Here is a 60,948-nt window from a genome sequence, read left to right as displayed (position 1 = left end):
TAACCTAAACATGACCATCAACCATTGTAATTTTTGTATACTTAGTGAAATAACATAATAAATTACTCATTTAAAAAAAGTATTTTATAATATCATTTTTTAATAGTGTATAAATTTATTTCAAATAATCTTACAAGTTTGAGATTTGTTGGTTTAAAATATATTTAAAAGAGAGAAGAAATACAAGTTTACCAATGAATAATTTATTATAATAACAATACTAAAAATATAATATTTATATTTTTTAAAAATTTATGAAGTAATGTATTTTATATGAAAATGATTTGTTTTTTAAACTTGTATATTGGCATGTTGTTACAATAAAAACAGAAGTGAGAAAAAAGAGAGAAAGAATCCTTGTATATCGAACAACGGCCACTCCAAAAGGGGGACCCACTTTTCCACTCTTCAACCAGTCCTACTTTCTTTGCTTCTCTCAACACTCTTCATTATATTGCTTTCCCTTCGTTTCCTTGTTTTTGTGTAAACTCGTACAACACAAACACAAGCCAAGATAATCAAAGATAAGACCTTGCATCAACCCTTTTCACATGCACGCCACAGGTAAACAGACTAACAATTCTCTCTTCTCTCACTCTCTCATGCAATTTCTCTCTTCACATACACAATTCTGTTGTTCCTTTAAGAAAGCACGCGCTTTCTTATCAATTCTATGACCCTGCTTGCTGAAAAAGAAATTCCCTATAGGCTGCTGTCGTTTTACTAGAATCAGACACCCTTTGACATTGTCGGGTTCTTTTTGGGCAACCGAGTGCTGTTAATAGCAATAGAGTTGATGGGTTCTTGTGTTGCATTTGATTTTTTTTTCTGAAGTTGTTCTGTGTGATGTTTGATGCAGTGAAACACACTCCAATTGGTGGTCTAAGCTGACGGTGAAAATTGGAGCTTTTGTTTGTTGCTGAGGGTTGTGCTGGGTTGTTGACGCCTAAAGGTAATGGCTTCCTCTCATGGTAATGCACACTCTGATGCTGCAAAGATGGAACAGATAATCACTGAGTTTTTTGCCAAGAGTCTTCATATAATACTCGAATCAAGGGCACCCTATGTGTCCTCTCGCAATTTTTACGGTGATCAAGCTGCTTTGTCTCCATGTTCGTCGTCTTCATCTTCGTCCAGTGTGCGGCCGAGGGATAAGTGGTTCAATTTGGCGCTTCGGGAGTGCCCGGCGGCGTTGGAGAACATTGACATCTGGCGCCAGAACAACATTGAGTGCATAGTGATTGATGTGATTTTAGTGCAGAGACCTCTGGATTGGGACCCTGTGACTGCGAGTCTCTCTCCCAGAAGGGTTCTCCCCAGGAGTTCTTCGCTGAAGGAAAGATGCCCTTTTGGCTGGAACACTGATCAGGAAGAATTGGGGGTTGTGGGAAGGAGTGAAAAGATTGTGGAGAGGTGGGTTGTGCAGTATGAAAGTAGGAAGACAAGGGATTCTAGTTCATGCAGTAGGAGGTCAAGCAGTGTTTCTTTGCATAACTCGTATAAGAAATCAACTTTGCTTTTGAGGTCTTTGTATTCCACTCTTAGACTTTTACCTGCCTATAAAGTATTCAGAGAGCTTAATTCTTCTGGACAAATTAGGGATTTTACCCTTGCTCACCGTGTGTCTTCTTTTGTTGAGCCCTTCACCCGGAAAGAAGAGGCTGAAATGATGAAATTCGGGTTCACCCCTGTGGATACTTCTTCTGGTAGGCTGTGTCTTAGTGTGATGTATTGCCCCGTGGTCTCAGGCGTGAGCTCAGAACCTTCGACTCCAATGTCCCCACAAGTTATAACAGACTATGTTGGGAGTCCATTGGCTGATCCGTGGAGAAGGTTTCCTTCTGTTCCTGTGGCAGGCTTGCCATCTCATGGCTCTCCATCATCGTTACCATCCTCAAGGCAGCGCAGTTTTAGTTTCGATCATTATAGAGCCTCACCTCCATCTTATTTACCTTCCCCTACTTATTCAGAATCACTCTCTTCAGTGTATAATGCAAGTTTGCGGCGTTTCCCCCCCGCAAGTTTGCCTCCTCATCCAACTGAGATGTCTTTGATTCAAAAGAAGAATACAAATTTTGACGATTATTATCACTCTCGATCACCTTCAACCGATAATTCAGGACCATTACCATGCAAACCACTTTTACGATCTGGAAGTGCTCCTGTCAGCATACCTGCTGAAGTTGCTAATTTTCCTTGTTATTCCAATAGGCATAATGTGCCTCCGTCTCCTCCCCTAATAGGTTCAAGGGGCACTGCTAAGATTGATAGATGTACAAATGCTATGCAAACTGGTGCAACAGCTGAAAAGGTATGCCGTGTGCTAACCACGATGGACTTTTTCCATTGTTCAAAATATATTTGATTTGTTAAGGGTGTCTTCTGCTTTTTGCAGCTGTTTTCTCTTGGAAAAGATGAGTCTCGAAAATATTCTGGAGTCAAGATATCGTCTAACAGCTCGCCCTCCAGTAGGTCTTATCAGGATGATTTTGATGATACTGATTTTACTTGTCCATTTGATGTGGATGATGATGATATTACGGATCCAGGAAGCAGGTACTGCATATTGCATTTATGCTTGCTTATGTGTTGATCTACTGCATAAGAAAAGAATATAAGCTAGATATGCTCATAATTAGTGACTAAATATTGCTCTTCTTGGAGAGAGAACAACAATTGTTATGAAATATGACTAGTGGATCCTACAATATGTTGTGGTGGGTCCTTGCATTAAAACGTGTATTTCTCTTCGACCATATTTTGTTATTCACAATAGGATGCAATCTGATCCGTTACGGGGTTAAAAGCAGGTAGTTCAGGTTGAACAAGTTAGAGGAACAGGAGCACTTCCATCCCACTGGAATTTCATGTTTGTGGTCTGGGAAAGTCTAGGTTAATAGACTTGTGGGGTTCTGGTGGTCTGGTTTAGAAATTATGTCCAACAATCTCTCTAGGAATGAAACAAAGATTTATTACTAACAGGTTAAAAAATAGAAGCAAAATAGGAAATAAGCTCAATTGTTTAAATTTCATTATTTCAATCTTCAGCTCCGGTTTTACCAAGCAGCATAAGAGTTTATGACTTTTCCTTCTTTTACGCTTCAGAGATTAACATCTTCTCATTAACTGGTCAATACACCAACTTTTGATGTGCATGAGTATTTGGCCTCGCCTATATCTTGGTGAAAGTTTTGCATATTCTTTTTTTCTAAAAGTATTCTGGGTCTGTACCAGTGCTGCTCAAAATTTTGTAAATTTTTAAGATATGTGTGACAATGACTATACTATTGAAACGGTTTAGATTCGTTTACATTATTTTACCCCATCTTTATTTTATTGGTATTTATTGATATACTTTCCAAAAATAAGTGACTGATGTGGCATATTTGGAGTGATTGAATATGATGGCCCTGCCTTTTCTTCTTTAGCCGTTTGTTAAACTGAAACATTTAAACAGTCAACATTAATCTATTTATTGTTGCACAAATCCTTCATGTTATTCCTTCTACAGGTCTATTGATTCTCTGGCTGTCAAAAAATTTGATAGTTCAGATAGTTATGTCTTAAACCCCAGTCAAATATTAGAGAGGGTCGGATAGACATAATACCAGGATCATATGTATCCTACTGTCCTTTGATTGTAGTATTGTACTAAGGAATCCACAATTCTGGGACATAAGTTCTGTCATGCCATTGATTTAAATATATGACCAACCCGTGTATATATTGGAGATTTCACATCGATTAAAGATAAGGTAAATTTACAATATATTAGTGGTTGTAAATCTTACCTTACAAGTCAATTATGTGAGGTTGAGTTAGGTTTAATGTCTATTTCTTAAGATGGTATCAGAATCATCTGAAACTTATTTTGAAGCTTATCCTAACGAAATTTATTGTTTATTAGACCTGTCGTGTCACCATCGCTATTGGACCACCTATTCATGTCTAGTCCTACACTCAAGATATACATACCTCGGCATAAGGGGATGTATTAGAGATGCCACGTCAATTAGAAATAAGACAAGTTTACAATATATAAATGAGTGCAAACCTTACTTTATGCTGGTTTTGGTAATTTACTAATGAAATTATAATTGAACATCTTTTCAAACCAAACAAGCCTTAAAATATCCTTTGAGAAAGATAAAGGAAATTGACAAAGAATATGAAAAAACCTATAGTTTTTCAATTTTGCTTGATCTTTGCATAGTTAAAATAGAAATTCCTTTGAAACATCCTTGAGGAGACTACCCTCAATATGTGGTCCATGGCATGTTAAGAGGCAGAGAGACGGCCTTTAAGATGGAAGCATCCTGCACTGGATTGGAGGCCATGGTTTTGAGGATCATCCTCATGTCATCTTTGAAATAGTATCAGCAATATTGATATTGGAACCAATCTTGATACACCATTTACTGCAGAGTGGAAATTAGACTTCTTATGAGAAAGGACCCTGGTTTATCTGGGGTAAAATCTTAACTGGTCTCCTTTAGTATTGGGAGATCTCCCATTTGTTGGAAAGGTCCATGAATTTCTAATATTAGTGATAAAAATTGATGTTCCTTCAAAGGGAGTTATGAATTCCTTATGTTAAGCACCCAAGTACATGGGAAATCACCCCATATTAAAAGCTTGGTGTTAAGAGGCAGAACCGTCCTTGATAATCACTTTAATATTTGGGGAACTCAGCACAAAAGTTAGTTGTTCAGAGGAGAGAATCTAATACTTAAATCTCCACCAGTTATCCAATATTACTTGATGTGAGACTTAAACATGCTATAGTATCCAAATTCTTATCATGAAACTTGATTTCGAAATTACACGTCCGTTATTGTTCAGAGTAGTTGCTTAGGGCTACCTATTGTTTAGCCTGTATTTAAGAGATTTAATCATTTGGAATGCTCCCTGTTGATAGAAAGGATTTGCTTGCCCTTGAACAGATATAAAATAGTTTAAGTGTGGTTTGAGAGATGACTGAAGGCAAAAGATACGAGGTGATATTTTTGTATCAGATTAGGAATTACTTATGGTATTGTAGGGATTAATTGGTTGATTTGGCCTCTAGTGTTGCATGCATGAAAAACAATTTGCTTCATAGAGAGCACTGTTGTATTTTTTGTGGATCATAATTCTGATTTGATGTAATTTAGTCACTCCTGTAAATCTCACAGTTGAATATTTTATTTAATTGAGCTTTGATTTTAATTTTGAATGAATATTAACTTGTTATCCATCAAGATAGAGGTCTACTTTTATGCTTATGACTCTTTTCACAACTTCTCCTAGATTCTTGTGCTAATTACTAATTGTTGTTTTATTTCTATGTATTGAGTCAAACTTCAAAGAAAGCATACAATCTGGTTATTTCTTGCTTGTCTTTAAGATATAGATAACATAAAATTTGCTAGACTGTGTTTTTAGTTTAGCAATTTTAACACAATTCCTTGTGCATGAGCAGAGCTGAATCTCTAGATCATGGTCTTTTGGCTGAGACATTTGAAGGTGGAGGATTCTTTCCCATTAGAAAGTCTCATGATGCTGCTGTTGGTGCGCTTGTACAAATGCTGAAGAAAGCACCACCTCTCCGTCAAGATTTCTCCACTTCACAGCACCTGTCACAAGGAGTTACAAATCCTGAAACCTGGAACAACAACATTGGAGGGCCCAGTGAGATCCTGGAGGCATCAAAACAAGTGAGCATAATGTCTTCTGGGATGATAGCCACCAGAAAAACCACAGCTGATGCACTGGAAGAGTTCCAAGGTTACAAAGAGATGAAAAACCTGTTGCTTATGCGAGATAGTAAGCACCAGACATAGTACATAACACATGGTATATATGATAGTAGTACTCTTATGCTTCTTCTGCTGTTAATGCTAATGTTGAATCAGTGAAACACATGTACAGCTTTAATAAGCCTTTTCATTTTCTTCATAAGTTGGTTCATCCATTTGAAGATGTTATTAATTTTGAAAATACGTGTAAATATTGATGATTAAGTCTTTATGACTGTCGAGTTTTGATCTATGATCAGGTCTGAGCTGGCTAGTAGAGTACAGCCTTGTATTTCTGTAAGATACTTGAATCTACTAATGGTCACATATTGTATATAACCCTTTTTATTATACTATTATATCATTACATACATATAGTGAAAGATCATAATAATGTTAATACAGTCATACATACAATCAAATCCTTTTCTCATTCTATGTATCAGCATCATCTCTGCACATTCAAAGGCTACACTGTAGATTAAATTGTGTTTTTTTTTTTACTTTTTTTTTTCAAATAAGCTAATTCACTTGCACTCTTTGGGACATGGAACTATGATCCAAACGTTAATCTTTGTTTCCTGTACTATCTTGGTTGTCCCAAATCCGACTTAATACTCGAATATGGATAAAATATTCAAAAATCAATCTAAAATCTATAAATTCATAAATTGAATCCAAATTTCTTTTATTTAATTAACAAATATTATAATTTAAGAAATATTTTAATAAAAAAATTATATTTTTTTTTTATTTTTTTATTTTGTACCTGAGATATTATCTTCTTATTTTTAAGATACATTATTTGTATTATTTTATTTATAAACAGAAATACACACTCAAAGTTGAGACATTAGATTTTCTTACTTGAAATATGATTAACTTTAAATTAAATTATTCACTTTGTATTTATTCTGAGTTAGGTTACACAACTTTTTATCAGAACATTTCCTAAATTCGCAAAAAGAATATCTTCGAACAAAAAAAAGTCAATACAGTTGATTTGATTCTGAACTAAGGGTCATTTCAGCCATTTTTTTTGTTTGGGAGTTTTTGTTTTATTTTTTGTTTTTATTTTAGGACTCGCAAATACGCACAAAACTTAGGACCGTTTATTTTCTTATAACTTTTAAATGTTAAAATCTGCTTTTTAAAATAATCGGAAAATGTTAAATAATATTTTTTGTCAAAAATAAAATAAGTTTTGGAAAATACGTCTAATGAAGTTTAAAAGCCCAAAACAAGAAACCGGTAGGCTATATTTTTTCTTTAATCTTGTTATAACGGCTAAACATTTCGTGACTATATATTCTTTCGAAACGGATATTTTGATAACAACTTTTTTTCGAAACAACTATACCATTTTTTTTAAATAAAATATTAGTTTTTGTAACGCCTTATAACTTTTTTTATGTATATATTTTATTATTAATTTTACCCTTACTTATATAAATTATTTTATTATTTTATCATTTTAATTTTGTAATTATTTTTTAAAATTTAATTAACTACCTATTTTATAAAAAAATATTTATCTTTTTATATAATTACGATAAAATTAATTTTTTTATTATAATAAAAAAACACACTAATAATACCAATAATAATAAAAATATAAATACAAATTTAAAATAATATAATGACAATAATATACATAGTATGTGGCAGTTAAATAAAGTAACACAGGTATCACCATATATTTTTTAAACCAAAATCTGGTTACTGTACTTATAACCAAGTGGTTAAAGAATATAAATTTGGTTACATATTAACATGGTCAACTATATCATTTGGGCATTTCAAAATTCTCATTTAGATTGTATTGAATTCGACGGACTATTGTATTACATGACCCAAACTCATATCAAATTATATTATATTTATCTAATATAATATTGGTCTGTATCATATATGACTTACCATCATTGGTCTAACTAGGTAAAAACTCATAAATTGAATATAAATAACATTGGCCATGGGTAAATAATTACATATTCATTGTTGGATGAACATTATCCAACATGAAATTGTTGATCAACATTTTTTTTATGTATAATCTTAGTTTGATTTACTTTTCATTTTACATAAAATAAAAATACACCAATTTTGTTAAAATAAAATATTACTGTAAATAAGTGCTGTCATAAAAGTCAATGGAGCTTCATATTAAATCACTCTCAAAAGTTTTATTATTTATATATCAATACTTCTTATTTTATAGTGAATAACAAATGATGTTTTTTTTATTAAATTATTATATTTTTTTAATTTATCAAAATGGACAATCTTAAAAAACATTACAGTAGGTTGTGTTGCCTTAGTTCGACTTTATTGTGAAAAAAATCATGTTAAAATTATACGACTTTAGTGTAAAATATTTTTAAGTTGAAGTTTGTAGTACAATTTTAATTCAATTTTGATATAATTCATATCAATGTAGCATGATTTTAACTTATAATACTTTAAACTAAAGTCATTCCACATTGACACAATTTCTTCATAATAAAATCATATTATATTGACACAATTTATCTATATTCATAATTTTTTTAAAATTCACTCATCTACAAAACATTACACTACTTTGATAAAAAACAAAACAAAACAAAAAGCCCAACAAAGGATATGGACCCTCATGTACGAAGTTAAGGTAAATCTAGCGAAAGAGTGAATATTGTCTACTAAATGAAATATTCAAATGTGTTTAAAAAATTGTTTCAATGGGTTGGGTATGTAGGAAATATATATTTTAAAAATATATAAATTATTTATTCTCATGTTACTATTTCAAATCTTTTAACTTGTAAATATTTTTTTTCAGATTTAGTAAAACATTATCATTAACTGTCTTTTTTATTCACATATGTAACATCCCAAAAATACAGCAATAAACTATATAATAGAATAATCACATTAATAATAATACAGATCAGTCATACACTAGAGTCGAGCGTACGCTCATGGCCGAACGGCCTTACAGAAAGAGTTACAAATTTAAACCGTGCAAGATAAGCAAACCTGACCGAACGGTTTACAGAAGAAAATACCGAACGACCATTCTTAACAAAAGGGAAGGTGATCGAACGACCACCTTACTATAACTAAACTATTGACCGAACGTCCTACTCTTCGATCTTGACTTCGATTTCTTCCAACTTTTCTTCTTCCAGCGCCTCTCTCAGCAGCTCGTCTCTTTCTGCTCACATCCACACGGATGATCATTGCAATGACAAGGACGAACGTACAAAACCAGACACGACAGGAAACGCAGGGTAAGCTTATATAATTTAATTCATGCATAAACATACATTTCAAATAATCCAACACCAAATAAATTTCAACGTACGTATCATACAAAGCCTATCACTAGACTGACTGTCCAGACTGTATGAAATCTATGTAGCTACAGGCGTTCGTGCACCCGGGTGACGTAGTAACTGGAATACTCTCATCAGCTGCCACCCGAGGTTAGTCCTATTTGTCCAAAGTACCCCTAAGGACTAGAACCTCCTGTCGTTCCCACACATGACCTACCCTCCTCTACGTGAGATCAAGTACTCACGGAACATCAGGATGAACCGCCAGCATTAGCTTCCCACAGTCATACTTTATAAATTCAATATTCAAACATGAGTCGTTCCTCCCCGGAACGCTCGTTCATATTTCCAACACATTTCATTCATAACATATTCTCCTCATCTTCCATTATCAATCACCTTAATTTCATCTTTCATTGTCAATCATTTCAATTTCCTCTTTGTTCAAAGATGTATAAAGACACCAGATGCCGAACGTTCAATCCTCACTTAGAACGAGGACAAACACTTGGAACGAGACAGAGAGGTCTCCAGTTCCCGAATAGAATAAGACCGAAAGGGTTACTATGGGATTACGAAAGAAATCGAGGTCAACTGCATATCGCAAGAATGACTAGAACGGACGTTACTTACAAGGTGAGTTAATTAGATGAACTGACCCTCGAGAGTTCTAACCGAACGCAGAAAGAACTAGGCCAAATACTAAATCTCTAAGCCGGAACCAAATAGACGTATACACTTCAAGACTTTCAGAGAAGAATACTTAGAAGAATTCACCTAACGAAACCGAACGCTTAAGAATATTTAGCTTATTTAAATTTTAAATCAAGAAATCCGAATGCCAGTCAATGACCGATCACGGTAGAAAAGAAAATCCTATTGAAGTTAGACGAACGCCATTTTTCATCACGATAGATTATATAAGAAACGAGCACGAGCGCTTGGTGTGAGACTGAGCACTACTTAGTACGAGCGCTTGGTGTAAGACCAAGCACTACTTAGTACGAAAGCTAGGTATAAGACCGAGCACTAATGAACTTAAAATAGAAGGCTTGATAAATATAGTCAGATACTATTGAAGTAGTGTTTACGAACAACGAAAATATACCATTACATATATATAAAGATTTAAGTTATCACAGGATACCCAGATACAACTGTGTTTGGCCGAACGCTCAAGCATAGTATTACCACACGAGGACGCTCGTCCTCAACTAGGATTCTCTCCAAATGAAAGAATCCCATTTCAACTATGTTTACCAGAAGAATCGAACGGTCGAAGACCGTTCAGTAACGAACGTATACTTTCATATGAGAAATTTCATATTCATAATTCATTTATATCTGTCTCATTTCTAAACATATAGTTTCATAACTTTATACATTCATATTATAATCGACTTTCATACTTCATACAATCCATATCATATAAGTTTCATATATTTCATACATTATAACATAACTCAACCATATTTCATTTCCACTCATTTAAATAAACGAACGTTCATTCAATCCAATCATATCAACCATCATGCATCAAAATCATTCAGTCAACTAACGATCGTTCATACAGTACAACATCATACAAATTAAATTAAATAAGCTTCGCTTACCTCTGAGCGTGAACGTACGTTCCAGACGCAGAAATACAATTTCACCACTACAGATTCTTCTACCATCAACGCTCGACAATTCCAACTACATCAATTGACAACCTGACACTATTAGAACCACTCATCTTGAGAATGGTGATCAACACCCGAACCCAAAACTGGGTTTGCATGTTTAGGAGAACGAACGACAAAGCGAAGAGAAGGACTTACCAGCCCAGCTTCACAAATCGAACGGTTTATCTGGAAGCTCTTGACGCCGGAAGTGCTTCTATGGTGCCGGAACAGTGATCGGAGAAGAGAAAATGAGTGTTTTCTCAGAGAGAAGATGAAGAGGATGTAGAGAGAAGGAGGAGAGAATGGGATTCTTCAGAAATTTTGAAAAGAGGGTGCATGCAAAGAGAGTGGGGTAGGTTTTTCTGAAAATCCAAGTTTTGCTTCACACTTCAAAACGGATGTCCCCTCATATGTCGACACTTGCTTTCCACTGACTGATTTCCGGGTCCCCTTCGCTTGACACCTTGTCATCTGAGTGTCGAGCTTCCCTCTTGACACGTGAATTCCACTAATGACACATGCGTAGATTTTACTGGTTCTGACAACATATATTTCAATTGTTCTAAATTTATTATATTTTTAACAGTTACACTTAAACATATTTGTTAAAGAAAAAAATAATATAATAAAATAAAAGAGGTGAATTTTGTTTTTTCCTTATTTTTTTTAAATTATGTCACTTTAAAGATATATTATACTCAATTAAAAACCTTTTTTCATAAAAAAAATATGGAAGAGACACATTATTATTTTTATATATAATGCGAAATATGAATAAGTGAATAATGTGATATAAGTATAAAAAATGAAATTGTTTGAATTAGAAAATAAATGAGAACATAAATAATCAATTCAATTAATGAGATAAAATAAAATATATAATAGATTTAGTTAAATTGTAAGTCCTCATAAATTTGGATATTTTAAATTAAATTTCTACTAAATTTTTTTTATTTTTATTGACTATTATTTTTTTTTAATTTTTATTTGAGGTTTTCATCATTTATTTTATTAACTAGTTAGTCATTTTGTTTACTTCTTCACATATTAAAAATATGAAATTAAAAAAAAATGAATTGTGGAGTGTTGTAATTAATTTAAAGTAATATTATTATTAATAGAAAACAACAAGTGACTTTTTTTCATTGAAAATGATAACATGTCTTCATCTTCATTGTGACCTTCATCTTAATAACAACCAAAACATTATTGTCGTTACTTATTGTTTTAAATTAATCATAATATCATTTTAAATTAATCACAATTCTTTATACTTTTTACCAACCGAATTAAGTAAATCACATCACTTGATTAGTGAAAAATTAAAAACAAAGACCCAATTAAAAAAATATAAAAAATTGAATACTAAAATACCAAACAAGTTTAATCAGGACTTAATTAAAAATATTTAAATTTATATAAGAAACTTAAAACTTAATTAAATCTATGTAATAGTATGAAAATTTTAAATAATTATTATAATAATTTTTTTACTAAAATTTGATATTATATAAAAATAAAACAACATTTTGTGTCCCTAAAAAATATTTGACTCCCGCTACTAACTTAAAAAATTTACGTTGACTCTTTGATAATCGTATTTTGCATAATTGTGCATATTTTCCATTCTTTCAACTTTTTAAAAATTTATAGCAATATTTTAACTAAAAACTCTGTTTCTTTTCTTTCTTTTTATTTCAACGAACCAAAAAGAATACTTATTGAGTTAAAATTTGTTCTATTTTATTTTGACAAATATAAAGTTATTAGAGAATAATATCACATAATCTCCAAATTATTTATTTTGCTCTTTATCGGAATGAACATATGATTTAACATTTTTTTGTAATAATTATATTGGTTTACAGAAAGTACTTTGACAAAGATATGTTAGTTAGAATCACGTCAGAAATAAAACAACGCAAAATAATGCTTTGATAGTAATGGATTAAACAAAACAAAAATGGTAATGTAGTTATATTTATGTATATATTTAGTTAAGAGGAATAAAGAAACTAACATAATAGATGATGTGGTGCACAAAGAAAGCAATTTGAATCTCCTTTTCAATGATGTATTGAAGTTGTGGTGTAATGAAACTATGATATTAAAGAAAGTTTAAAATGAAAGTAACAAAACTAAATAATTAAGTGTCTTTTCATGCAAATATCACATAACTTGAGAAAAATAGTTTAAATGTGGGTCTCACAACTTTAAAACCAATTGATAAAAAACAATCCATTCTTAATCAATGTGTTGATATTTTTATTTTTTTTAATTTAAAATCAAGAAAGTACTTATATCACATTCTATGAAAAAAACAAATTGAAATATGGTATTTTCCATTTCGAAATGAGAAAGTAACACTAGCTAGATGATATAAAAGGTAAAACAATATGTTAAATCATAATTTTTATATTTCTGCAATAATAATAATATATTTTTTGCATCGACAAAAATAATTGAAATAATTTTTTTGGACATGTACGAAATTTTTTTTACATCTCTTAATATAACTTAGATTAAGAGGATTAAATATTTTAAATCATATTAAAAAAAGTACAATTTAATCCATCCTCAATCATATCATTATTTTCTTATCTATTCTTACTGCTGAATAATATTTTGTTTTTAATTCTACACAAATTTAATGTGTTCATGTAATAGGTTTCGATATATATTTTAATGTTTCTTACACATCTTTAAGATATTTTGTACATCTTTAATGATAGAAATTATATGAAAATTCGAGGAGGATTAAATCATATAAAAATACTCACATCAATCTTTCTCTGTTTAGATTTTTTTTTTTCACTTTTTTACTTTGCTTTAATTTTATGGCGCGTGTGTCCTTTGTGTCTACATCTCCTTGATTAAGTATTTCGAGTTTTTTTTTTAAATTAATCAGGAAAAAGTTTTTAAAATACATATGATGAATTCCATGAAAAAATGAAAAATTGGACAAAATAAGAAATTTAAATAAATGCGCACAATTTAAAAACAGTAATGTACATACTAGTTAACTATTTATCTTAAGTTTCAAAATATTTCTATAACTTCCAGAAATTACAAGACATGTAATCTGACTTGTTAAAAATATAGGAAGTACAAGAATTCATTAAAAAATTAGTGAGATAAATTTAAAGCATCCAAGCTTACGAGACAAAAAAAATAAAATAATGGCAACTTAGCTTATTTGATTGCGGACATGTAGAATGAAGACAGATTCTCCATTTTCTTTTGTTTTTTATATGAAAATTCAGAGTATAGGTACGATGCCGAAAATACTAGGAAGGTGCATGATGTGACAAGTACATATTTAAGAGTAAAGTTTTTGAAAGAAGGCTACGAACCGTTACTTTGGCTGATTCTATGATTTTCATTTTCTATTTATTGAAAGAACAGTGTGAAGGGTTGGGATGGGATCCACAGTGAGTCGCCAACAACTAAAACTCTTTGTTCTTATTAGGCTACTAATAAAGTTCGATATGTCACATTTTATCTATTCAACAAATAATAAATGCAACCATCTATTATTATTTAATATTTTAATTTCATAATCTTAAATCACCTCGTATTAATTTTAGGTTTAAAATTTTACTTAAAATTTTAAAATATCTTTTTAGTGATATGCTTCAGTGTTATCTTTTTTTTTCTTTGTAGATACTTATTATTTCAGTATAATCATTGGAACCGAGATATGAACCTGATGGACGACGTCTGAACCTTCTCACGCTATTGTTGTCCTTGTTCATACTTTTCACACAGTGTTCTTCGAGGAAAATGGAGGGGTACCAGCGAAAGCACTCCGACGCTGAAATTAGAAGTGAATGATGAAATCTTTTTGTTCCATAATAAAATCAATATTTTCTCCTCTCTTGGAATCATCAAAACGTACCTTTTTATTTTAGGTTTTTCGTATTTAACCTAGAAGTAAGATAAATCGTTTACCTAAAAATCCGGTTAGTTGAAAATCCAGTCGCTTGGTCGTGATCCTCGTCTTTGATACTTGGTTAGTTAGTTCCGTAACTTGCGCTATCATGGTTAGATATTTTTGACTGCTTCTTCCTTGGTTTATTCGGATTAACTGATCCAGCCTGAATAAACATAACCGAGCGTTTGTTGACTCTAGTTTGACTGGGTTGATTTAGCGTTGTATTGTATTTGACCCTTGTTGGTTGTTCTGTTTAGTTGGTGGATGATCACTGTTAAAGGCGACATTGACGAGCGCATAATGTAACCGATCGTCTCGTTAGTACTATCTTCAGTGATATGACGATTGTTTGATCTAGGTGGTTGACGATCGTTCGCAAGTTGAGTTGGTTTTACCCGATCGTTCACTTGCGAGTGGTTGTTATAATTACCAAACTGACCGTTCGACAAAGCGATCGTTTGACTACTTGTTGATATCTGCTCGGTTCACTATTGGTAACCGTTCGGGTAGAAGCGACCGTTTAGTCGCTCGTTCGGTTCATTATCGATAATCGCTCAGCTCAGATATCCTACTACACACTTATTAAAGGTGTTTTGATATTAAAGTTAATTTATATTTGATTAGTTAAATAATGTTATAATAAATGCGTAATAAAAAAGTTTCAATCACTATACCTTTGACTTATATTTATAGTTATTTTCATAAGTTTTTAATTAGGATAGATCTAATCACGGTCCAATTTCGTTTAAGCATGATTATTGACTTATTTAAATTAACTAGATGATTAGTTTATTCTTATCGAAACTAAATAGTCTCTTCTATGTTTGGACGATTGATTATGTTATTTTGATCGGTATGGTATGTTTGGTACATATAGTACATAGGTCTCTCAAGCCTTAAACTTGGATAGAGACCATAAGTAAAAAGGGTTTACTTTTGCTCGACTTATCTTTGAAAATGCTCGTTCGCAATGAATATATGTGTTGCCTCACGAACCACATTATCAATGCTGACACCAAATGTGAAACATCATGTGTCATTTGTTGTCAATTGGAGCGAGATATGATGGCTTCAAGAGTACCACATGTTCCCTAGGTTTTCTTAAAAAAAAATCCATTTTTGTTCATGCATTTATCTTTGCAGCACTCAATTTTCAGATTCTTTCCACTCTTAAGGTAATAATGTATGTCATTGACATCTCTTCAGAAGGCTTCTCTGGTTGGGAGGATAAGAGATATGTTGATGACGCCTCTACATCCTTGTCGTCGCTCAAGTTATCGTTTGGGGATTAGACATCGTCCAAGCAAAGCTTAACATTTGTAAATAGCGTCGTGATGTTTGTTCAAGATACTAATAAAGGTTTGATTATGGACCAGGGTCAGAAGGAGACCATAGGGGAAAGGGGCGCCTGTATAGTTAAGAAGATTTTCATTGACGCTGCTGCCAAAGAGGATGAGCTTAATCTTCCCGAGATCTTCAGGTACGAGTGACCGACATAGTAGCGACATAGTAAACTTTAGTGACTGGACTTTTATCCTGAGGGATAATGTAGATAATAATGATGTGTATCCCTTCAAATAAATGATAACGGACACTTAAATTACTTGTTTTCCTTCTATTCAAATAATACATTATTATACATAACCTAAAAAAGAATATATAAATGGAGATGATGGAAGATGATAAAATTGAAAATATTAATGATTTTATTAATTATTTTTATTTAATTATGTTTGCATTTTATATTTTAAAAATTTTTAAAAAGAATTTCTCACCATCTTATGTAGGGTTTAATTTTAGAAATTCGTTACAAACTTTTAAAAATGTTGAATCTACTCTTCCATTTTAGGTCGTAATAATTTAAACTCAAAATCTAATTTTAGTGCTACTCAAGCTTTCGCTCAAATTAGAGTGGTTGGTATTGGAATTTAAGTGTAAGTTGGAACTTCATATTTTATTATAAACGACACATTGAATGACAGATAAATATTCCTTTTTATCTGTTTTGTTGGTTGGTTCGTAGTACATTGAGATTAGTCTCATTAGTATTTTCTCTATAAATATATTGATTTCTTTATTGTTTTAGAAGGTAAATAATGCGTGTGCTTATCCGTTTGATTCGCGGCATGATTGAGCTACACTCACAAAATTTAATTATGTTTTTAAATTAGTTCAATCTAATCCATTTTTTTTATCTAATTATAAGTAAAAAAACAAGTGTTGTATGCGATAGACTAATATAAAAGATAATGAACTAATTCAAATTAACAACTTTATATTTGTCACTTTCTTTTTAAAGACTATTTGGGACAAGTATATACAAAGCACTCTTATAGCTTCTATTCAAGTGCAAAAATACATAATCTTATATATGTTTAATATTATAAAATTCATATTATATGTCTAAAAAATATAATGATATAAACTAAAGTATAAACGCTAATGGAAGATAACAGGGATGATAGAGTTTTTTCTTTACCTCTCATTAAAACTTTTTATAGATAAAATAATTATAAATTGTTTTTATTCTTCCAATAATTCAATTACAAAAAATAATAATAAAAATAAATATGACAAAGATAAAAACTTTATCAACTATTATAAAGATAGTGATTTAAAAACTAAAAAAATAATAGATTTGCAAATATCTCGGCCGAAATTTTAGTTTTAATTAACTTTTGAACGTTGATTCTTGATATTTTACAACTCAATTCATAGACTATATGTGGTTATGTTGACATAACGATTTATTCATTGCTTACATTCACAAAACTCGATTCCAACTTCTGACCTATTCTTAGAGATTAATTCGGTCCATAATTCATCTTTAATAAAACTCATCATATTATATATTTTAAATATATCATTTTCATTCTTACAAATTAGTGACTATCTTTTAATGAATATTATATGATATATTTCAAATTCTTACTGATAAAAAGAACAAACTTAATTATTTTTGTGGGCACTGTTTGGTACCACAACCAACATCAAAGTTAAGAAATTAACAATGCTTGAATAGAAAATGATGAAATCAGTGATAGATGATGGCTTGGCTAATGTATGGAATATTAAAAATCAAGTGTGGCAACAAGCAAATAAGAAATGTTATTGGAAGAAAAATCACAAATTTCTATAACTAAACATCTATTGATCCATTATAATTTAAGGAAACATGACCCATTGAAAGGGAGAATATTCGCATGCACATGAATAATTGAACTGGCTTATAGGGCTAAGGATCTTGTCGTGTCCTTTTACCCATGTTACATCATCACCACCCTAACCATCTTACTTATCTTTCTCATTCTTTATAAATGCCATAATTGTCTCAATTTGTAGTTAATTTAACTGACAAAAAATTAGTGTAAAAATCTTATGTGACCAAATTTATGCATAAATATGTGCTAGAATTTATTTTTTTTGGCAAAAGGTTTAATCACACAACTTCTTTAATTGATATTAACGTGTGATTTTGACGTTTTAATGATGTCTAATTTAACTTTTCATTTAATGTTGTTACAATCAAAGTTTTTTTATCACTTTCTTTATATAACAATAAACATCGAACAACAGAAAATTTAAATTGGTAAAAGTTAAGTTACACCATATTTGACTTGTTTGGTTCAATTGCGTAACCAATTATATTTAATTAAGAGTTCCGATAATCTGAAGTGTGTGCTGTAACTTTCACGTCATGGATTTTTTTGTAAGAACGTACTTTTTGATATTGCGTAAGCTCAGTCAGAATCTCCTTTTCCACTGACCAAACAAATCGCAGGAGACAACTTCAAACCATTAAACTAAAAGGGTACAAAGAATATTCTCGAATTCTTCGTTTCAGATTCTGCAACTTCCCATTCTAAATTTCTCATAACTCCACCAAACCCTGTTCATACCTTCATCATCTTTTGTTGCCTTTCGATGCTGCTAAAATTTCTTGTTTTCTTTTCCCTACTATTGATTCCACTCACTCTTACTAATAATGTATTTGTTTATCACATCATCATTATTGATAATATTAAACTAACATTAAGTTTATTACTAATTTTAGTGAGGATTGCTTGATGTTGCTAAAACAATGTAGGAGTGTAAGTGTATAATATTTACCACCTTTTTTTTCAAGGAGATACCGAATAAATTTAAAATTAATCATATAAAAAATTAGAACATTATTTTTAATTTAAAATTTTAATATAATAAATACACTATTTCAAGTATGGGATGAAAGTCAACTGTTTAAACTCTGAGTCATCCAAAGTCTCAAATGTTGTCCTCAAATTTAAGTATGATCATTTAAACTTTTTGAAAAGTATTCTAATACAAAAATTTAACTTAAAATTAATGATACAATTAATACAAATTATCTATCTCCTTATTTCAAATATTTGTTTATAGATTAATCACGTTATAACTCTTTCACGCTAGTTTAATCACGACCCAAATACAGATAATCATATTTTACTTTTAAGTTAATTAATATTGAAATTAATGTGGTCTAAATGATAACCAATCGATTTATTATATGATTGGTCGAATACGTTGATCACTCATTATATAATTCAAGACATAATTGATGTTCGGTTTGATATTGACTTAACAATTATATGATACATATTTTTTTTTCTTTTACATATTATTCATTCTATTCATTTTTATTTAATATGAAACTTTTGTTAAATTCGTAACACATATTAACATCTAAACATTCTAATTGTTTTCATCATATTATTTCTAATAAATTTAAAATAATTTTGAAGGGAGAAAACAAATGCTACAAAGAGACACTTATTGTTCTGTATAGATTAAGATAAGAGGGTTATGCTTTGTTTTGTTTCTATAGTGTGAACAGAGGACGAGCTGGAAAATAAAAGATCAATTTAAAATGATTTAGAGAATAAGTGAATAGAAACTGAAGTGAATCGATTAAATGACAAGATAGTGAGATATAAGGAATGTGATTTAAGATTTGAAATAGTTATTAGATTAAATTAAATTCAAAATAAAATTATGAATTGAAAATTAAATGCTTAACACACGACATGAATTACAACACATTAATTTAATAAGACTGACAATGACTTCTTGAACTCTTATTGAAGATTTTTCTCTTCAGACTTAGTTACTTATTTAATATATGATATAATACAAATTTTAATTTATAATCTTTAAAGTTAAAATAATCTATTTTAATCCTTATAATTAATTTTAGTTCTAATACATGTTATTTTAATTTCTCTTAATTTTTTTTAATATATACAAATTAAAAGAAGTCCTAGTATAAAGGTTAAAAATTGACACGCAGGGCCACACAATATAATTTTATTTAAATCTATTTATTTACTTATAGTCATTAGAAAGATTCGAATTGTCTTTTTTTCTTTAATGAAAGATTAAAAACACATTATTGTTTTTATTAAATTTAATAACTGAAATTGAAATAGACAAAAACAAAAGTTTACTTTGGTCAAATCGTCACCACAATTAAAACAATCTCGTCACTAGTACGGAACCAATAATAAAGGGACACCATACTAATAATAATAGTACTAAACTGTTTAAATATTTGTGACAGTAGACATTATTTAATATTTTATTAACATGTTTCTTTATTAATTAAAATCATAAATAAGAATCATTAAAAAATATGGTTTATCATATCAAATTTCATGGTCATTGGTAAATTTTAATTATTAAAAACACATTCTTAAAAAAAATGGATTTTTAATCTTTAATTATCATTTTTATTGATTTTTTTTTTTAACTTTCAACCTTAATTACTTCTAGAAGGCAGTTTTCTCAACTTAACAGGTATTAGAGTTTATAAACTATCTAGTTGTTTAGTTATTTTCATTCAATATTAGGTTGTCTATAAATAGGAGTACTCCAACTTAGTTTCTACCAAGTTCTACCTTAACTTTTTCTTCATCATTAGTGATGGATTATGAGGAATTTGATTTCTCGTTTGGCTATCCTTATATGAACCAACTCCATGAGTGTTGCTTAGAAAATGCATTCCCATTTCAAACAGAAGATATATCATCACCAAATACCATAATGGATGAAATGTTTGGTGAAGAGTCTATGGAGGGCTTGCTTCTGCAACACACAAACAACCAGGACTTTGGTTTCATGAATCACAATGATTCACCAGAGATTGAACTCTGTGATGGATTTGGTTCTAGCCCTGAGGAAAATGTGCATGTTTCAATGGAAGAAGAAGAAGAAGGGGATTGTTATTTGAAGGGAATCCAAGCAGAGGTGATGGAACAGACTAGTTTAGCTGATCTTCTGTTAACAGGAGCTGAAGCTGTTGAAGCACAAAACTGGGACCTTGCTTCATACATAATTGAGAAACTCAACAATGCATCATCTTTAGAAAAGGGTGATGGTCTGTTGAACAGGTTGGCTTTTTTCTTTGCTCAGGGTCTGTATTATAAAAGTACAAATGCCCCTGAACTGTTGTTGCAGCGTGGTGCTGTTTCTACACACACAGATGCTTTCTGTTTGTTTCAGATTCTCCAAGAACTATCTCCATATGTGAAATTTGCTCATTTCACGGCAAACCAAGCAATCTTAGAAGCCACAGAAGGTGTTGAGAATGTTCACATCGTTGATTTTGACATCATGGAGGGAATCCAGTGGCCACCCTTGATGGTTGATCTTGCAATGAGGAAAAACAGTACTACTTCCCTTAGAGTAACAGCGATCACAGTGGACCAGAGAGGTGCTGCTTCTGCTGAACAAACAGGAAGAAGGCTGAAAGAGTTTGCAGCTTCTATAAACTTTCCATTTACGTTTGATCAAACGATGATGGAAAGAGAAGAAGATATTGAAGGAATTGAAGTTGGTGAAACAGTGATAGTGAACTGTATGATAGACCAGTGGATGCCTAACAGGAGCTTCTCACTGGTGAAAACGTTTTTGGATGGTGTGACGAAACTGTGGCCGAGGCTTGTGGTTTTGGTGGAAGAAGAACTGTTTAATTTTTCAAGGCTGAAATCAATGTCCTTTGTGGAGTTCTTCTGCGAGGCTTTGCATCACTACAGTGCAGTTTGTGATTCACTTGGTAGTAGTGTGTGGGGTAGCCACAAGATGGCGTCGAGGCTGATAGAGAAAGAGACTTTGGGGCTCAGAATATTGGACAGTGTGAGGCAGTTTCCTTGTGAGAGAAATGAGAGAAAGGTTTGGGAAGAAGGGTTTTATTCATTGAAAGGGTTTAAATGTGTTCCTATGAGTAGTTGTAATATTTCACAGGCTAAGTTCTTGGTGAGCCTCTTTGGTGGAGGGTATTGGGTCCAATTCGAGAAGGGTAGGTTGGCCTTGTGTTGGAAGTCACGGCCTTTGACTGTGGCTTCAATATGGGTACCCAAGGGTTATTCCAGTCAAAAAGTCAATTAGATTCGTTTTTTTTTTTTCAATTTTTACGTTGGAGATGTTATACTTGTTAAGTACATTTCATATTTTGCGGAAATTTTCAGTATTTTTTTCTATAAATTTTGATTTAATAGATAATTTCTTTGTAGACGATTAGTTATTGTAAAATTTAAAAATTCGTAAAACTTCTTTTTCAAAACTTTCTATAAAAATATTCACAATAATTTTTTATGTAAAAAATATGGTAATTTTCTTGTAAAAGAATAATTTAAAAAATAGGTACCTTTTACTGTAATGCAAGCTCGTTGTGACATAAACCTGTGTTATAACTATAATGAACGATACATATGTGGTCATCGATGTAAGACTCAATTCCTTCTACTTGTCCCGACTAACTGAACCTTCCCCAAATCCTCATCCTAACCCACTGGATAATCCACCTTTGGAAGCGGGTCTAATTATCCTTCATTCCTTCTCGGATCAATGATCCTGAGAACCTTCAAAATTATCGGGTCCATAAATAGCTATGAGGTTCGAATCATTGTTGATAATGATGCTACACATAATTTTATCGAAGCTAAGGTGACCCAATTCCTTAACATGGCCCTACTTCTGGAGCCCACATTCTACCTCAAGGAGCAAATCACTATTGTTGTCTTTAATTTTCTAATTAACCTCTACCCCTTGGACCTCTCTGGTATTAATATTGTCCTTGGTGTTCAATGACTGACCTTTCATTATGGATTACAATGAGTCCTTTATGAGATTTATGTGGAACAACAGGATGGTGGAACTTAAAGGTGATCATGGGCCGAATCCCACCCCCTATAACAACCCATAAATTAAAACGCCTGCAACATACCAATAGGGTGGAAGTCCTTTTCCAACTCACTCTCGAACCAACCCCTTGCCTCCATTTCTACTACACCTTCTTCTGATACATCTCTACTTCCATCTACTTTTATTTCACAATTATAGACACTAATCTTAGCTTACTCATTCCTTTTCACTACCCCGTCCACCTTTCCACCATCTAGATACATTGATAATTCAATCACCTTACTTCCAAACACTTCACCCATCTCGGTTCGGTCATACAGATATCCCCACTTCTAGAAACAAGAGATTGAGTAATAGGTATAGAAAATGATAGATTCGTTATTCATTATCCCAAGCACAAGTCAATATTTCTCTTCGATGTTGCTTGTAAAAAAGAAAGACACAATATGACAATTTTGTGTTGATCACCACATACTCAATGTCGATACCATCAAGGACAAATTTCCAATTTCCACCACCATCGATGAGCTCTTATATGAGTTGGGCATAACATCGTGGTTTTCTAAGCATGATCTCTTTTCGAGCTTCCACCAAATCCTCGTAAGGCCTAATGACTCCTCAAAAACGGCTTTTTGCACCCATAATGGTCATTTTGAATTCAAGGTGATGCTCTTTAATTTGTGCAACACCCCCATTAACCTTCCAGGCCACTGTGAATGACCTTTTCTCCCATCACCTACACCATTTTATCATCGTGTTCTTTGACGATATACTTGTTTATAGCTCCACCTTGAAAGATCACACTTTCCACCTAGAGATTGCCTTCAAGTTCATGTTTGATAATAAATTCCATCTCAAGGGTTCAAAATGTCACATTGGATAACAATCGATTTAGTATCTGGGGGCATGTCATATCTGTTGTATTATGCAGCAAAAGAATATTGCCACTTCCCTCCACCTCACATTAGATTTGGGTTGTCAAAGAAGATAAATATTATTCTTGCTAAAATGTTTTCATAAAAATATGTCAATAATCACGATTTTTTCCATTCCTATTGTTTATTTCTATCCTCAATTTTTTGTAAGATGTATTAAGAAACTTGTACAAAATAAATTGAATCAATATACAACAGACTAATAATCACATTAAAAAGTTTATTTGAATCACAAGCTGTCGGTCAGAAGTAATATGCTAAATCAGATCGGGCTTTAAATGACAATTGTTATTTTGGTTGACTAAAATTAAGATCTGAATTGAACAGTTCAATTCATGGACTTTAATAAAAGAAGTATGAATTAATAGTAATGTAGAAGGATAGTACACTGAACAATTTTCAGAGTAGTGCTTGAACTCATCCCTTATTTTATATATTGTTTGTAGTCATTAACAATGACTATTTAGACAAATGAATTTCATACATCTACCACACTTTTATTTACAAAACATTACAAATGGTTCCAAATACAAAGCATGGGAGGTTAGTGTAATTTTCTACGAGAAACACACCAGCTATCAAAAAAGACTACCATCAAATCTCCAAGCTTTTCATCTTACCAAACCAACATAACTTTCTCAGGAATTAGCAATATTTGAAACTATTTGCACAAGTAACAGGTCAATGCCCAATGCATAATGACAAAGAAGCAAACATGCCCAGTTTCCAAAAGTAATAAAAGATTCAAAACCTCTATGTAGCAGAAAGTGTTTAATCAAAGTTCCACAAACTAAACTATGAAAATGATTAGCCTATGAGAAACCTGGATCCTAACATGCAAACCAGTCAACATAAATGAACAAAGAGAAATACCTCAGAGATGGGGTACAAGTACAACTCTGCTTCCCCAAGCAAAACACATGTAATTGAAAAGCTAAATCAACAAGAAAACCAGCTAAGTTCCAAGTTCAAAGAGTCAATATCAAATATCTATTTTTCACTATAAGAGATTCCAAATACATATGTTGTTCAGATCAATGCATTTCATAGAGTTACACGAACAGAATTTATGTATTACTCATAGGATGAGTATTACCCATAGGAAGGTGCAAATAATGCCTCATCAAAGCCAAAAACAATATAAATCATAACAAAATTAAACAAACAAAAAAATGATCCTGGGGAGAACAGTGTTCACTCGGCTGCAGCTTTTGCATTCCGAAACCCTTTCTTCAATTCAGTAAATCTTCTCATGCAAGCAGCTTTGGATCTCCCGGGAACCGCCGCAGCAACCTTCTCCCACCTCATTGAAACATCCTTAGGGAACACTTTCAATGCATTCAACAACGCGATATCTTCGCCAGAACTCCAACCATTCTCAACAACTTTATCCACCGTCACCGAGTCCTCACCCCCATTCTCCTCCACAACCCTCTTATCCAATGCCTTCCTATTTTTCAAGAACAATGCATAAGAATCCGAATCATCCACTTTCTTCTCCCCCAACTCCTTTGCCGTCTTTATCACACTCTCCACACCGTGCCTTCCGCCGAACGCCGCCGCTATCGCCTCCCACCGCCCTGGCTTCCCCACCGGATTCTTCACCAGCTGCTTCTTCAGCACCTCCACATCCTCCTCGTTCCAATCCTTCTCCTCCACCACCGTCGAAACCTTCTCCACTCCGCCGCCTCCCCCTCTCTTCTCCGCGGTGCTGACGGACACCACTGGGCCGATGGCGGCGACTTCCTCGGGCCTCCGCTGTCTGGATCGCCGTTGCGGAGGCTTCCTAGCGTCGTCGTCGGTTTCCGGCTCCGGATCAGGGAAGTTGACGACCTCGCCGAGGCCGACGCGGACGTCGCCGCCGGTGAGGGAGGGGGGAGCGAAGGGGCCGATGAGGAGAGAGAGCGCAAGCCAGAATAGGAGCGATTTGAAGGGTTCCGATTCGAGGAAGAAGAGAGATAGAGCGAGGAAGAGCGAAGAGAGAGAAATGGTGACGAAGAGGAACGGCTTGGTAGGTTTGTGGTCCGGGTGCGGTGGTTCGGTGCTTGCAACGGCACCGGACTGGAACACGAACCTCGGCCTCGCGTCCTCGTCCAGGAACTCCATTCTCGCACACCCAATTGAAACAAAACTCTAAAATCATAAAACGCCATCGTTTACATTTTTCATATGTTGTGGTCAGCATCTTATTGGGCCAATGGGTCTTCATTTGCTAGGCCCATTAAGGATGTTTTCAGTTATTAATATATACACACATCAGCATCAGTATATAGTAGTATAAGTAGTATATGTAGTCCCATGAAAGCATGGGAAAACGACAGGGACAGTGTACGATGGAGTGTGACGGCGATGTAGAATGCAGATGACGGAGACAGGAACAAGCAATGATTGTGATCTGCGAAGATATTTATTTACAAGGAAGAGAATTAAGATGGATAATTATAAATAGAGAGCAGTGTTTTCTGGATACAGAAAAAGTGTCATGTTTATCATTCCCCAAACTTCGTATCTCCATTGTTTTACTAATTCTTCTATTTCATTTAGGGTTCTGTTTGGCGATCAAGTTATCGTAACCGCTCTTAAGGTAAAAAGGACAAACTGGGCTGCATTCATTTTTTTCTCTTCCGACATTCACGTAATTTCCTGACTGCGACCTGGTGCAATTTTTTAATTCATATTTGTTTGCTTGGGTTTTCAATTTCGTGATTTCGAATTGAATGTAGGTTTGGATCGCAGTGCCGTGTAAATGAGTTTGGAGGGGACAGGAAGTTCAGAAGATGGTGCAGGTTATCTGGAGCCTCCTGATCCTGACTTTGTTGAAATTGATCCAACTTGCACCTACGTCAAGGTAATATGATTGTTTTTCCATTGCTTATATTTATTGTCTTTGGGACAAAATTACACTTACATATTAATGCACCGGGCTAATTCTGCTTTTGCATTCACAACAGTACAAAGAAGTGATCGGCAGAGGAGCTTTTAAAACTGTGTATCCGTTACTTTCTTAATATACATGTTTGCTTTCGATTCATTGGCAGCATTGTAACTAGAAGACAATGCTTTATTTTATTATGGACTGTTTTTACTGTGCTGCCGAAATTAAAACATTTTTTTACTGCCAGAGGTGTCTAGGTCTTCGATATAATGCTGTGCATTTTTTTTGTGGTTAAGAAAAAGAATTTTATGATTGGGGTTAACCTTGATTGTTTCTGGTTATATATGTTTTCCTTAAAACTGTGGATAAATCAGTTACAAGGCATTTGATGGAGTCAATGGAATTGAAGTTGCGTGGAGTCAGGTTCAGATTGATGAGGTTTTGCAATCCCCCGGTGACTTAGATAGGCTATATTCAGAATTACACCTCTTGAGATCACTGAAGCACCATAACATAGTAAGATTCTACAATTCCTGGATTGATGACAAGCGCAGGACCGTTAATATGATTACGGAGTTGTTTACCTCGGGTAGCCTCAAACAGTACGTTCACCTTCCATTTTGTGCATAATATTAAAATCCTTGTGCTTTTTATTGTGAAATCAACCTTTTCGTTAGTGGATGCAATGCATGATATAGGTTTCGTAAAAAACACAAGAAGGTCGACTTGAAGGCCGTTAAAGGATGGGCAAGACAAATTTTAATGGGTCTAAGCTATCTCCACGGTCAGAACCCACCCGTTATTCACAGGGACCTGAAATGTGATAATATATTTATCAATGGTCACCAAGGAGAAGTTAAAATTGGAGATCTTGGGCTAGCAACTTTCTTGAACCGAAGTAATGCCAAGAGTGTTATTGGTATTCTCCTCGGTTTCCCTGCGCTTTCTTGTTCTTTCATATATATATATATATGTGTTGATCTTTTGCTGAGTTCAAAGTTAACACAATTTTAATCATTTTCTCATCTCAGTTATAGCAATAGTAATAGATTTTGATTCTTTGTCCCAACGCTGTTTGATTGATATACTTGTTCTGTTTAAACCTACCTAATCCTGGTAGGAACCCCGGAGTTTATGGCACCAGAGCTGTATGATGAAAATTACAATGAATTAGCTGACATATATTCGTTTGGCATGTGCATGCTTGAGTTGGTGACGTCCGAGTATCCTTACAGTGAATGCAGAAACTCGGCTCAGATATACAAGAAAGTTTCATCCGTGAGTATCTCATAATTAACAAGTTTCTTTTGTTTTTTTCCGCAGGCCATGACTAAGATTATTGGGTCACACAATATTTGATTTTGCAGGGTATAAAACCTGCTGCGCTTTCTAAAGTGAAAGATCCAGAAATGAAATCATTTATTGAGAAATGTCTAGTCCCGGCATCTCAAAGATTGTCAGCCAAGGAGCTTCTGATGGACCCATTTCTTCAAATGAATGCTTCAACAAAGAAGGGTCCTTCTCCATTGCCGCATATTGTTCTTCCCAAATTGGGAGCCGCTGAAAGTCGTTGTATGGTGTCAGAAGGTCCTTCTAGTGCTCGTAATGGAGACATTTCAATGGATCTTGGTGAGACCTGTGAGCTTCCAGCGATCACTATATATGATAAATCCACTAATGATGCATCACGTTCTACAAGTGTTGAGATAAGGAGGCAGAAGACAGGTGATATTTTCTTCCTAAAAGGTGAAGAAAATGATAAGAACTCTGTATCATTGGTTCTGCGGATAGCTGATCAAGGAGGTCAGTACATAACTTATAACTCGTTTCTACTCTGTAGCAACTGTTTTTAAATTTGTTGGTGAAAAGTTATATGCTTTGGTTTTTATATGCAGGGCGAGCAAGAAATATCCATTTCGTTTTCTACCTTGACAGTGACACTGCTGTCTCAGTTTCAAGCGAAATGGTTGAGCAACTTGAGCTTGCTGATCAGAATGTTAAATTCATAGCTGAGTTAATAGATTTGTTATTGATGAATCTGATTGCTGACTGGAAACCCTGTGTAGCAATCGATCACTTGGTTTCTCCTAGTAATAAACAAACTCTTGTGAGCCAACAGGGAGAATTGGAGTTAGCAAAATGCACAGGCAGCTCAAAAGATTCGACTGAAGATTTGGGTCCCTCTACCTCCTCTGCAATATTAGCTACAAAAGGAAACCTTGATAATATGGATATCGATGGGGCTTTATCTGACGAGTGCAGTGGTCTTCAGAAAGCAACCAAGGCTGATGATCTATGCTCTGAGAAGACGTATGCATCTGCAACAACTGATTTCAATGATAATAAGTTTTCCACGGTTTCATTTATGTCTGCTAAATCAGAATTTGATGGAGGGAGTCAATCCTCGCCTACATCTGAAATTGGGGCATCGTATGATCGTAAGAGCAAGTTTTTGGACATGAAAGGCTTCTCCAATATTCTGAACATCGCTTCCTCCTCGTCTGAAGCTGAGGGTGAGTTGAAATTAGAGTTACAAATGATTGAACAGAAGTATCAAGAGGCAATGAATGATTTATCCCAAAGAAGATACCAGGCCATCTTGGATATTAGAAGGAGAATGTCACAAAAGATGGTCTCGTAGTGTAGTTTCAGTAGTTTTTGCGGCGAGGGATATATCGGGTTTTACTAGTCTTTTTAATAGTTTTACCTGTTGTGTTGTGTCCCCATCCTTTCTCTCTCATGCCGGTGAAGTTCAAATGTAAATACTGCGGTGTGATTCAATGTTTCTTGTTATGTCACTTGGCAACAAGTTTTCTTTTCATGGATATAGAGTTCCTCTGCTCTATTGAAATTCAATTTTAATAACATACACGTTTTTTTTTTTTATAGAAAATCTATACTCGTATCTGACACATATTAAAGGCATATTTAGACGGGCTTTTTTATAACTGTTTTTAGGATAAAATAATAAAAGGAACAAATATTTTTTTATAACTAATTTAAATAAAAGTAAAAATAATGAACTTTAATAAAACTATGTGAACAATTTTTTGTAGTTTTTTTCTTATTTAAAAGCTTTTAGGAAGAAACTTATCCAAACATAATCAATATTGAGATCAATTTAATCTCATCTTAAGTATATTTAATAATTTAAAATTATTTTTCTTAAAATCTAAAATAAACTGGTGGTAATTACTACTTAGACCAGCATCCATGACTTCACGTATGTTTCTGTTTCTGGACTTGCCTTTGCATTATCAAAATCGTGCTTACGATGTTAACTTTTTATTTGAATTGTTTTTCTATAAAAATTTGGATAGGTGGTGATATATGAATGATTTTGAAGTGATACTTAAGTAACAAAATTTACAACTCGAAACAAGTTTGAGGGTTTAAATTTAAAAGTGTTCAAATTTGATATATTATCCTTTAAATTTTTTTTAATGAATTTCACATTATTTTTAAAAGAGTATGTGAATATCACTTTTATAGAACAATTTCATTTTAAACTCTTATACTTTTCTAGAGTCTCTTTCTATATGTTACTGGATTTTTCCTTTTTACATGTTCTATAGTCTCTTCTCTCTTTAATGTCAACATACATTTAGGTACAGTAATATATGCACTAATTTAATTGTAGAACTTAATTTCGATAAGGTTTCAATTAAATTAATAAACGAATCATACAACTAATACAAACATATACCATTCGAATGGTAGTTTATCAAGTGTTAATATATGAAAACATAAAGTTACAACTAATTAACAACTAACAAATTAATTTTTTATTAATTTACATTTCTTTTATTTAAATCTTATACTTTTGTTTTACTCCCTTAGGTCTCGTAATTTTGAATCTATGTTTAAAAATACATTAATTATTTCAAATCTTATAAACTTTTATAAATTTTATCCATACATTTTGAATTCCCACAGTATATTTTATATATATATATATATATATATATATATATATTGGTGAATCTAAGACCCTAAATAAGTTAAAACAAGTCGTATTTGTACATTTTCAACTATACATATTTAATACATAGTAGCGTCCAGAAAATTTAAATATAAAAAATTAGAAGAGATAAAATAAATTTATTTAAATAAATCCTTAGTAATAATTTTAATAAAACCAAAAATTGCAACTGTACTGATTGATATATATATATATATAATTGATATATATATATATATATGTATGTGTGGTAGATGTTAAAAAAATACTCTGATGAAAAGCGTTATTTAAAAAAAAAAAGAAAAAAGATGAAAGTGTTTTTTGGCGGGAGAGAGCAAATTCATTCGGACCTTGAATACATTGCGGGGTCCTCAACATTTGCCGCGCAAATCCCACGCTAGAAAGAAAAGAGTTTCTGAGAAAACCCACAACGACAACATTCTCCGTTGTTTCGAGATGGACGCGGGGCTGAAGACGGCCTACCGGAACGCGAAAGCGGCATACGAGAACGCGAAAGACGAGGGAAACCACCGGGAGGAGGCGCGGTGGGCCAACGTCATCGGCGACATACTGAAAAACCGTGGAGATTACTGCGATGCTCTAAAATGGCTCCGAATTGATTACGAAATTTCGCTCAAATATTTACCGGAGAAGCACTTGCTCCCAACCTGCCAATCCCTCGGCGAAGTGTACTTCCGCCTCGAAGACTTCAAAAACGCCCTAATTTTCCAGGTCAGTACTTCTACCTCTCAAAACCCTAACCTATGTTTTCTTTTCTAACAACGAGAGTCTTACCGCTCACAGAAAAAGCACCTCGAGCTCGCCAGAGATGCAAACGACATCGTTGAGCAGCAGCGAGCGAGCACGCAACTCGGTCGGACTTACCACGAATTGTTCACGCGATCGGATCACGACCACAATTCGATTCGCAACGCGAAGAAGTACTTTAAGTGCGCGATGGATCTCGCGGTGAAGCTCAAGGAGAATCCTCCGAACAGCAAGTCTTCTTTTCTGAAGGAGTACATCGACGCGCACAACAACATAGGCATGCTTGAAATTGATCTTGACAACTTGCACGATGCGCGGAAGATTTTAACTACTGGATTGGAGATTTGTGATGAAGAGGAGGTCGCTGAATTCGATGATGGCCGCAGTAGGCTCCATCACAACCTTGGGAATGTGTATATGGAGCTTAGGCTTTGGGATGAAGCTAGGAAAAACATCAAGAGGGATATTGTGATTTGTAACAGAATTGGACACTGTCAAGGGGAGGCCAAGGGTTATATTAATCTTGGTGAAATGCATTACCGGACTCAGAGGTACGATGATGCCAGGGCTTATTACGATAAGGCGCTTGGTTTGGCGAAGTCCTTGGAGGATGAAGATGCCTTGGTTAAGCAAATTGAGCAGAACATTGAAACTGTGAGAGAAGCTGTTAAGGTAATAGCTGATATAACGAAAGAAGAACAAAGCCTTAAAAAGCTAAAGAGAGATATAGCCGCAGCTAGAGGTACATCGCATGAGCGGAAATTCTTGCTGCAGCAGAATGCAGTAGTTGAACGCCTTGTTGAGAAAGCAAGGACGATCTCTGCGTGGGAGAAGGTATGTGTTCTATCTCGTGTTTATTTATTTATTTATTTTTATCATCATTCTGTTAACTGAACATGTCTGTCTTGGAATGACTATTTTGTCTGGATTTTTCATAATTCGACGAGGCAGTTCATAATTTATTCGATACCTATGTTCGCTACACCAAGTGGATTTCATTTCTTCAGTATGCTCAATTTTTCTTTATCATATTACGGAAAGAGATGCGTCACCTGCATCGCTATGTTCCATCATATCAATATCTTTATTTCACCTTTTTCTTACTTCATATGCTACACGTGAAGAAGTCTTGGTTTGGTCTACTATTGTTGCTTTCAGTAATAGATATAAACATGCACACGGTTTGTTTGCTATCAATTAAGTATAGATTCATTGTTGTTTTAAGCATGGTTTGTTTTGCTGTGCAATTTATTGAATTGGAAAGCCTTTTGTGATTTAATGATCTATTAGTATCATGTGTCCAAGCAGAGACTTTTTGATAAACTTGTTGAGTAATATATTATGTTTTGCTCCACATTTGATAATTCAATGATCCATTAGTATGATGTGTCCGAGCTGAGACTTTTTGAAGCTATGGTATGTTTAGTTATTGCTTAAGTTGACCTTTCTTACTAAACAATGTTTTGTTTAGCATTGTGAATTTGCAAAGGAGAAGAAGAAAATTGCAAGTGAACTCTGTGATAGGCAGAGGCTGGCTGATTCATATTTGGATGTTGCAGAATCATACCAGAAACTGAGAAAATTCAACAAAGCTATCAAATGGTACAAAAAGAGCTGGCAAATGTACAAAAATATTGGTAACTTAGAGGTAACTTTTTACTGCCATAAATTTAATTCAATTTTTCCTCTTCAATCTTACTTTATTCAATATAACACAAATCAAAATTAGAAATATTTATGATGATTTCACATCATTGGTAATATGAATGTATTTTTGTTTCAGCTTATTTTTCGAGAAAATTTCACTTGTTTCTTTTAGCTTCTTGAAGACCTTTTTAAAGTAAGCAATTATATTTCTAGAACTAAGCTGTGAACAAAACAGGCCCTGGGTATGTTGCAAATGGGGGTTTAAAAGACTCCAAACCACTAGTCATATATTCAATCTTCAAAATCTGTATGGTTTAGCCTATAATTTACATACAAAGTTAAGAGGAAGTAACTTTGAATACATCCATATACACAAAAGATGAACATTATAAGATTTAGTTGTTTGCCATTGAACCTTCAAAATAGGATCAATGTACATGTCCAGAGAAATTAAGCAATACAAAAATCTAACTACAACACAACTCGTGACACCAAAGTTAATTCTTTTGTAGTAAGATTTATTTTAAAGTTCTATATAATAAAATCGTAGTCATTCAGTGTACTGTATTCATGCGTACACGAGAATTTCTTCGTTTTAGTTAGAGATGGATCACATAATACTTCATATCCTTATGGGACACTTACATTTCTGTATTCATGTTATTAACTCCTTTGGCAAGTGTATCAAGTTGTACAAGTAGTAATTATTAACTCTCACGATCGTTTTTCAAGAGACTTGTGTTATACTAGCCAACTATACAATTAATAACTAATTTAGACTAAAGAATGTACCCATAATTTGTGTTATGTGCAAGAAATTTAAAACTATGCAGAAACAATTAGAAACAACTTTGGAAGTTTATCAACGTTTGGAAGATAGAAAAGATTAGAAATGAAATGTTATTGTTAGGGTTAAATTTCACTGACCTCACTCTCACGGACTTATTTGTTCAACTCCTTTCCATTTTAATGTCAAAGTCAACCCACAAGTTTACTAAAACCCTAATCCCTTAGAAGAATGAGCCTAGGTTTGAGCTCTTAACAAATAAACATGCTTTAACAACTAGGGTTAAAGACAACTAATGAGTTAAACTCCATTTCTAAATATAGGTTTCATTAGATATTTTGTTTCAATTCTAGATTACAAAAAATATTTTTCAATACCTAATGAATCAAACATCTATGAGTGATCAAACCATAATAAACATTAAGCAAAGAAACAAGAATACTAACATATATATATATATATATATATATATATATATATATATATATATATATATATATATATATAGAAAATCAATGCAAGATACATGAAAGTTCAATGGTTACATCTAGCCCCAACAAAATGGTTTAGCTCTCCATAATCATGGAGAGCCCTAGAATACAAAATGGAATAAAGGAAGAAGATGGGGATACAAGAAGGATGAAGAGTTGTTCCCACAAGCCCTAATAGTTCTCCAAGCTCTCCAAAGAGGTGTTTTTTTTTTAATTTTTTTTTTTTTGCGTTCCAAGTCTCTAAAGTTAGCCTTCCTTCAAGGAACAAGAAGAAATAGGACAAAAGTGCCACCTTAACAACAGCATCGCCCAACATAAGTCCTCCACCGCTGGTGCAATCAATCGGAAAACAGAGGAGAAACCACTGTCAACATGATGCTTAGCGTTAATAAATGGCGTCCAACGCTATAGAGGTGGTGCCCAACAACACCAATATGGAGTCTGCTCTTTATCTTGGTGGTGTTGGGCGTGGCTTTTGTGGCACTCAACATAGGTGTTCTTTCAATTCATGGTTGGTTGTCCATTTCTGCTTCCCTAAGATCCCCAACTTGTTTGACTTGATATAGAAAACTTCCTGTTCAAAATTAGACAAAAAGGTATGGGGATTAGTGGTATAAAAATCTAACTATTTACAGCAAGATAAAGATGGAGATTAAGTAGGTTAAAAGTTAAAGAAGAGTTGATTTTGTTAATGTAAAATAACTAAAATAATGGTAGAAATTAGCACTATCACATGTCAATGTGATAATGTAGAAGAAAGAGTTTTTTTTTATTGCTTGTGTGTGTGTCTATTGTCACTTAGTTGATACATTTACTTCGCTAATAATGCTTATAGGGGCAAGCGCTAGTGAAAATTAACATTGGTAATGTTTTGGATTCTACAAGCAATTGGAGAGATGCACTGGATGCGTTTCAAGAGAGTTACAGGTAATAGTATCTATACATTTAATTTTACTGGAAGATTTTATTTCCTGAAATTGGAAAACTGATGGAACAAGAAATTTTTTGTATTTATAATGGAATCTGAGTAGCTGAATGAAACATGACCACCTTCTTCGAAATACTTATATGACTTATCCTCGATTGGAATTTAGAAAAATTACATCCATATTGGCATCCTTTTGGTGATTTGAATTAATTATTTGATTGCATCTTGTACAGTATTGCTGTTGAAGCAGATCTGCCTGATGTGCAACTCTCTGCCTTGGAAAATATGCATTATAGCAACATGATAAGATTTGATGACGAGGATGAGACCAGGTAAATGGATCTTGGAAGTCTGTTTCCTAACATATACATTTTTTGTAGTTTTGTTGAATTACTCCTGGACCCATTTAGTATTAAATCCCTGAAAGCAAAATTCTCGTACTATGCAAACTGAGTCCATTTTATTGTGTATCCATTATCATGGGTCCTTTTGATGTGCATGTTATTTAGTGCTGATCAATTGTAATTTTTATAGGAGGTTGAAACTTCTAATTGATAAACTGAAGAAATCCAAAGAAAAAGAGGCAGCAGCAAAAAATATGTCAGAGGATTGTTGCTCTGAAACTGATACTGAAGCAGACGATTATCTGTCTAACAGTGGATATGATAATATTTGCTTTCCAAAGACAATTTCTCGATCAAAAGCTCCAACTACTGGAGAAGAATTGGAAGATGACGCACCACTTATGTCCCTATACCAGTCCATGAAAAGCTCATCCAAAAATAAAACAGGCTACAAAGAAAGTCTTCTCAACTCTACCAAGCAAGCAGAGCACCCACCCAGTAGTCTGAAAAATCAACCCATTGATCATCAGACAATTGTTAGTCGAAAACGTCCTCATGTGATTCTTTCTGACGATGATGATGATGATGATGAGGTGAAATGTTCAAGCAGAAAAGATCATGATTGCCTGGTAGATGATTTGCCCACTTATAATGCCAGTATGTTTTCTTTGTTGCTTGCTTTGCTCTGATGCAAACATTCCATTATACCAATAATATATTCTGATTGATGGTGTCCTGAATGCAGTTAATAGCAAAGCCAGTCCTTGTAAAATTCAGGTAAAGATATCTCCACTTAGTTGCATGTGTGCGAGCTTTGCTCAAGTATGTCCATGTGAACGTCTAGCCTTTTCTATTTTTGGGGTGGCAGGTTATCTCCGAGCATGGATCTAAGAGTGAAATTAATGTTGAAGAAAGTAGTACTTCTTTCAAATGTTCAAGTCCATATACAACCACAAAAACTGGAAGACATTCTAGGTCTTTGAGCAATGATGTATTTGCCGAGGCCAATTTCCGTACTGGTTCTAAATGTGACACTGATTTCTCTGGCAAACAAAATGATATTTCCCAGCCCAGGTTGCATCATCCCCAAAATGACGTGAGTTTTATTTTTGACTGGAGTGTGAATATATTTGGGGTTCATGACGTTTACAGATTGTTATGCCCATCTAATAACTATTTTTCTAACTTGCTGCCTCTATTTTCTAGTCCCAGAAATGTATTGCATGTCGGATTGGGAATGATATAGTACACGTTGAAGCAAGCTTGTGTACCACCGGTGATCAATTGAACATTGACTCTTTGAAGGCTGTAGTTGCATGCTTGTATTATCTACAATTTCCGTCGGAGAAGAGATCAGAGGGTAGGCAATTTGTACTGTTTTTGAGTGTTTGCTGTCAGTTAGTAATATTATCAAAGAAGAGCTGCAGTTGATTTGAAACTGAATTTGTTAATAATTGTATAAAATATAAAAAGGAAGTGAGTTTGGGGTATTCTGGCTTTGTATATAAATTACAGAAAAATTAACCAAAGCTTGGATTTACTGTTGCTTTCTTATTTACCAATGAGTATTCTTTAAACATGGATTAACCTCTGCTTTCAACATGGATTTGTTAACTCTTCCCAAAGTGAAGAAAGATGCATTTTCAATAAATTCTCCCAAGTGATCTATCTTTTTTTATTTGATTGGCATATGTTGAGTTTTTCCTTTTTCTTAGCTAGTTGGAAGTTTTACTATGAATGTTTTTTCCAGGATTTTGGATTAATTAATCTTGGTGCAGCAAGTGGTTGGCCTAACTCAGATATTGAGGAACAGTAGCCAGTGTCACCAAGTGACAACTTTAGTTTGCATATGTTTTGATTGTAGTCTTATATCTTACATTATTTTAAGCTTCATATGGAGCATAATTTGTGCCCTAGCAATAGGTCTTATAGAGACGAGCAATGTCACACAGCCAGATCCAACATATAGATGTTCAAAAAATGTGGCTATATATAACTTGGCTGTGCCTAACATGTTTATGACAAATTCTTGTCCTGCTGAGTTTTATGGATCTGGATAGAATTTTATCCGACACTAGCAGAAGGCACACGAAGCATTCATATTGCCTAGAATAAATACTCGGTGTCCAATGTGTGAAACCACACCAAACTATCGAGCAACTAATTCCATTCTTCAATATTAGTCTATTACTATTAAGTTGCAGTTTTATCAACTTCCATGTTTTATCAACTGAGTGTACTTACAAATTTTGTGAATAGGTTTGTTGCCCATTATTGAGCATATGAAATGTGCTGGAAGAAATATGGAATCCCTGGAAACTGTTGAACATCTTAAAGAAGTTATGGGAAATGACATGGTTGAAGCTTCTGTTGATGGTATGTCTATATTGGCGTTCTTTGTTTATTCAGTATTATCACCATCCAATTTTTTATGCTGTGTCCTCAAGTATTTTTTTTCTTCTGATCTGGTTTCTCGTCAAGAACTTCACATTCAAGATATTTAACTACTTGCAGGTCAGTTGACATAAATATTTGAAAATCTAGACTCTAATTGATCGGTTTTATCTATTGATTAAAATTAAAATTAATTTGACTCATCACTTGATATACACTGATCATTGCAAGTTGCAATTTATGGAAGCAATAAATATGGGGAGTTGATAGCGGAAAGGCAGTTATAGGCTTATCCTGTATTGAAACTGTATTTAACATCAGTTTTTAGCTTCCCACCATCTATCTCCAAGTGAGACGCATGATTTTTATATCCTTTTTACAGGATGGATTCACAAGCGCTTGATAAAAATGTACGTAGATTGCTGCAAGGAGTTGTCTGAGGTACCAAACATTAAGGTACTGAAGAAGCTTTACAATTTAGAGGTAAGATGGATGTTATCTGATTCGATTCTTTCATGGCCACAGCACAGTGATATGCCTTCTCATTTTCAGATGTTTGGTTGAATCTGTTTCTTGTTTTTATGTTAAATTGCTTTTGGCTTATTATCCTTAACAGGTTTCAGATGACGAAATTGTTGTGTCTGATTGTGACCTGCAAGATTTGTCAATTACACCATTAATAAATGCACTGCATTCCCAAAAGTCATTTGCGATGCTGGACCTCTCTCACAATTTGTTAGGTACATTTTTTTATGGGTTATGATCTTGTTTCTATAGGTTCTGCTATTTGTCAAGTCTCAAGTTTTATCGACTATATCTGGTAACAAGTCCATTTGTTGGTGACTAATGAATGATTTGAAACTAAAACCACGAAAGAATTAAAATAGATAAAAATATAACGAGAAATGTATTAAACCGTTATTGAGTTGATTATATTTTTAGGAAATGGAACAATCGAAAAACTTCAAAAAGTGTTCACAGCATCGGGACAATCTTATGGTGGCTTAACTCTGGATTTGCATTGTAATCGTTTTGGCCCGACAACGTTGTTTCAGGTATGATACTACTTGCAATCTTCTGATCTTTGCTTGTTCACTTGTTCCTAATTCTGAAGTTGGTTCTTGTTACATCTGATGTTTAGGTATGAAGTCTAAAATGATTGTTTCTGTAACAGGAAAATATGTCCTGAATTTGAACTCAAATATAATGGATGCATACTTTTGATGTTTGTTATGATACTTTCTGAAAAACAAAATGAATGATTAGCTCTTAATCACCAAAATATCATCACTGTCTTGTCCCAACCAAAGGCCATTTTTTCAATGATTTTCAAATCATATTCTATTTTGTATTTATACATGAATAATCTATTTATAATTCTTGGTTCATAGAATAAAAGAACACTTTTCTCGTTTTGCACGAGTAATCTCAAATTTGCTAATATATTGACTTTGCTTATTTGTCAGATTTGCGAGTGTTCACTGCTATTTGCTAGACTAGAAGTTCTTAACATATCTGGAAACCGCCTTACTGATGCATGTGGATCATATCTTTCGACAATCTTAAAAAACTGTACAGGTAAGCTGCATGACTTAAACCTCTGGCTATTTTAATGTTTTTGCCATCCCTAAAAGTATACTCATTGCCATATCCGTCTCTTCTTTTCTTTCTAGTGTACATGATCTCGCTCTGAGCTGTGAAAATGTTTATATCTAAGTTATGCTGAGAAGTGTTTATGGTCTCTCAAATGTGCTTGTATGTGGATTCTTGCTGTAGATATTCCTCTACTTCTGTTTACTTACATTATGTTTTGCAGCGCTTTGTAGCTTGAACATAGAGAACTGTTGTGTCACATCCAGAACTATTCAAAAAGTAGCAGATGCATTGGACTCCAGATCTGCCCTTGCCCATCTATCTATAGGTATGATGAATCTATCATTATCTTCGAATCCCCGATACAAGTAGTCTTCCAGCGTAACGGATGATCTAACTTTGACAGGATACAACAGTCCTGTATCTGGAAATGTTACAGTTAATCTTTTGTCCAAGCTTTCCACTCTGAAAAGGTAAAATCAATGGTACCAATGTCACCTATCCATCTCCGACTAGCAGTATCCTTAAATAAATTTTACTTTTGCAGAGCATACATAAATAAACAAGTTTTCCCATTGTAGGTTTTCTGAGTTGAATATGAGTGGTCTAAAACTAGGCAAACCAGTTGTCGATACCCTTTGCAAGCTTGCAGGGAGCTTAACTTTATCAGGACTAATGCTTGGAGGCACAGGCATTGGAACTGTGAGTAAAACTTATTTCCTACTACTGCACGTTCACGTTATTATACCATTATTGTTTAATCCAGTTTGCCTTGCCCACATGGTGTACTGATGATAGAGGCAATACTCTGCAGGAAGGGGCGAAAAAATTAGTAGATTCTTTGCTCAAAGGGAATGAAGAGCTTGTGAAGCTTGACCTATCATATTGTGGTCTAACATGTAACTTTGTTTTAAACACCAGTGTTAATTTCTTTTGTTCCATCCTAGAGCTAAACCTGGAAGGAAATCCTATCATGCATGAGGTTTGTTGCCCGTAACTGGATGTCTATTGCTAATATCATTGTAGTGCACGTTTCCTTGGCTAGTTTTATTTGCGTATTGCTACAACAGTCAATAGAATCTGGCTTTCCATACTATTTCATTACCTACTGTTTTGCAATTTATTGATTTAGGTGTATAGTTGTGACCGATTTATTGATAATTTTGTGACTTTAATCAGTCTTGTTATTCATGGTTTGTTTAAATTCTCTAATAAGTACAGGGTAGCGATACTTTATTTTCACTTCTCGTAAACCCCCAGTGCTGTCTCAAAGTTTTGGTTCTTAGAAAGTGTCAACTTGGGCTTACTGGAATCCTTCACATAATTGAGGCTCTTGCAGGTAATCATTAAATTTTATCCGGTTAATTTGTTTTTTACAGCTACCACTATTTTATGAATATACTTATTCTTTTATCAGAGAACAGCTGCATTGAAGAACTTAATATTGCTGATAATTCTGTTCCAAAGGAATATTCCGCTCTACAATATGATTTATCAGTAAAAAGCTGCTCACAAAACCAGGAGCAGAAACTAGATACTATGCAAGTTGATGATAATCAAGAGATCCTCTGCTCTTTAAACGCAGCCAACTACAAGCTGGAAGTTGCTGATAGTGAAGATATTCCTCTGGAAGCTGCTGCTTCTGGAATTGACGACAGCTGTGCCGGTTCGTGTCAAAGAAATTCATCTCCCGAGTGCCATTTGACGGAACAGTTTGCAATTGCTATTGGTAAGGCAAAGAACTTGCAATTACTAGACCTTAGCAATAATGGTTTTTCTGCGCAAGCTGCGGAAACATTCTATGGCTCGTGGGCGACTTTACGACCCCTTTCAAGTCAGAAGCACATTACCGAGCAGATTGTTCATTTCTCTACAAGGGAAAATAAATGCTGCAGAGTGAAACCTTGCTGCAAGAAAGCTTGATATGTAGCACCCATGTTAATATCCAGTTCAAAGAATAAAAGGCAATTCATCAGTCAATGTTTGAGAGCATTTTTATGAATAAAAAGGCGTTTGGCGATTGCTGCTTTATTCATACAATGTTATATCAAGAGCTGAATTTATGCACGTCCCTTATATAGGTCCTCTGGTGTCGTTCATCATGCAAACCACTTTCTTAGTATTCATCTTAATCTCATGTATATATTACTATATGAAATCTGACGACCTTCCCACTTTGTTTTTGGGGAGTAGATGGTGCGATGGCAAGTTTAGGACTTGTTTCTCATTTTCCCTCCTAGCAGAAATATACTGATGCTATGTATTTTATTCGAAACTTGTATATCTATAAAATTTATTATTTTGTGGGGGTAATGGTGGTACATATATCTAAACTTTAATATTGTGTAAATTACTCAAGAACTTCATATTAATTAGCTCACTTTCAATAATTTTCAAATTCTGGTAAAATGACCATTTCTTTCAATAGCCTATTTTATGATTTTGCACGTCATCACACGTTTTTAATTGTAAAAATTGTGCTTCTGTGTTTTCTTTTCAATATATATTTTGATATGTTTTGTGTTTTAAACCTTATCAAATAGAAGTAAAACATACACAATCTGATATGATTAAGATATAAAAAAAATGTATTGTAAGTCTTTTTATAAAGTTTAGAGTATTTTTATGTCGACTTTATTTTTTCCAAAAAGCTAGGCAAATCCTTTTATTGATAAAATAATAATAAACGTAAATAGAGGTAACTAAAATATAAATTTGTTATTATTGTATTAATGAAAAAGATAAATTAGTGATTATATTTTAAAAAGGTATGGCAAAAATATATTTTTCGTGAAGTTTAATCACGATGTAGTGGCCAGAGGTGAGAGGGAAATCTTGTTGATAAATATATGGAATAGTATGACCTTTTCATAATCTCTTGATATTGATGATAATCAATCACGTAAGCCTATTTCTCTAAAGGAAAAGTTAATGGGGAAACATGATGAACCAAGACAAGTTCTTCTTGATCTTTTGAAAGGAGGAACATCCAAGAAACACCAAAAAGCATGACGGCAGAACCAGTAGCAGAGAAGAACTGCGAAAAATGGGCAACGAGGTCAGCGGTGGTAGAGAATGCCGTCTTCAGAATTAGCGAACTCCATGGCCCAAATAGGGATTGGATGATTGTCATGCATGAAGGGAGAACGGAAACAATAATGAAATAGTGGCAGAAGGCATTGAATGGAACTGATTTCTGAGGTAATGATAGGAGTGCCTTCTGATTTGTCCAGACCTAATAAGAAATATAGTATCAATCAAAGTGAAGGAATGAGAAAAAGAGAAGCAAAGGAGAATTTGCCAAGTGTGACATTGCCATGCCTGCAACCAAGAATAAACCAATAACAGAACTCGTATAACAAGTTTCTAACTTCATAATCTGAGCACAATTTTCGGGATCATAGTTTAGCAACCCTCTCTTAAACCATTATCACCTCTACCCTTTTGTTGTTCTGTAAAGCTATAACGAGGAAAAAACACAGTTCTGTGATCCATCGGGTTGAAAATTAACTTCCACATATCTAACTTTCTAACATCAAAAGGGGTTTTTAAACTTGGCAAAAATATCTTGAACTATTTGGAGTGATTTTAATCATGTGTTGGAGAAAATTCACTCTAGAATTGCATCTTGGAGGATATTATCTTAGGAATTGAAGAATAATTAAGATATCAAAACTGTTAAAAAGTACAGAAAGACAAATATAAACTTTAGCAAAAAAAAAGTAAATATAACTATATTGTGCATGCTTTGGTATCTTATAATAACTTATTTTGTGACCCACCGCAACTACAGTGATTATCCCAACCATACAAAATACCATACATAATTAGCAATGATATTTGTTATCGAAAAAATTAAAGTAATGGTTGAAAAAAATAAAAATATCTGAAAATAGTGAAAAGAAGAAAATACATTGCAGTAATTAGTGAATGAGTTGAGGAATCCTGATTATGAAACTCATATATACTCATTCATCATTCCATACGCTGAAATAATGTTCAACATTTATTAAGCGTGGAAGCTATAATCAAAAGTTTATCACACTCTCATGGTTTTCCTTTTCTTTTTAACAGGAAAAACAAATCATCAATGTTTTTAACTATGAAACCACAGATTTTAACATGTTAAGATGATTGGCAATAATCTAAAACCAAAATCTAAATATACTTGTAATTACATTATATACTTGTAACTTATTTTTAATTTGAAGCCTAAGCTACAAAACAATTTTAACCCAACTAAAAAAAATTGTCACGAACTCGAATGGAACTAACATATCTCTACCCTTTACTATCTGTTTGCTAATCATCTATCTTTACGAATTTCTTTAATTATTGTAATCTTTATTTCGGGTAGTTAAGATGATGATTCAGTAAGTTATATATGCACATACTCGGAAATATTAGTGAAAAGGTTTAATACATTTATGTTACTTCTTGAGAAAATCTTTAGTTCAAAGAAAACTTCAATAGTCATCACATTTACTATGTCCGGAATATGAAGTTAATTAAATAATAAATACTTTGTTTAGATTTCTTTTTTTTATAAAGAAGGTCAGAAACTATAATAACTTGCTGTGTGCATTCATTATGAAATATATAATAGAGTGTGATATATGAATAATAATAGCTGGGTAGAAAAGTTTTCACTTTAGAAATTAAGAAGATAAGTATCCCTAACATAGAATGGAGTAATAAATAATGATATCAAAATTTATTTTTTTGAGAAAGTTAAAATCTGAAAAATAGGTGAAGTAATTATCAAAATAAAATAATTGATATTGTTAAGTGGAATGAAAAATAAAAGTAGAGTGTATTCAATATCAATATTTTAAAATGCTCTGATGCAAAGATTATTTTCTTGCATGTAACGAACCGCAAGAAAAATTTATGTTATGGAGATTAGTCTTTGTCTTATCTTGTTAATTCGATATAGATACATTTTTATAATAATTGTTGCATCATTGCATGAGAAATTCAAACCCCAGTGAATACCACATCAAACTCTACACATAACATTTGGAAAGACTTTAGAGACTTTATATTTTATATTTTTCAAATTTGTGTGTCGTTGTAAGCAGTCACTTATGATTTCATTACATGACAAATATTGAACATTGTTAAAATGTTTTTAAGATTGTTATGTAATTATCATAAAAAATAGGTTAATGAAAGTATTATTATTAAAATAATTAATTATATATTTATCATATTTGAGCTTGAGTACTTTTATTATTTTAGCTATTCCAATTATATATGTGTGTGTGTTGTACAGTTGTTTCTTGAATTATTTAAGACTTTTAGAATGAATTTAAAAGTGATTAGTTTTTTTTTTTCTTTTGGATTTTAATGACTCCGAGTATATAAATTAATAAATTAATAGGAACACTATTTTATATTTAATTAAAAAAAGATATTCACACTTTACTTAAGAAAGATGAGAAATAATGATAATTTATAACATTAATATATACCACACTTTTAATTCCTATTATATGAATATTTTTTTTTATATTCAATTAAAGAGATAATTAAAACTAATAGAAAAACTCAAAATTATACTAATCTTCTCAAAATCATATTAGTCCCATGTTCACCTTCTTCAAAGACATTCGAATGTCATATATACTAAATTCTGAATTAAGTGAATTAGACCAAATCTTCTAATGTTTTCTTTAATTCTCAATTAATAATCTTTAATATCTACTCATAATTAATTCTCACTAAATTCTCCTTCAAAATGAAGTAATTGATTAATGAAATCTCATATTTAGGTTAGGTTGTTTGCGAAACTTAATGTATAACAAGGTTTTACTAGACTTTGTATAAAAGAATTTGTTTTGAATCTTTTACTCTGTCTCACATCTTAAAAGATTTTTGTATCTAGTCTTTTTATTTTTCAACAACTAAAATGTTTAGTTAATTTAAGCAAGTATATTAAACTAAATCCAACTAAGTTTGTATTGTATAATTTATTTCCATCTTACTATGGTATCTAGTCAATAGAATAGAGACCAATCCTGATTGTATTATTACTATCATTACACTAATCCATCACACTTTTTATTCAATTATGTCCACATCTATTATTATAGTTTTGTAGTTTAAAAATTATTGAATGAGAAACATTCAAAAAGTTGGGTTAAAAAATATATATTACTAGGAAGAAAACATCTTCACAATACTTTTAAAAGTTAAAAACTTTATAATTTTGTTTCTCTTATAAACTAAGGAGTTAATATTTTCTTGTTTCACTTACATATTTCTATTTATTTTCTTTCTCATAAGCAAAACCCAATATCTATGAAATGTGACTTTGTTGTGCAACTTTACATCACCTTATTGTTCGACATAAGACGTATTTTTACACCACAATTCTTTTTATTATTATTTGACATTATTCTTTATTATTATTCACTTTTTTTTTTAAATTATAAAAAATATTTTTTGTCTTACTCCTATAAAAATTATTAAATGGTAACCAAATAGTATCAAATAACCATTTTCCTTTATATAATAGTGTTCCACCTATTGTTTTTGCCTTCTTTTTTTACTCTAACAAAAATTGAGAAATCCAAGTGAGGTTAAATTGCATAATAAACCATTGCAATCTGTAAGATCCATATAATAGTGTTCGAGGGGGAAAATTTTAATTTTATATATATATATATATATATGTATATATATATATATATATATGTGTATATATATATATATATGTATATATATATATATGTATGTATATATATATATATATATATATGTATATATATATGTATGTATGTATAGACACTCACATTTATAGTTTTGTTACAACCATAGCTTAGTTAGATCTACTTAATTATGTGGATAAAATTTTTATGATTACTTGAGTAGATCCGGTGGAAAAGTAGATAACATAATTTGGATTAGTATCACAGTTAAGATGATGATTTTAAAATTTTGGAAACATATACAATCATTTTTACTTATTAAGTGTTTTATTTAAGTTAAAAAAAAAATGTAGAGAGACGAAGATGAAGAGTAAAAAGTATAAAAGTTATTGGATTAAGATGAGATACGCATTATATATATAGTATGATTAACCGTGGGGTTGCTTTAACCGTGGGGTCATGAATTCACTTACGATGAAGGTAATCATTTGCAATTATTTAATCCTTTTGATTAATATGGAAAAATGACTTGACAATAAATGTCCCTCGGCTCCATCATTCATGGCCCTACAATTACAGGGCACATGAACGAAGCCACAGAAACCTGATTAGAGATCTTAGCAAACGAGAGCTTAGTCAGGATGCTGGCTGCATTATGACTAAAAAGATAAACATATTACATCATCTCAACTCAATCCCTTAATAAATTAAACTCTCTATTAAAGCTGATGATGCATTGAATCTTCATTATTCTCTTCCTTTAAACGACAAACGTGGGAAAAGCATGGATTTTAATACCATGATTAACAAACATAGTTATATATTATAGTCCATGGAGTCTTAGAATCCAAAAATGAATCCCATTCAACTGTACTCTTAATTCCCTCGTAAAGTGTCTGCCAAGCTTTTTATTATTCTTCTTCTCTATATTTGTTTAAGGTATGATGGTGTACTTCTTGCCTTGAAATAAGGATCTTGGTAGGTACTCTTCTGCTGGTGTAGTCAAATGATCAAGAAAAATAAATTTCAGAGGGCCAAGTTGAAGAAGTGTCTATTCCCTAATAAATAACATTGTTTAGAGAAGTTTGACTGGGACAACATAACACTGGAAATTAGTGCAGATATGAACAGCACATAACATGGTACAAAAAATTGACGGTGCTAAGGTAAAGGGACCCTTGAGCAAGTTGCATTCGAAAGGGGAAACGAGAACAAGTTCCAGACAGATCTTTTTCCAGAATTAGAATTCAAAGCATCCGTTGTCATTTCTGTATCACATAGGGCATTTCTGATAAGGGTTTGCCTGGTAACTCATATACAACTCGGAAAGCTACCCTCCACCCTCATTCATGCTATTATTCTTACATTACCATTTCTAAGTGGACACACTCAATAAAATGACCTTGAAATAGGGAAGCTGTTTACTGTATATAATTAATAATATCTTCTCCTTCTTCCTTTCCCCTAGTTTTAGCCACGGAACCAGGTTTTTTGTAGTGGGTCATTAAAACACGAGTCACAACATAGCTACAGTGATCTGGTGAAATCAAAGTTTGATTCTGGCTGGGTTTTCAACCAATGAGAAAAAAATGAAGACTTTCGGCAAAGGGTCATTTAATGCTTATTTGGATTTCGTCATAGTTAGGTAGCATGAGGTATGGAACGCGTATGGGATGAGATTCATGAGCTGTGCTTTTCAAATTTGGAAGCAATGTTGCCAAAATGAACCTCTGCGGGATTCAATAATCCGTAGTTAGCAAGTACTTTATATACTTTTCATTTATTTCGAGTAAATAAAAGTTTCATGCATCTGTAGTTTACTTTGTGTCTTAATGAAGGAAAGAGCGAGTTAATTGAAATGAGAAATCTAAAAATACTGCATCAAATACACATACCAGAGATGAAAAGAAAAGGGTAATTAATCTCTGCTTCTTCATGAATCATTATGTATGTCTTTTCCAGTGGAATCCAATGAAACTTCATTTTGTAGAAATTATCCGAAGCAAGGTACGATGGTAGTGCTTATTTTTCTCTTTTTATTTACTTAGGACAGAAGGGACACAACATTAGGATCTCTGCATAACATATTAAAGAAAGAAAAATACTACATAAGGAAGGAATAGTTGCTGCTACATATAAACTATTCTAGATATACTTCTTCTATTAAGCTCATAAAACTTTTAACTCGTCTTTTATTAAATTTAAAGTTTGTTTTTTAATTCAACACAAACAAAATTTACGTTCAACTAATCTCTCGACCAGATTAAATTAACGTGAGCATTTTGACAGACAGTAGAATCTAAATTTTGATTCGAGTTTGACTTTGATATTACTTTCATATGAAATAATGATAAAAAAAAAACACAGTAGATGAGAAACTTGGAAGTGTATAATCCTTGTGAGTGAAAGTATTATAGTGTTGACTAAAATAATATTATTCCTGAAACTACATGCTCTTGGTCGAACTTCTTTTCTCCTTTTCTCCAAAGATCGTAAGAAGTTATGATGACATGAAATAATAACCTATACCAAAGTTTTGGCGTTAATTGGGCATAGTCACAAGTAACACCGCATAAAGCAAACTTGCTTTTTATCATTACAGATATACACGAAGAATTCGGTGGTTTTCTTTTCATTTTTGTTTTATTTCTTTGATTGAACTCGTGTGGGATACTGAGATAATCCTCGAAAATCTGAAATCAATTATTCAACAGTGTAGTGTATACGTACAGACACACATATATTTATTTTTTCATATCAAATCAAGAAAGCAACACACGCAACCGCACGCATCGCATGACACTGATATCACCCTACCCGATTTCAATGGAGTTTGCACGGGTAATTTCAACGGGGTAGGTTCGATGCCAGCCACAACTTGTACGATACCAGCAAAAAAAGTCTTGGTATTCAATATAATCCTAATCATATATGATGAAGCTTAAATTCAATTATCATGATATTCGGTTAATTTCAACACCAATTTCTACCTTTAATCTTGAATAATTAATATATAACTGAAGAAATACCACACATGCATGTATACCACTGTGTGAGCATCGAACGATGAAAACTACATACATGTCGTGTATACGGCAGAACAAGATTGAACTACGTAACTGAAAATTCTATGAAGCTGTTGTTGATCATTTTTCATTGTCTATATTAATCGATTCACACTCAAAAAAAGAAGCCGAAAGGAAAGAAAATTAGAGACTAAACAAGCAGTTCCTCCTTTTTGAAGTAGGAAGGAGAAATCCGTCTAACAGATCATACCTATTACATCCCTTGAAACAAAATAACATGATGAAACGTACTAGAGACAATGAATAACCCGGCATGTACATTAGTTAATCGTCTTCCCTTGTTTCTTGATAAAGAAAAGAGATGATTGATGGAGGAAAAGAAGGAGAAAATAAAATCAATATAAATAAGGCAGAAGTCACCTTTACCCAGAACAAAACTACTATTCTGCTTGCTTCCTCGTCATGGTGATCTCCAACTTCTTAACCCAATGTCATTGTGTTTCCTCGAAGGAGTGGAATACGGTATGGGCATCCTTTTGGGCAAGAAGCCAGAGAAGTGACCGGGATGTTGAGATTTAGGCCTGAATTTGAAGACGTTGGTTGCTCTAGAGGCATGGCAGTGGCCCAGTACGAAGAGAAACAAGAACAAGCAGATAGCTAGAATACGAGGTCTCCGATGCAATACCATGTTGTGTTGTGTTGTGTTGTATGACGGTGTCAGTATATAAGTGATGAGGATTGGGAAGAAGTGAAAAAGGTGGCGAGGATGTGGTTGAAAGAGGTGGAAAGAGGAAGAGACATGGGCTGATAGATGCGACGGAATTGCGTGTGGGAAGAGTTGAATTTGTGGAGTGTGTTTTGGTGAAGAGAAAGAGTTGAAACTGGGTCAGGGGGAGGGATAGATAAAGAGATTGAGTCAAAAGGAATTGAGATGGTTCTACAAGAAGAAGAGTGGTGTTAGAAGCAGAAAGGTGAAAAGGGTGGAGAAAGCTTTTTGGAACGGGTCTTATGGGGTGGAGTGATTATTTAGTATTATTGTTATTAGTAAGATTAGTATAATGAAAAGGAAGAAAAAGAATGAGGGAGAGGGGGAACAGTATGTGAGATTTGTTCTCGGTTGAATGGGTGATAGAAAAGAAAGATAGAGGGGTTGTGTTATGTCATCTTTTTTATGGTTTGGTGAGTGTTAGGACCCACCCCTTTAATTAATGGCCGACTAAGGAACTCAGAACTGTTGTTTTAGACCCCTCCATTACTGGAAAACTTGACCATTTTCCGTATAACCTTTTCTAGCCTCTGATTTGAACTGCTTTCTCTGCTTCTCTCTGTCTTTAACCCATTCCCCTAATTAAAGGTGCCACTGCATTGCCCTGTCATTGTGCACCAACAGTAACTCAACCGCTACTACTCTCCCACATTCCTCTCTCTTTCGGATATTATACCTACATTTTCACATTCACAACAAAATCTAGCCACACCATCCATTTATCCACTTTTTCACTCATAACTTCCAACCCCACCTATGCATTCTTTACTTTTAGGACAAATTCCCACAATGCCAACTTATGGGATTACATTTCATAAGTTTCTTTCTTTGTTCTAATTCATTATAAAATATCATTTATATTCCATTTCATCTCATTCTTTGTTACCAATTCAAAGATTCAAAGATAGTCCAATGATTAATTAACCAACCTAACTTCCCAATTGCAGAGATTAAGTAAAGAAATCGAAAACCCAAAATTTGTTCAAGGAAGTGTTGTTATCTCAAATTCAGAGGCAAACTGTATTGGTCAAATATTTTTTTGAAATACTAACATTCAGACTTAAACGTGGAGAAATATTGAATGCTGAGGTCCAACTGATTGGCAAGCATGTAGAGACAGAAAGGTGCACGCCCCAACTCCAAGCAGAAGAGAAATAAATGAAATGTCAGGGCTTTTGGGTGGACCCATTTCTTCTTCATATCTAATAACAAAGTTCATCACTAGTATACTATGCATGTATATATATATATATATATATATACTTCATCAACCCTTGTGTTGTACCTGGCTGTGACAGAAGCAGTGCTCTTTCAATGCCTTTCCTCAGCTCATAAAACCCTTTAGGATGGATGGGGCATGCCTTTGGGGCTCAGTGCTTCTTGCCTGTCCCAGCAATGGCATCATTCATGCAAGCAATGCATTTCCTATCTGCTTCTTTTTCTCCCTGTCTTCACTTTACACTTTTGGCTCTATTGTAGAAACTTTTCAATGCCAAATGCAGGTTTCAATTTGTCCATATGACTGTTCAAATTTTCAGTTCAAAGCAGCAAGCTTACCTTTAAGCGGTCACCATTTTAATAAGACACATCACAACGCTATATTTGATAATTTGATTATTTCATCAACAGCACCAACTTTTCTCCCTGTGACGTCAAAGGGGTTGAAATTTATTGCTTTAGATGACCCAATTGAAGGTAGCCCATAAGTAAACAAATTGAAACGTTATGGCATTGGGGATCGTGCATGGAAGCACACATTACAGAATTTAGGATGTCACTGAATTAACCACTGGATCCTATGCATCGATCACAGTATGTGAAGTAGTAATAATAAATAATCAACAGAATTTTGTCTAACTGGTCCTACTTGAGAGATTGTTCAAAAGGAATGAGGACAAGGCGAAGTATATGCACCACCACCACAGTCCATGGACACGTATTGTATTGAGATTGCGATTCATTCAAGACATCTGCCATGAAAAAGGTCACCTCTTATACTATAAGATCGTCCCACTGATTTGATGGCATATTAAGATTGGACCCCACTTTTGGTTTTGTAACGCTGCCAAAGAAAATTACAACCTGGTGCATCACATGTTCTCCCTTTCCTTTATGGCTTTCATGATTCATGACATGGTACATTTTCTCAGAAATTTTTCATCCCTCCTCCACCTGCCCATGCACGACGACAACAGAATAACGCCAAAGATCGGTTTATCACCAAAGTGAGAATATATAACCGTAATCAACACAAATCCACGCTGAAATCCTCCCCTTTTCTTCTTTTTCTCTTTTACTATACTCAACTTTGTTTCTTTCATTTTAAGGTACGTGTTTTATGTAATTACTTCTTTGCAAACTTAGACACTTTTGTTACTTAATAGGGTTCAAAATCCATGTCTATATATGATCAAACATTTGCGCTGTGTGAAGGAACTGTTTGCGATTTAAATTATTGATTAAAGAGGTTGTATTCCTATATACCTATGACTATGAGGTAGGAGAAAAAAACAGACACATGCATGCTAGTTGCCTAGTTCCCTTTTTTGTGGGTAATTTTGTTGGATGTAAAAGCAACAGGGACCCGAATAATGGATTCAACTATACTACTGCATGGGAACAATTTTCAATTGATACACACGCACATACGCAAAGTAACAAAAGAAGGTGGTTGGTGTGAAACTATTCGAAATCTAATCTATGAGAAATGCAATTACATTATTCATTATCTGGTGACTGTTTATGCCGGATTCCTGTTGGTAAGTGAGCTGGAAAAGCTGAAAGATAACACAAACATAGCTCCGAAGACTTATCTGTACACGAAAACAATTGACAAAGTTCTTGTCATTGCTCATGTTCAATAACACAACGGAATCGCGTGGAAACAAGTAATTAATTGAGCTGGCACGTTACTCCAGATTATGAGATGTACATAATCATGCAATATATACACGTGTATGATCGTACGTGCATGGCAATATGACCTGACAGAAGTAATGCAATGAGGAAACTTTTATGTGTGTGACTAAAATAATGCATTCTAACTTATGCTATACATAATGTATGTATGGTACAGGTTAAAGTTTGAAAGGAGGTGAAAAAAAAGTTATCTTCAGAGCAAAAAAAAAAGTTAGTTGAGAAACAACTTATTTAAAATAGAACAAAAGAAAAGAAAAATGCATAACAATCTATAAGGTATTAATAACGAGTAATGAAATGCACTACCCATAATCAAACTACTAAAATACATACGTATGGTAATATCCTTGTGGGCCAAGGTCACATTGTTCACCGTCACTGTCTAAATCTAGTTTTAGCAGTACAGATTGGAGTACAGCCAAGGAATGTGTATGATTCCATTAATGAGTATATAATACTTTCCAAACTACCTTATAGAAAAGTTATATAAGATTGTATTTGAAAAAAATTATGATTTCTTGAAAAATAGAGATATTATTTTAATGTTTTTTTTTAATTTCTAAAAATATTAAAGATAAAATGTCAACCATATAATAACGTTAAGAGAAATAATACTGTTGGTTCTATTGAGGAGGAGGTTAAGTGGAGAGACACAAACTCCAATAACATGAGTCCAATCATATAAGGGATTGACATCACTCTCTACCCAAAACCTTAAGAGAATGAGTTAATGGATCTTTCATCCTTACATAATATTCTACTTTCTCATTTTTATCCAATGTAGAACTTAGACTCACACTTGGATTCTCAACAATGATAAAAAAAAAAATATCAAGAATTATCATGGTTAACCCGTTTGAAAGAGTTACACCAAATTTTTATTCAATGTGACAAAGTAAATTCAGTCTTTTTGAGTTTTTAAAATGTAGGCAAAAACAAAATCCAAAATAGATAACCAAAAGATCAAAATCCTATAAAAATTTTAATACAACATTTTGTCACAAAAACACTTTATTACTCTAATAAAGAACTACCAAAATAATACACACAAAAAAAAGCAAGATCACTTGAAAAACCTAAAATTGTAAAAAAAAAATTAAGGTGATATTGCATATAAAAAAAATATTTGAATTAATTTTACTATATTTTTAAAAATTTGCCGGTAAATTCATCAATAAATGAAAAATGTATTACTTACAGTAAAAATGATTGTTGGTAAAAAGAGGGTTTAATCCTTTAGTACATCCCTATTTATGTACGAATGTCTCAATTGGGTCCTCGTTTTTTAAAGTGTATCAAAATGGTCCTTAATTTTGAAAATTGATATCAATTGAGTCCTTTCCGTTAAGTTGGGTGGACGGCGTTAAAAAAATTGATGAGTGGATGCTGAGATGACGAACGGACGCTCGTCCACCAGCGGACGAACGCTCGTCCATCAGCGAACGAACGCTCGTCGACCACCGAACGAACGGTTGTCCAGTGTGGAACGAACGGTCGTCCAGCAGTAAGAGGTCGACGAGCGTTCGTTTTCTGGTGGACGAGCGTTCGTTCTCTGGTGGACGAGCGTTCGTTCGCTGGTGGACGAGCGTTCGTTCGTCATCTTAGCATCCACTCATGAATTTTTTTAACGCCGTCCAGCCAACTTAACGGAAAGGACTCAATTGATATGAATTTTCAAAATTAAGGACCATTTTGATACACTTTAAAAAACGAGGACCCAATTGAGACATTCGTACATAAATAGGGATGTACTAAAGGATTAAACCTAAAAAGAGTGGCAAATCTCTCACCCCAAATACATTGGGTTTAGAGATAAAAACACAATATCTCCTTCTCCTGTGTCTCTCTCTCTTCCTCTTTTTCTCTACATCGCAAGGAGAACCTCCAACTTCAGTTTTGATGACAATGTCATGGAACAACATGTTGAAGAATTAGTCACCTCCACCATCATAGTAAAATATTATAGTTTTGGTGAAAACCACCAAATCCTCCAATGTTATTGTTGTTGTGGATGCCAACACAATCATCGAATCCGACGAAAAGTTCTATGACCTCGTTAACAAGTTCATCTCCATAATTGTCTCGTCATCTCCTATTCTTGGTTTTTGTGGTATTTTTTGTCAAATTAATTCAATTGGATAATCAAAAGTAAAAGTCGTTGATCTATATTTCAACGGATATAAAATTTCTTCAATAAATGTTACTGACTCCACTATTACCAATTCATTTCGATTCGTTAAAAATTCATCAAAAAAAATCTTTATCAACAAATTTTTGACGTTTTTAACAAATTTTGATAGTCAATAATATTGATTTTTCTTGACAGAAAAAAAAACATCTTAATTTGTCCCATTTTTTTTTTTCATTAACTTCTTCAACCTAACATTCTTGTGGAGCAATTCCAGTTTTATTCTCTCACTTCCACATACACTTTCTTCTCTTCAATTTCTGACTTTTCTTCCACTTGAGGTTCACCTCATCAGTTCATTGGAATTAGTTACAATGTTCTTTATTCTACAATGAATTGAAATTAATTTAGCAAAATTACTGCAACAAATCTGAACACCACAAAATAGCTCTCACTTATTGTCTAATTTTAACATTTAAAAAAATATATATTTCATTGTTGTTCAATATAATTGCTTTAAGAAACAATAATCTTTCACCACATTCACAAAGTCTTGGTCCAAAATGCGAAGATCCCAACTATGCTGTTGAGGAGGATGACGACTCGGTAGACTTCGATCCAAATCCTCGTTGTTCAAACCCTAAAACATTGTGCCTAGCTTATTTTAACAAAAAAAAAAACAATTGTTACCACTTCGTTCATGCTAAAAAAAGTTATTTTAATACTATATATATTATTATTGATTTCATCGTCAAAGTAATGATTTATAAGATTTCACAATTTTTTAGATATTTCATATTATTATTTTACTGTTAATTATATTCGAATATTAAAACAAAAAATAAAAAATATCTAAATACTAAATATAATTATACTAACATTTCTACAATACAGACACGTAATATCTTCTTTCCACTAATGATAAAAAAACTCAATTAAGTAAATTAGATCGTAACTAATCACGAAAACTGATTTGTCATGACAAATATGGATGGAAACATACATTAATAAATGCAAATAGTTGTATTCAATATTTGCTTAAGCCAACAAATTGTAGTAAGCATAAAAAAGATTACGTAATTAATAGTTATGAACGACCGTAGTGATTTGCAACCAAACCTGAATTCATTCGCGTACTTGTTCCATATCACAAACCCAGATTAATTAAAGGAACTGTATTATTTTAGAAACCATGGTCGAAGATGTTGTAAACTACCAACCCTATGAGGTACAAGAGAAGGATTTAAACACGTCTTTGAATTTGAAACGATGACTTGATACATCTGAACTTTGGAAAACACAGCAATACTCCACAAGAGAGTGGTTGGATCTAACACGACAACCACAGCCCGTGTTCTCTCTCCGATCTCAACATTTGACTTGCGTTATGTCTTCTGATCTCATCTACTTGTGTTAATTATGTGTTTTTCTTCATCACCAAGTCATTATCCGTGTCCAATAACGCCTGAGGAAAAAACGTTTAAAATGTTCAAAGTGTCGGACATTTATTCAAACAACAATTAATTGAAGAAAGGAATACAGTGGGAAAAGCAGAAACTGGGTTGGAGAAACACCACCTTACAGATTGAGCATAGAAAACGTTAACCATACGAAATAGAAAAATAATGTTCTTACGCGGAGTTTGTCTCGCAAGTTGATTAAAAATTGACTTGCTACAACTTTCAGTCTATGATAATAACAGTGACAGTCTTGTGTTTCCCTCTGATTACGTTATTGACTTACAGCAGTAGAGATAATATAAAAAAGTATATTAAGGCAACAATGAATTTGAATACGAGTGCATGGAATTGGATTGGATGAATATTTGAATTTGGAAGTTTCCCAAGTTTGACTTGGCAGTGTTAGGCAATGCCGTATTATGGTGCATCAACACCAAATTGGACTTTAGGGTTATTCTTTGCGGGCTTAATGTGGATAACAATTTGGATTTTGGTTTGCTTTCTAACACCAACTCAATCCGACCCAACCAACCGAACCGAATCCTAAGGTTTGGTCAAATATCACAATTCCACCACACCAGTACAAACGTTTTCACTGTCTTCATGCAAACTCACCATATTTTTGTCTGTAAATTACATCACTGCTACTGTTCCTGCACGCACAGCCTTTGACGTTTCATAACACTGCACATGCTATGCTATGCTTTGCTCTACTTGCTAGCTAACAGCTACTCTTTATTTCTATCATTTATAATCATTTTTTTTTTCTAGATATAGTAAATGGCTTGAAGAGGTTTTTTCACCATAATTTCATTTTGAAAATTATTAAAATGGCATGAGTTTTTAAAAAAATCGAATATGAATAAATAGTGTCAACTTATCACGATTTCATAACAAAAATTGAAATGAGTTAGTTACATATAAATTGAAATCGGAGTAAATAATAATTATTTCTATAAAATTAAATATTTAAAATTGAAGTTGTTATAACTTGAGTTCACTTCAATTTTAGAATAAAATAAACTAAAATTAGATCATGTTGGGACGATTTAAGTTTTAAATGAAACGAATTAAAGTCGTAATCATATAACTTCAATTTATTTTATTCAAAATTTTCATTTTATTCTAAAACTGAAGTGGTGAAAACATGATACAATTTTGCTTTTAAATTATTTTTTACAAAAATATCGTAATTTAAGACAACTTTAATTCTTTCTTCAATTTTCGTTATAAAATCATGTCAATTTTAGACAAATTCTCCATATGCCGACTTTTTTCGAAAACTTGTAGCAGTAATTCAATGTTTTCTGGAGTTTCTTTTTGCATCAAAAAGAAAAAAGAAAAAGAAAAAATTGTAGGAGGAAGCATTGTGCCCCTCCCATACCAAAGGTTGCTTTCGGTGCCATTATTACACTGTGAGATATAATGAGTAATCATCTTTCTTTTCCTAACATTCTTTTTTCTTTTAATTTATACATTTAATGCGTAGGAGCCCACGAGGAATTCGTATATAGTCATAGGACCCATTCATTTTATATACTAATTTATGTTTCCATTTTGGTCATTTATATTAAAAATAACTCTAAAACGTAATAAAACAAAACTTGTTTACCAATGAATATTTTATTTAGAAATAAATATGTGCAAGTAAATATTCAATTTGATTCGAACCATTTCTTATCGTATTCGATTAAATTCAAATTAATATAAAATAAAAAAAATACTTTTTAAACAGGATTCATTTTTTCATTTACTATTCCAGTCAAAGTCTCAACAGTTCTATATAATATAATGTCAACACGTTGTTTGATTGAGATTTTCAATGTACGACACTGTTTTTCCCTTGTTTCTTGAACTTAATACGACACTGTTTCTTCCTTGTTTCTTCAACTTAAAAAGTCAAAAGCATAATAAATATCAATAAAGTGCTTACATAACGAATAAAATGTTTCAAGAGTCCTTAAAAAAGTGGATAGAAATGGATAATATTTTTCTTAAAAAATAACGCAATAAATAACAATAAAAAATTATATTTACTTTGAATTTTTGGAGTATGTTTCGATAGAATTGGTACGAGGATTGATCGTTCTTTCTTGTTTTTTTTCTTTTGATTTTCAATTCTTTCTAAGAATGCAATCTACTTTGATGAGTTGTTGACCTGCACTACGACGCTCAAGACAGATATGTTTCATAAAGAAATTTATATTCTATTATCATAGATTAAGATTTTTGTACCTGGATATCAATTATATATTTATAGGACTTGTGATAGCCAAATCCCTTGATTAACCATTAGTGCAATATATTTTTAGACAATACAACCTACCATTCACTCATAAATATCGTATATTCGCATTCAATATGACCATTAAATATATTAATTAACCATTAATGATATTTACTTTTCTTGATTAGTGTTTGACTGACAGTCGGTCAGTTGCTTGTTTTGATTCCAGATTCTCCTTAGTCGATTGGTCACCAGATATAGTACAGAGTAACTTAAAATTACGGATATATATTAATTTAAATCGAACATGAGTTTTCCTTTGTGTACAAAACACTCCTTTACCTATACCGCACAAATATCACCTTTGCATAATTTATCTATTTGAGCTATATAAATTAATCTATCGATATGGTAATTTTTTGTAGGACTTAATTAAAGCGTGCTAAATGGAAAACATTTACGCATGTTAATTAACTCACAAAAACAGTTTGATTTCATGTACGGTTCTTATAATGAATATTGATAAATTAGTAGTAGCGTTTTAAGGACCTTCATCAAATTTATTTATTTCCCTAAAACCATAATTTACATCGGTGGTTTAAATGTGACTAACTTTTAATATTTTGTCCGTTCCTAAAAGAATGCAATTTAATCTTCTTTCAAGTTAAAATATGGTCTCTCCTAATATCTTTATTTTAAATTAATTAACTTATATATTTTTAAAAAGAATAATATTATTTTTAAAAAGTAGTATATTATTCATGTTCGTAATATTCTCTCTGTTTCTTGTCATTTATTGTTTAAGGTTATTCTGTAATATGCTTAAAATATAACAAATTTTCTTAATTCTTATAAAATATAGTTGTATAACTTCTCGTCTTACTTTACCACTTCATTCTATCTATGTGTGTAAATTATTTAAAAATTAGACATATAGCCGTCTAATAAAAAATATATTATTTGAATTAGGGTGTAATATGTTTTTATTATATGAATTTATATGCGAAATTACAATTTGTTTTTCTTAAAAATTTTATTAAAAAATTCATTCACATACTTTAGTGATATATGAAATACATTTGCAATATTAAATTTTTGTTGAAATGTTTAATTACGTGTTTAGTAGATTAAAAGATTTACATGTGTAATTTTAAAAAGTTATCTTTTATTTATTTTTTCTTTTACACTTTTTTTTCTCTTTTCTTTCTCTCTCATTAATCAAGACTAGTATTTCTTACGTTGCTATAATCGACTACTAAAGATACCACCGACAATGTTAATTACCACTTAAGGTGTTGTTGACATTCACATTCTCTTTTCGTCTTCTCCTTCTTCAACATGCACACTAATAAGGAATCTTCAAGTGTTACGAATTTGAGGATAAATTCTTTTCAAGAAATATATGGCTATCTTTTGAATATATATGAGAAGAAATTGAGAAAACTAAATTTGTAATTTAAAGAATATATGACAAGGTCAAATATCAAAACACGTCTCATTGAATCATATAATGTTTGATGAAGGAAGAAACTTAAAGAAAATGAAGATCACGAGCATAATTGAAGAATAATTTACAAAAATTAAGTAAATTGTAATTTTATTTTAATTTTACAGAATGTTAAATTTGCTGAATGAGCTAGTTTGTGTTTGCTATGCGAACAGGTCTCAATAAGTGAAATATGCATTTGTAATTTTATTTTATTATTTTTATGTGTCTTAGGCTTTGGGCTTTAATTTAGGGTTTCTAAGTTTTGTTAAACTTATGTGCCTATATATAGAGGTACTAAAAGTTATGTAAACACTTTTTAGTTGTATTATATGTATTTGCATTCTTTGAGAAAAAAAATTCTCTTGCTACTGGATTAGAACTTTTAATTATTATTAAATATTAATATTTTTGTGGTGAATCTTTACTTGACTTATGCATTCTTCTCTGATTTATTTTTATTGTGTTTTTTGAGGATTCAAATTTTCTATTAGATAGGATCATATCACACACCACGAACAATTCAACCAAAAACTCAAGCTTCTCCATCCACACACTGATACTTGGATTGTCCTCAAGGGTGGAGATCGTAACTACCATAGTCGAGTAAAGAAGGGAGGAGTAAAAGATGCATTTTTTCTATAGGAGTGAGTGAGAAAAGCATGAATGTTGAGTTTTGCATAATTTGATATGGAAAAAGAGTTCGAA

General features: G+C 32.8%; 5 protein-coding genes across 8 annotated transcripts; 4 read left to right on the top strand and 1 right to left on the bottom strand.

Annotated features, from left to right (window-relative positions):
• The first annotated feature begins 412 nt into the window (after window positions 1-412).
• On the top strand, window positions 413-6,150 carry LOC124841581 (Autophagy-related protein 13). The gene is made up of 4 exons (XM_047317876.2): window positions 413-564; window positions 860-2,311; window positions 2,396-2,556; window positions 5,462-6,150. The coding sequence occupies exons 2-4, from the start codon at window positions 956-958 to the stop codon at window positions 5,820-5,822; spliced, it is 1,878 nt and encodes a 625-aa protein (XP_047173832.1). The 5' UTR covers window positions 413-564; window positions 860-955; the 3' UTR covers window positions 5,823-6,150.
• A 14,482-nt stretch (window positions 6,151-20,632) lies between these two features.
• LOC124833338 (protein NODULATION SIGNALING PATHWAY 2-like) lies at window positions 20,633-22,124 on the top strand. The gene has a single exon (XM_047307800.2). The coding sequence runs from the start codon at window positions 20,633-20,635 to the stop codon at window positions 22,094-22,096; it is 1,464 nt and encodes a 487-aa protein (XP_047163756.1). The 3' UTR covers window positions 22,097-22,124.
• Window positions 22,125-24,754: 2,630 nt separating this feature from the next.
• Window positions 24,755-25,931, bottom strand: MAMYB (Duplicated homeodomain-like superfamily protein). Its single transcript, XM_047307897.2, has one exon. The coding sequence runs from the start codon at window positions 25,891-25,893 to the stop codon at window positions 24,982-24,984; it is 912 nt and encodes a 303-aa protein (XP_047163853.1). The 5' UTR covers window positions 25,894-25,931; the 3' UTR covers window positions 24,755-24,981.
• Window positions 25,932-26,071: 140 nt separating this feature from the next.
• Window positions 26,072-29,487, top strand: WNK6 (WNK family serine/threonine-protein kinase 6). 3 transcript variants are annotated; one of them, XM_088103355.1, is made up of 8 exons: window positions 26,072-26,371; window positions 26,511-26,635; window positions 26,739-26,776; window positions 27,037-27,264; window positions 27,361-27,581; window positions 27,783-27,940; window positions 28,030-28,465; window positions 28,558-29,487. In XM_088103355.1, the coding sequence occupies exons 2-8, from the start codon at window positions 26,534-26,536 to the stop codon at window positions 29,301-29,303; spliced, it is 1,929 nt and encodes a 642-aa protein (XP_087959481.1). In that variant the 5' UTR covers window positions 26,072-26,371; window positions 26,511-26,533; the 3' UTR covers window positions 29,304-29,487. The 3 variants fall into 3 exon arrangements, with proteins under 3 accessions (XP_087959481.1, XP_087959484.1, XP_087959483.1); XM_088103358.1 differs by lacking the exon at window positions 26,739-26,776; XM_088103357.1 differs by lacking the exon at window positions 26,739-26,776 and having other exon boundaries at window positions 26,072-26,422.
• A 1,513-nt stretch (window positions 29,488-31,000) lies between these two features.
• On the top strand, window positions 31,001-41,842 carry TSK (tetratricopeptide repeat (TPR)-containing protein). 2 transcript variants are annotated; one of them, XM_088103354.1, is made up of 20 exons: window positions 31,001-31,355; window positions 31,428-32,225; window positions 32,863-33,039; window positions 35,152-35,243; window positions 35,478-35,576; window positions 35,779-36,245; window positions 36,334-36,365; window positions 36,457-36,684; window positions 36,795-36,948; window positions 37,848-37,964; window positions 38,365-38,465; window positions 38,599-38,722; window positions 38,925-39,037; window positions 39,449-39,560; window positions 39,799-39,903; window positions 39,982-40,048; window positions 40,157-40,277; window positions 40,390-40,557; window positions 40,797-40,914; window positions 41,000-41,212. In XM_088103354.1, exons 1-20 carry the CDS (start codon window positions 31,080-31,082, stop codon window positions 41,074-41,076), a joined length of 3,546 nt encoding a protein of 1,181 aa, XP_087959480.1. In that variant the 5' UTR covers window positions 31,001-31,079; the 3' UTR covers window positions 41,077-41,212. The 2 variants fall into 2 exon arrangements, with proteins under 2 accessions (XP_087959480.1, XP_047163829.1); XM_047307873.2 differs by having other exon boundaries at window positions 31,005-31,355; window positions 40,993-41,842.
• Window positions 41,843-60,948: the final 19,106 nt, after the last annotated feature.

The sequence above is a fragment of the Vigna umbellata genome, chromosome 1, assembly GCF_029865625.1.
Source record: "Vigna umbellata cultivar VRB3 chromosome 1, Vumbellata_1.0, whole genome shotgun sequence".
NCBI lineage: Eukaryota > Viridiplantae > Streptophyta > Magnoliopsida > Fabales > Fabaceae > Vigna > Vigna umbellata.
This window is presented reverse-complemented; position numbering and strand designations above follow the sequence as displayed.

Coding starts and splice junctions, on each gene's coding strand:
- MAMYB (XM_047307897.2), bottom strand. CDS start 25,893: ATGGAGTTCCTGGACGAGGACGCGAGGCCGAGGTTCGTGTTCCAGTCC.
- LOC124841581 (XM_047317876.2), top strand. CDS start 956: ATGGCTTCCTCTCATGGTAATGCACACTCTGATGCTGCAAAGATGGAA. Junction 2,312..2,395: donor CTGGTGCAACAGCTGAAAAG/GTATGCCGTGTG, acceptor TGCTTTTTGCAG/CTGTTTTCTCTTGGAAAAGA. Junction 2,557..5,461: donor ATTACGGATCCAGGAAGCAG/GTACTGCATATT, acceptor GTGCATGAGCAG/AGCTGAATCTCTAGATCATG.
- TSK (XM_047307873.2), top strand. CDS start 31,080: ATGGACGCGGGGCTGAAGACGGCCTACCGGAACGCGAAAGCGGCATAC. Junction 38,466..38,598: donor AGAAGCTTTACAATTTAGAG/GTAAGATGGATG, acceptor TATCCTTAACAG/GTTTCAGATGACGAAATTGT. Junction 39,038..39,448: donor GCCCGACAACGTTGTTTCAG/GTATGATACTAC, acceptor CTTATTTGTCAG/ATTTGCGAGTGTTCACTGCT.
- LOC124833338 (XM_047307800.2), top strand. CDS start 20,633: ATGGATTATGAGGAATTTGATTTCTCGTTTGGCTATCCTTATATGAAC.
- WNK6 (XM_088103355.1), top strand. CDS start 26,534: ATGAGTTTGGAGGGGACAGGAAGTTCAGAAGATGGTGCAGGTTATCTG. Junction 26,777..27,036: donor AGAGGAGCTTTTAAAACTGT/GTATCCGTTACT, acceptor TGGATAAATCAG/TTACAAGGCATTTGATGGAG. Junction 28,466..28,557: donor GCGGATAGCTGATCAAGGAG/GTCAGTACATAA, acceptor TTTTATATGCAG/GGCGAGCAAGAAATATCCAT.